This window comes from Cicer arietinum, chromosome 1 (assembly GCF_000331145.2).
Source record: "Cicer arietinum cultivar CDC Frontier isolate Library 1 chromosome 1, Cicar.CDCFrontier_v2.0, whole genome shotgun sequence".
Taxonomy (NCBI): Eukaryota; Viridiplantae; Streptophyta; class Magnoliopsida; order Fabales; family Fabaceae; genus Cicer; species Cicer arietinum.
In genome coordinates, this window is record NC_021160.2 from 48,669,526 (window position 1) to 48,741,614 (window position 72,089).

Genomic DNA, 72,089 nt, shown 5'->3' on the forward strand with positions numbered 1-72,089 from the left:
TATCTAACCCATCAATTTCATGATTATCGAAACTAATCAAATAAAAATGTCCATTTATGAAATAATGACATCATAAATAGTCCCCATGTAATTGTCACGTCAAAACAATTAAATAAAAATGAAGATTATAATTATTTAGGTAGAATAGAGTGTGATAAAATTTAATTTAATTTTTTTACACATAGAATAATTATTAATTTAATAATAGCAATTACTAAAAGATACACATATAATATATATGAAAATTTTGGGGTGTTACACTTCATATGTTTTAATTTATGTCAAAACTAAAACTTTTCAAATTCAATAGGCCTATCTTTCACGTTATAAATACTACAGTCTTAATATTGGTGCATATTTTTTATTTCAGTATATCTTTCACTCTCCTCAAATAGTTGATTAGTTAAACGTTGAAGTGTTTACTAGTATTACTCCACCCTGAGATGTAAACAATTGTTCGCAGACCAAATTTAGTCATTCTTCCTGGTCTGGCATATATCAAATACTTAATAAACACACTCATTTTTAATATGTTAAAAAAAATTATTAAATAAGTCTCACAAATATCTCATTATATTTTAAAATAATAACTCATAATTATTAAATAAAGTTTGCATAAAGAGAGAAAGAAGATGCTTGGCATAACACTCATTTTCTATGTTGGCAAAAAAAATATATACACCCCCTAATTAATTTGATGTTAATTAAGTTGTAGAATAACTTCCTATTGATAGAGATATTTTAATTAGTGCACTCTCTAAATTTTTTTAAAATAAATTATGGTACTTTTAGTATTATTGTATAGACTAATCTCACAAATTAACATAAACTCAAGATTAATTTCTCTAAACAAATATTTTCCGTGAAAATCTCAAGATTTATCACTTGTGTCATATAGGTATTAAATTAAATTATATTATCATTATAGTTTACTTAAATAATAATTAATAACCACCCTTAACTAATCCCCATTTTGACCGAGCTTCTAGAAAAAGGCATAAATATATAGAGTGATATGACAGTTGGTACTTTTGGGCTTAAATTTTTCTGGATACTGGCAACAAAAGATTGATAAAGTTTTCAACAGCTTATTGTATTGAAGTACGTTGCACTTTTCCATGAGCAAGTTATCATGACGAATAAATAAATGAAATGGAAATGGTATTAATTTCACAAATTCATAGGAGTTGTTGCTTTATATCAAATTGGCCAATCCAAATTCTTCAAAGTACTCTCACCTTTCAATGAGTTTCATGTGTCCTTTTAATACCTCTCTAAAGCTGCAAAATTAAATTATTCATTCCCCACACACAAAATTAATACCCCATTTCAACATCAATTCATAACTTATTAATTAATTAAAGAGCCACAATTCAGGACCATAAAAATAAATTATTTACTGTTAAATATCAACTTGCTCACATAGGGTCAAATAACCCCTTATTATATGTCCTTTTATGATAATAAAGAAAGGATTATGTTATTTGTTAATGGAAATCAACCATATATCATATATGTAACTTTTTTAATTAAAGTCTATCTGAACAAAAGGGCTATTCTTTTTTTGCAAATAATAATAATAATAATAATAATAAAGAACTTCATTCTCATAAGGTAATCAAATTAAAAACAAAAACTTCATGGAACAGAGCAAATAGGTGAATATTTTATAACAGAACATTGCATTTGTCAACTACACTTTTCAAGAGTATTATTCCAGTGTTGGAGCTTATTAAATGTCTCTATTAGTATTATAAATATCACAGTACTTTTTTTTTTAACAAAATATAAATATCAAACATGAAACACGTTATAAAAAAAACAATAAAGATTCTAAACTCCAACCACATTGGTGGTTGAACCCACCTTACCACTAAAACCTCAAAGTCCATTTTTTCAAAGTCTTGTTAAGTATGATACAAAACAAAGAATCCCATCTTAATTACCTCTCTAATGAATCTACCTAACACACACTCTTAAATCTCTACCCCTTCACTTTCACCAAACTAAGTCCAAATCAAAGTATTAATTCACACTCATCACAGACAAACACACAAAAATTGCTTAAATTGGCCCACGTGTCACATATTAATCCATTGCCAACTAAGCAGCCAAAACCACCCAAATTTGAACACGTCCTAAGCTCCCCTTTGAAGTAACACTAAACGCATTTCCAATAAAGAAAATAGCTTCAACTAATTAAGTTATAAACCAACCAATAAAAGTAACCTTTAAAAAAAAAAAAACTCATTCAAAGTGTGCCTATTTTTTTCTCTAGTATATAAAGGCCACAATATCAAACCAAAGACATTGCCAAATCATAAACACAAAAACAACACAAAAAATGGAGATGGAGTGGACTAGAGGCAACATCATCGGACATGGTTCATCCGCCACCGTCTACCTCGCCACCTCTCCCAGCTCCTCTGATGTCTCCGCTGTGAAATCAGCGGAAACATCATTGTCATACTCAAAACATTTGGAGAGAGAACAGAGAATTCTTTCTTCTCTGTACTCTCCTTACATAGTTAGCTACAAAGGTTGCAACTTTACCAATGAAAATAACAAAAACTTGTTCAACCTCTTCATGGAGTACATGCCCTTAGGAAATCTCTCTCAAGCAACTCGCCGGAACGATGGTGGCCGGCTCAACGAACCGGCGATCGCACACTTCACAAGACAAATTTTGCAAGGACTTGAATACTTGCATACAAAAGGTATTGTGCATTGTGATATTAAAGGTAGTAACATATTGGTTTGTGAAAAAGGAGTTAAAATTGGAGACTTTGGGTGTGCAAAGATGGTAGATGAAACTGTTCCGATCGCTGGTACACCGATGTTTATGTCACCGGAGGTGGCGCGGGGCGAAGAACAAGGTTACCCTTGTGATGTTTGGTCACTTGGGTGCACTATTGTTGAAATGGCAACTGGGTTTTCACCTTGGACTAATGTGGAAGACCCTGTTACTGTTCTATATCGAATTGCATATTCTAATGATGTTCCTGAGATTCCTTGTTTTCTTTCTGAACAAGCAAAGGATTTCTTGGAGAAGTGTTTTAGAAGGGATTCTAAGGAGAGATGGAATTGTAGTCAATTGTTGAAGCATCCATTTCTTGAGGAATTTGATTCTAGTGTTGTGAAAAGTGATGAATTTGATTCAAGTTCACCAACTAGTATTCTTGAACAAGGATTTTGGAATTGTGTTGAAGAGTCAGAAAGTTTGTTTTTTGGTGATTTGGGTAAGACTAATTTTGAGAATTGTTGTGTTGGTAGGATCAAGAAGCTAGCTTTGTGTTCAAGGGAACCTTTTTGGAATTGGGGTGATGAAAATTGGATCAGTATTAGAGGGAATGATTCAGATGCAGTGGCTTCAACTAGTGATGATGATTTTGATTTTGATGAGTTAGTGAAAAGTGATGTTAATGGTGGAATTAGTGGTTATAATTTTTGTGAAGATTATAATTTTAGGAATAGTGATGTTAGTTTTGTAGTTAATAGTTTTAATTTTGAGAGTGGCATTGAAAGGTTGCAGCCCTATTCAACATTAGATTTTTTATAATTCAGTTATTTGATAATTTTTTAATATAATATAATTCAACATTAGAGTTTTAACAATTCAGTTGTTCTCACTTTTTATTTTATATTATAATTATAATTTAATTCTCGCAATATAAAATTTGAATTGCATGCAATCACAACACATGATCTCAATCGTCCGAACAAGATAACAATATTTGGATTTCAAAATAAAAATTTCTATTTTTAAAAAAGAAAATTAAAATCCATTTTTAAATTTAAATCGTTTTATTTTAATCAAACAGACTGTTCAATATGTCGTTTACAAAGATGTCATTAGATTGGATGTATATATGTTAGTTTTTGGCGAAAGGCCAAACTAAATTTATGTTTGGTGAGTGTTGGGTTTAATTGCAAAATTGAAAATTTAATTATTTGATGAAAAAGGTAAATTTAAAAAAATGGAATCAAAAGGGTGGGTGAAAATAGAACATGTAAGGCTGGACAGACCCTAGCTGCTACCTCAGTTTTTAACTCCCAACCTCTCTTCTGTTCTTCTTTATTTATCTTTGGTTCTCTTTCTCTCTCTCATGTGGGTCTGCAATTTGTAATTTTGTCATTGTTTATGTGTGCTTTGGTAGATGAAATTCGACCAAACTATATACTATTTTGATAAAAACAGGTCACATTGAAAAGCAAAGTGAATAAGCAACAAATTTTATGGTGGGTGGATTTCTATCAAATTTCATAGATCAAGATAAATGCTGATACATTGAATTTGAGATCAATACTAACACCAATACTTAGGAGGTGACATGTGGGCTTAGACAACAAAAATCAATACTATTGGAACATGATTTATTCAGCTGTCTACAGTGACAGGATTTCACACAAGTATTCATTGGAAAATTAATGAAATAAGCTTTTATAGCTTTATAATTTAATTTATGTGTGTGAGAGAGATATGAACTTCTTTTTTTGTTTTTTGACAAAGATACAAACTTTTTCTTTACTCAGAGATGAACTTAGACTTTATCATTCTTTCTTACATCATTTATATATTAATATCTTTATATAATATGTGATTTTTATGAACTCCACAATTAAATTGTAATTATTATTTTTTTTCATCTTGATTACTTGAATCAAATTTTTTAGAGTTTAAACAATTATACGTAGAATTAAAGTATTCTCATTTTTATGTATTTATTTTAAGTGTTGATAAATTTATGTGAGCCAGAAAATAAAAATAAAAATAAAATTATGTGATACCTTTAATTCAAGACTATAAAGATGTTAAAAAAAGTTATTAAATAGAATAAGCTAAAAAAAATAAAATTATTTGAGGGTGAAGTTGAAACTTTCGACCATGCATTTTGGAACAATTGGGCCCAGGACATTGGGTCTTTAAAGGCCCAACATTAATCCAAAATTGCAACTGCATTCCATAAAAGGCATAAAACATGTTGTTGACAAAAAATGTCATAAAACATGTTGGACAAGTCAAAACACTATTTAGGTAAATACATCATAAATCCCAAGCGTGCAAATAAACACTAAATGCTTTTTATCGATAAAAATTATAAAAGATGCAAACTTTTAAACGATTTTTAAAATAAATCTGTTATTTAATTGGTAATACATGATAAAATTGGAAGAAACATTATTTTTTTTATCTATGCACCAAATGTCTTATTTGATCATTCAAAATCATATGAATTATTTCTTAACTCATCAAGATAACATTTAAATTAAATCAAAATAATGATTGTTACAATATATAATCTTTGCTTGATTGAGTTATCTTATATAATAGTCGAGGCTTAATAATCAAAATATGAATCATATTTGATTGATTTACAACATTATTGACACTCCCTCCTCCATATTTCTTGTTTTGCAATAAAATGCTCAAAACATGCTCTAATAATAATATCAGTAAATATATCAAGCTGCTTTTTAAATATAACATAGCATCTTTCTCCTCTTTTATACACTTTTATGTATATGAAATTGTAACCAATAACTATAATCTTGCAAACAAGCCCTACTTAGACAGACATCTAAATTAAACCATTTTACACACTCATTTTGTCATCAACATAGGAAGATTTATGTCCTATACCCTCCCAACAAATTCCTAAGATTTTGATTATCTATCAAGAGATGATCATATTCCAAAAGAAACCCTTCAGATTGCATCTTAAGAGCCTCACATTCAAATTCCAGTTTCTTAACTTTGGATTTGAATGCATCAAGTTCTTCCTTCAAGGCCTTGTGCTCCACTTCATTGTTGTTTTTATTGTTCTCAAAACTTCGATTTTGTTTCTTTGCTGTCTCCACAGTCTTCCTCAGAGCCCTAAACTCTCTTATGTAATGATGCAATCTATTTAACATCACAGACATGAACAGAACAAACCCTGCCCACAGAACAAGAGAATATGTATATTAGAATGATAATATGAAACAAAAATTAATGTTGGTTAATATGTTTAAATTATATAAAATGTTATTAAAATTTATGTTTTGACACAAATTATAAAACTTAATATTATAATATAGTAATAAAAAAATTATTTATATTCAATTAAATCTATCAATCCAATAAATATAAAAGACTTTTTCGATGGCATGTAATTTTATTCTTTTTTATTTTTGTTAAGTAGATCTTTATAAAAAAAATTGTTACGACGATGACTTATATAGAAAAAGAATCTATATGACATGTAGTAAGATAGCCTCTTGTCGATGGACACATATTCTCATTTTTAGAAGTGTATATTTTTTAAATCCTAAAACTAAAGTTATAAAAAACAAAAATATAATGTAATATATGTGAATCATATAGTGAATAAATTAGAGTTTAAAAGTTATTTAAAACTCTAACACCACACAATCGTCATCTTTATAATTAAGATAATAATTTAATTAATTTTAACTTGTAAAAAAAAATGTAAGAGTGTTTTCTAAAATTCAACTCATTAAACAGACATTATTTATATCATCAATCATAAAAATGAAAAAAATTGGTAGCATTTGGATAGATTAAATTTTAGAATTTGTTACGTGGAAGTATATGGTAAAAAAAAAGTGAAAGGAAAAGTTGAGTACCGAAAAGAGAAGCTTGAAGAATGTGATAGGACAAAATGAGTTGGTCGGTGGGATTAAGAATTGGAGCTTGAAGGGAACGATACCGAATGTTGAAGATAGTGTAGAGTGATGAAGCCAGCATCAGCACCAACGTGGCGGCGACGGTTTTAACAACGGCGGGTCCCCGACCTCGCTTCACCTTATTCAAAGCGATTATTACAAGCTTCCTCATCGGAGTCTTGAATAAAAAACTCATTATCATAACCATTTCCCCAAATATCACCGCATACAAAAGCTGCAACATTTTAATTACTTATTGTTATTATTATTATTATTATTCTAAACTAATAAGGAAGCCAAAATAAGTGGAGGAGTGGTATTAATTATTAGTAATAAGTAGATTGAGATTTTTTGAGTCATCATAAAGAAAAAAGTAGATTGAGATTTGAGCGCGTGAGTTAAGTGTGCGTGTTGTGTTGAGGAAAGAAAAATCATAGTCGACATAGATGTTGTTGTTACTGTTGGTTGGGTATGGTACTCACTATTCACTATTGTTCCTCCAATCCATGCTTCTTATTCCTCATTCCCTCTTAACCCTCCTCTTCCTTCCCTAATCTCAAATATCAAAAATAAATAAATTATATGATTTTATTATTTCTCTTTTAATTTTTTTATTTGTGTTTAAATATTGTGTACATGTAAACTTACTTGCTTTTTTACAACTTTTTTATTCTACACTGCCTACTTGTTTATTTACGTAATAGACAAATTCTCCAAAATTGTAAATTTTGACTAAAGTAGTAATTTATATTTTTTTACTAAATCGACTAAATTTGTATTTAGATTTTGTTAAAAGTGGTACTCAAATTAAGAAGGAAAACTGTTTTGGACGGTTAGTTAATTAGCTATAACTACTTGTAACTGTTTTAGTTTGTTACTCCAAAAATTGAAAACTAAATTGTATATAAGCAAAAGCAAGGCTTTTAAAGAGTGAATATAGAGAGCAAGCTGCAGATTTTACAACAAGCAGGAAATCTGACAGCATAGAAACTCTATCATTGTAAATATTTTCATCTCATTATAAGTGATAATTCAAGTCACATCCAATCCCTCATACATATGAGTTAATCTCTGAACTGGCTTAACAAGTGTGTTCATTGTAGCTTTACAAGTTTGAAATTCTGCTCAAAACAAATCATTCTCTGTTTCAGTCAGAAAACGGATAACGTTCTTGACATTGATCTGATCAATATTCGTTTTATGTTTTCAATCATTCTGCGTTTTTTCTGGATAAAATCAAGAACGATTTTGGTTTAATTATCCATTGATCTTCGTTTTTCGAAACAATTGGTATCAAGAACTCTGTAAATTTTCAAATTGACTATTGTCTATGGAAAAATTTCCTGGATCTTTGCATTTATGAGGCATATGCTGAATGAGGGCTGAAACATTTCATTACATTTTAACCTTCTCTTGTGTGTGCACAAATCTTTTTTGAAATTTTTCATATCTTGGAATCTGTTTAATTGTTTCAAGGAGGGGAATGTTCATTTCCGCCTTCTTAAATGTATCCAAGATCTCCTTGTCCTTATTTGTCTCGTCCATTTTCTTAGTCTTCACTGTCCTTTGAGGAAAAGGAAGTGGTATATTTTGCTCAACATCAACAGTTTCAGGTATCAAAGTGTCCTCAACAACCTTGTTATTTTTCACAACAGTTTCAGGTGCCTTTGGTATTTCAACAACTTTCCCAGAAATTTCGGAGCAATCTGAGACAGTTGCCTGAAAACATGGTTAATATCGGTTAATATTGTTATCAGAAAGTCCCCGGCAACGGCGTTAATTTGATCTGTTGTCGCACACTGGTCAAATACAATTAATAAAATGTAAATAAAGGTAATAACTTGAATCGTTTCACAAGGACTTCTGATATAATAATAATAATAATAATAATAATAATAATAATAATAATAATAATAATAATAATAATAATAATAACCGAATTGAAAGTTAAAATTAAAAATGGGTTTTTTTAGATTTTTTATTTAACACATGAGCAAAACGATTAATCCATTTATTCGAATTTGAGACCTATCACATATTCTATCAATGAGTTTAATTTCTAATTCGTGATTCAGTTCTTATTTGACTATAGAATTGATCAAACAAGTGTAATCAATCCATTGTGAATTCGGTTTCTTTAATTGGATTAAGCATCACAATCATCAAAATATTACAGTTAATGATCAAGTGTCGCAAAATTATAATTCAATTCAATTAAAAACCGAAACCAAATGCTGTCAAATAAATTTAATTGATCCTATTGAAATTCAATTTAAGCAATCAGAATATCAATATAATCAAATAAATAAGAATAGAATCATGAATCGAAATTGACAGTGTAACTGAATCTCAAGGTGTTGATGAAACTCCAAACTCGTGGATTAATCTTATAAAACTAGCATTCCATGGAATTAAAATAAAAGCTGTTTATTTCTTGTAGCAATCTAAATCCTAATATTTATTTCCTATAAAAGAAAGAAAACTATCAATATATAGTACTCGATATTGGACTTTAGGGTTTAAAAACAAGTGGCCCGCTAATTAAAATTATTACAAAAGTCTAGATTAGGAAATCTACAATTTAGGCTTAGTAAAGTTCGGCATTAGGCTTTTATTCCAACACAAAAGTTATGTCCAACGCCTGCTCGTATGCACTAATCGGATATCCAGTGCTCAAGTTATGTCTTACAGAGCGAGCAAGAGTCAAAACGTAAATAATAAAATTAAAATGCAAATAATAAAATTATATTTCAATTTTGACCCAAAGTTTAGAAACAAGTTAAAAATATTATTCTAAGCTATAAAGAGCTTTTAAAATACCAAACTAAAAAGCTAGAAACATGTACCCAAATGCTATGATCAAGAAGTGTTAAGGGAGACCTCTGTTGTAGGTATTTAGCTCAAATTAGAATCTTTATACATGACAAAATCATTAGCAAATCGTTTGTACTTAAAATTAAAATTATATACTTTCAAGATGAAACCTTGAAGGTCAATTGAAAATCATATGGATGAGTTTAATAAGATTGTGTTAGATCTTGAAAATATTGATGTAAAATTGGATGATGAGGACCAGGCTTTGTTGTTGATAAATTCATTACCAATCTCTCTTGAAAATCTGTGTAATACACTCATTTACGGTAGAGATTCTTTGTCATTAGAAGATGTACAAGATGCACTAATCTCCAAAGAACTGAAGAGGAAGTCAGATGGGAAAGAGGAAAACAGTGGTGAGGGATTGTTTGTCAAGGCTAAGGCATGGAAAAAGAATCAAAAACAGAAGAACAAGTTCAAGAATAAAGAAAATGATAAGACTAAAATGAGATGTTTCATATGCAAAAATGAGGGACATTTCAAGAAAGAATGCCCAGATTGGAAAGTAAAGAAAGGATCAAATAGTGATGATGACTATGGTAATGCATCTATAGCTTCTGAAGGATATGAAAGCTCAGAAGTTCTTATGGAAAATTCAACTGAAATCATGGATGATGATTGGGTGTTTGAATCAGGATGTTCATTTCACATGACCTCAAATAGAGATTGGTTTCTTGTCTACAAAGAAACTGATGGAGACAAGGTGATTATGGGGAACAAATGAGCCTGCAAGGTAGTTGGAATTGGTTCAATCAAGCTGAAGTTGGAAGATGGAACCAAGATTTTGTCAAAGGTTAGGCATGTTCCTGAACTGAAGAGGAATTTAATTTCTCTAGGAATATTGAAAGAAGCTGGTTGTTCATACAAAGCAGACAAAGGCACTCTAAAAGTCATAAAAGGATCATTGGTAATCATGAAGGGAACAAGGGATCATGGTACCTACATTCTAAATGGTCAAACAATTACAGGAATGGCAGCAGTGGCATTACAAGTATCGAGCAAAGCCAACCTGTGGCATCAAAGACTAGGACATGTAAGTCTAAAGGGGATGCAAGCTCTGGACAGACAAGGTATGCTATGTGGGGACAAGATCAGTGATCTTGAATTTTGTGAGCATTGCGTGTATGGAAAGATGCATAGGGTCAAGTTCTCTACTGGGAAACATTACTCAAATTTTTTTTTGAAATATGTTTATAGGGATCTATGGGGCCCTACAATGATTGCTTCACATGAAGGTAACAAGTATTTCATTACATTTCTTGATTATTATAGTAGAAAAATATGGATTTACTTTTTGAATATTAAGGATGAACTATTTAAAACCTTTAAAGATTGGAAGTCTATGGTTGAAAATAGGACTGACAAAAGGATTAAAACTCTAAGGACATATAATGGTCTTGAACTCTGTAGTGAGAAATTCACTAGTTTTTGCAAAGCTCGTGGTGTGAACAGACGTAGAACTGTAAGAAGCACACCTCAGCAAAACGGATTAGCTAAAAAGATGAATAAAACCTTGCTTGAAAGAATGAGATACATTATGTCGAATGTAGGGATGCCTGCACAGTTTTGGGGATAAGTTGTCCATACATCTTGTTATTTGATAAATTTGAGTCCTTCTACTGCAATTGAACTCAAAACCCCTCGAGAGATGTGGACAAGGCATGCTGCAAACTACAATCATCTAAAAGTATTTGGATGTGTTGCATACTACCATGTAAATGAAGGGAAGCTAACCCCTCGAGCCAAGAAATGGTATTTTGTTGGATATCCAAGTGGTGTAAAAGCTTATAGGATATGGTGTCCTGAAAATAGGAAATGTATCATCAACAGGGATGTTAAGTTTCATGAGGTTGAACTATACAAGATTGTAAACAATGTTGTGAAGAAAGGCTCACACCAAATTGAAGATGAGAGGATTGGTCTTGAGGTGGAGAAAGTTGGAGAGAACCAGACAACGTTCTTGGAACAATAGTAGACTCAACAAGACAGAACTGAGAGGTTTAATCTTGAGGTGGATAAAGTTGCAGAAAAACGAAGAACGTTCTTGGCTTCAACCACAGAAAAGGAGAAAGATCAACAAAAGTCAAGAAGGTTCTTGACTTCAGAACAACATCATGCTCAGCAAGACAAGATTGATGCAAACCCAGCAGAACATGTTATGTTTCCAGAGCAGGAATCAAATGATTTAACCTCATCAGGGATAGAGAAAGAAGAACATCAAAACCTACCTAAAGATATGGCTATGCAGACATGATCAGCTATGCATTACATGTTGCTGAAGAGATTATACAAGAGGATCTCAAGAATTACAATGAAGTTGTCAAGTCTTAAGACAAAAACAAATGGATTTTAGCTATGACTGAGGAGCTGAAATCATTGGAGAAGAACAACATTTGGGAACTCATACCCAAACCAGCCAACTCTAGAATTGTAGGCAACAAGTGGATCTTCAAGAGGAATAAGGGAATTACAGGGGTTGAACCACCCAGGTTCAAAGCAAGGCTAGTAGCAAAGGGATTCAATCAAAGGGAAGATGTAGACTACAATGAAATATTTTCTGTTGTAGTCAAGCATGCGTCTATAAGGATAATTCTAGCCATGGTAGCACACTTTGACATGGAATTGGAGCAAATGGATGTAAAAACAACATTTCTTCATGGTGATCTGAATGAAATAATCTTAATGCAACAACCAGATGGCTTTAAGACTCAAGGAAAAGAGGATTGTGTCTACTTGCTAAAGAGATCACTTTATGGGCTAAAGCAATCACCAAGGCAATTGTATTTGAGATTTGATTCATTTATGCTCAATCAAAGGTATGCTAGAAACAATTTCGATAGTTGTGTGTATTATAAACAAGTATCATCAACCACATACATTTACTCGTTGCTATATGTGGATGACATGGTAATAACATTTAAAAGTATGAAAAAAATAGAAAAATTGAAGGAACAACTGAAGAAAGAATTCGAGATGAAGGACTTGGGGCCAACCAAGAGGAGCTTAGGAACGGAAATCATCATAATCAGAGAGCAAGGACAATTAATAATTTCCCAAGAGAGCAGCTACATTGGAAAGGTTCTAAATAGATTCAATATGTGTGAATCTAAGGCAGTGAGCTCTCCACTAGCAGCTCATTTCAAGCTTTCTTCAGCCATGTCACCAAACACAAATCTGGAAGCAGAAGACATATATGCAAGTGCCATAGGGAGTATCATGTATGTTATGGTCTGCTCAAGGCCATACATTACTCGTGTTGTAAGTGTTACGAGCAGGTTTATGGGAAACCCATGGATGAGTCATTGGCAAGTTGTCAAATGGATTCTAAGGTACCTAAAGGGAACTCAAAACATGTGTTTGGAATACAACAAAAGCTCAAAAACTTCAAGTCCAGTCCAAGGATTTGTAGACTCTGATTTTGCGGGGGATTTAGATAGAAGATCTCTTACAAGATATGCGTTCACAATTTTTAACAACACAGTCAGTTGGAAAGCTAATCTTCAACACATAGTGGCATTATTAACAACAGAAGCAGAATATGTTGCTCTTAGTGAAGTTGTGAAAGAAGGAATTTGGCTGAGAGGATTGATCACTGAACTTGGTGTTAAACCAGAGTCAGTTTGCATAAATTGTGATAATCAAATTGTCATTCATTTGAGTAAAAATCAAATGTATCATGAAAGAACCAAGCATATAGACATCAGGTTGCGTTTCATCAGGGATGTCATCGAAAGGGGTGAGATAAATGTGGCAAAGGTGCACACAAGTGACAACCCAGCTGACATGTTTACAAAACATGTCACACTGAGCAAGTTCAGGCATTGTTTGAATTTGCTTAATATCAATCCCATAAATTGAGATCAAGGACTAAGAGGATTTGATTTGAAGAATCATAAGCTGAAGCTTCTCATTTGGTACCAAGGTGGAGAATTGTTAAAAGTGGTACTCAAATTAAGAAGGAAAACTGTTTTGAGCAGTTAGTTAGTTAGCTATAACTACTTGTAATTGTAATTGTTTTAGTTAGTTTGTTTGTTACTCTAAAAACTAAAAACTAACTCTATATAAGCAAAAGCAAGTCTGGAAAAATTGAGAATTTTGAAGAATGAATATAGAGAGCAAGCTGCAGATTTTACAACAAGCAGAAAATATGGCAGCATAGAAACTCTATCATATAAGCATTTTCATCTCATTATTAGTGATAATTCAAGTTAGATTTAGTCCCTCAAACGTAAGAGTTAATCTCTGAATTGGGTTAACAAGTGTGTGTGTTAATTTTAGCTTTACAAGTTTAAAATTCTGCTCAAAACAGATCATTCTCCATTTCAATCAGAAAATGGATAATGTTCTTGATATTGATCTGATCAATCTCCGTTTTATGTTTTCAATCATTATGCGTTTTTTCTAGATAAAACCAACAACAATATTAGTTTAATTACTAATTGATCTTCGTTTTCACAACGATAATATAAAACATTAATTAGATATGTGATTTTTCAATGTTATTCCATATATAATGTTATTTCATTGCAATTAATTTGCATGTAAAATTTAATAATCGCTTTTATTATCGTCAAATTAAACTTAACACTCCTATGTTTTTCCAACTTTTTTTTATTCTTCAAAAATCACGTTTTTTTATAGTAAATGTTGAATTCAAATTACTTAGAGTCAAAACTCATGAAAATGATTTAGACGGTTAATTCAAGAGCCATCAATTTATTCGTGATTGAATGGTTGAGATTAGCAAGTGTGTCACACAATTATTGTACCAAATCTAAATTTGTAGAATTCATATAGTTGGTTAAAGCAACTTTTAATGCATATTTGCAAAAGTATTTGGACTTTATGGTTCTAATCTAACTAGCTTATAGTGTAGCAATGGTTGACATTTACTAATTCCCATATTTTATCATCTATTTAGTTGATTTATCTTGTGAAAATTATGAGTAAAAAATAATAATTTGGGCATAATATGAAATAAGGTTATATTTTCCTAAAAAATATCCTTATTATTACTAACAATAAAATGTAAGAATACTTGTTCAACACTTAAAACATTATTTATATATTCTTAAAAAATATATGAAACCAAAATATATTAACACCATTTTTCCAAGCACAAGTTATGATAAGAAATTACTTATATATTCTTAAAAAAAAATATATGAAACCAAAATATATTAACACCATTTTTTCCAAGCACAAGTTATGATAAAAAAATAAATAAAAAAAAATAAAAAAATAAAAAACGAAGAGAGTAACAACAAGGTCTAGTACAAAATCAATAAATCAACTATAAAATAACAATCCTCTATCACAACACAACCAACAAACAATTTATACGGCTAAACTTTCATTCTTAGACAAATAAGTAAATTTAAACACTTGTAACCATCTATAAAATGGATTGAAAGACATAAAATAGAATTATGCTTTCTATTTATTTATAAAATAAATATCTTTTACCTCGTAAACAATTATTTAGATATTTAAATGTATGAAACATAATTATTAAAAAATTTAAATGTGGCGATATTATAAAAAAAAAAGAATTAATACATATTATAAATTAAATTTTATTAAATTGACCATTTGTGTTGTTAAACACTTCATCATTCACATTAAATAGATAGTATATTCGAAATAATAACATTAAATTATTCAAAGACAGCGCTGACCTTTTTTAAAAGTTAATAAATAATTTATTAAAATTTTATTTAATAACTATAGAAAATTTCTTAAATAGAATTAATGACATTTTTAAATCTATTTTTTATATTTTTTAAAAAATAAAATAAGACACTTCAACTGTTCTACTGCAACATCAATAAATCATGTAAAATTTTCCATCTTTTAGTTGAAGAAAAAAAATCGTGTATACATTGTACCACTCTAATAACTCATACTAGTAATATGTTTACTACTTGTTTCATGATTTCTCAATTTATAACTAATATTTCTCATACAAGCAATGTGCTCACTTTTTGTCTCATGATTTCCTACGTTTAACTAATATTTCTCTCATTCCTACTATCTTTCGTTAGCCAATTTACTTTACTATTTATTTATACTTTAGTATTAGATAATTTGCAATAAAAACAAATTGTTCTATTGAATTTATATAAGATTTCATCTATTTTAATTTTAAGAATATTAGAGTGTGAGACCTTTTTATTAAATAAATGAGGCCTTTCTATTTAATAATCATCTTACTCGTCGGTTACTTGTGATTTTTTTTTAATAATAATACAAATTTGAAAAAAAATATTATTATTATTATTATTATTATTATTATTATTATTATTGTTATTATGATAATGTCTTTCATATTTAAAAGTGATATATTTTTATGTATAGAAGGATATTTTATTGAATTCGACACAAATTAAATTATGTAAGTGTATTGTTTTATTGTATCTGAATGTAAAGTGAATTGGATTAACTTTTATCTCAAACCTACTATATTGTACTAATGATACTAATTATAATTATACTAATTATAATTATACATTTTTCATTCACTCTTCTGTTCCTCTTTAAAACCGAAGCATTATTTATAATATAGAAATATTTAAACAGCAACCCAATAAACATGATTTATGTAACCATTTTGTCAACTCAAATTAAAATATGGACTTTGTTGATTTAACTCAAATTAACTGTTATTGCTGAGTCAAAAGATCTGACAAACAAGAGAACAAGAAAAGGAAAGGACTGTCTTTGAAAGCCTAAACATATCAATCAAAGTTTGAACAAGAAAGTTGCTCAGATGAGTCAAACAATGAGACGGATGAAGAGCCTGAGATTGGTTTACTTGTCAAAAAGTTTATAAATTATTCTTTTCATTTCATTATAAATTATAATTTGTTCTACAAATATTTGTGTATTTAGTTTATTGGAAAGATTTTGGAGACTCTTCAAAACACAGTCTAATAAAAAATATATAATTTTAATAATTAAAAAAATTAATAAAATAAATTTTAATTTATATACACGTCAATCTACATTGTACAACGAGATCTATGATAACTTTCTCTTGATAAACTTAGTTTTATCTTTAGATACAAATACAATTTTTTTTTTTTTGCCATTACTAATTATAATATGAAGAGAAGCGAAGTTGACGAACAATTGACATTGGATTAAAATTGCAATATAAAACAAAAGTGCAATTAATCTTTTATCAAATATAGACGTATATACTCCGACAATTACTTTACTTAGATCGCTATTAATTAAAACAAAATGAATTTTGAATAAAAGACATTTGTTTTTTTTCTTGATTTTGTCGAACAACACCGATAATTATTTATCATTAATACAGAAATATGTGCAATAAGATAAAAAAAACGGTCAACAATATAAATAGAAAAATACAATTGATTTTTGCATTAAAAACAACAAAACTTGTTAATTTCCTTCTGATATCAGTAGATGCAGATCGTGGGATTTGTCAATTAACTCATGGTCAATGATTTATTTGGTGGTAGTTGCATGCCTATCCAAAACATCATTGTCCCATTGCCTAACAAAAAATTCAAAGTACCAAAGATAACCAATACATATACTAGTAGTTCACAAATCAACGTCATGTGGCAAATGAACCACTAAGTTAAATTAAGACTTAAAAAAGAGAAGGAATAGAGCAATCTATGTCAGTATGTCCTACATTTCAATCTTCTATAGTAAATGTTGACAAGTACAAAGGAAAAATGGCTCAAGTTAAGCCTTGAAAAGGAAACAAACTATGTGGACACCGACTCCATTTTCATATACTTTGTTAGTGTTAGTATTGCATTTGGCGTTTGTGTCAGTGTTAGTGCTTCATAGAAAATGAACGAAGCTTCGTAACGATGTAACGAAGGAGTTCATTCAATGACCGACAGCTCGACCACACAGCAAAGCATTACTTGGTAATGGATACTCATCTCTCCATGAATTAGCTGAGGAATACACACGAAGATAAAATTGTTGTCCTAAGTACTGACGACCCCAGTCCTCTGATCTCACATTCCAAATTCCAACATTGTCCAAAGGCATGTACACTGCAGTCCAAGAATTTGGATACACCTATGTAGTGTTGCATCAAAACACAAAGCCAATGCATATTTTTCAGTCACAATTTAATCATAATATAGCTTACTTTAAATCCTACATGAAAATCTATTAACATGATGGTTACCTGAACTGTGCAACGTGAAATTGTGTCTATCAAATTGTAATTTGACCTGCTTGCAGCTGACCATTGGCCTCCATCCATTCTGAAAAATATAGATATCACAAAAATGTTGAAATATTACTAATTTTAGTGACTAAATTAATAACTCCTACAATTTCAAAAACTAAATTTGGTAATTACTCGATTGTTAATATTAAAAATATATATAGTTTAGTTGCATCTACATGCAAGGAAAATAATTCAATTCTGTATTACAATTTTGTTAGGTGAAACTTACCCTACAACAAAGAAGTGATGGCCATCAATATGCCAAGACTGCAAACTGTCTTCAGGATTTTCAAACACAATCTCGACATATCCTCGAAAATCAGCAGCCATGACAGAAGTCTGAAGATAACCACCACCACCCGAAGGGCTGTCCGGGATACTTCCAAGGCTGAAAACTCCTTGAATCTTAAAGTAATCAGCCAGTTTAAGCGGCGTATCAGCAGGGATGAAAGAAACACTATTGACAGCAAATCTTTGCTTGCCATTGATAATTGGTGCAGAGTTTTCGAGTCTAATTGTTCGCGTTGTGTTTATTAAACCATAATGGTATGATCCTTGTGGATTAGGTCTTGGTCCACTGGCTGTCAGATTCCTCCTGATATGATTCAACTTGTTACACAAGTTATTTCAACTAGGAACATATATTTTTTTTGCTTATATTTAAGGTCAGAGAGAACAATACCTGAGGGAGCGAGCTTGTTCGAGAGACCAATCAATTTGAGTAGTGAGGCCTGCAGGAGGAGGACCAGAAACAGTTCTTGCTGAGTTACTGTAATGAAGAATGGAGGTAGCGGTCAAAACTTGAGAGGTAAATCGGGTTGAGACGACCATATAATAGTCTTGTGGTGGCTGATCAGCAGTAACCAAGACAGAGTAACTCTGCCCCAAATGAAGGTCAATGGAATCATAACTGTTTTGTAGTGTGTGGATTCCTTCCACTTCAACTAGCTGCATCTTATGTCCTTGAATTCTGAAATTAATGGAAGTTTTGAGTCCAACATTTGATATTCGGAATCGGTAAGTCTTGCCTGTCAAATAAGCAAGAAAGTTGTCATTAATATTTTTGAATATGGTTCATATTCACTGATAAGTAAGTAGTCGCTTGATTGTAATGTAGCGAGTGGAGTAAAACTCGTCTGTGATCAATTGTTTGTGCTCGTGTGTTTTATTTATCGGTTTTCTTTAGAACCGGATTTGTTGATCTAACAAATATCCCTATCATAGCATCAGTTGAAAGAAACAAAATGGTTGAAGTTTTTGTACTATATACCTTGATCAACAGTGAATGTATAAGCATTAGAACCATGACCATTGATGATAAGCCCATCAGGAAAAGGAAGGTCACTTCCACTGTCAAGAATGGCCTTCAGATCCTGAAAGAATAAATAAATACAAATATACTTATAGTTTAAGAGGGAATTCACGGATACTGCAGACTATTTCTGGTGTTTGACACTGACAATCCGACGTGACACTGACACATTCAACTACATCTCAAATGCTTACTGGTGTCTACATGTCAGTATCGTTAAACAAAAAATGTTTTTCACAAATATAACCACAGGAACAGCACATGTAAATGAAGAGTAAAGGTATTTACAGTGTGATTTCTGTTGTACCAGTCTCCTGCCAAAATGGAGAAATCTGCTGCTGGAGGAGGAAAAGGTACAGGAATCAAGGGACGGCTGTTAATTTTGAAGGCACCATAACCACCTGCAGCCTTGTGGAATGCAAGGGAAGGAAAGTAAAAGTAGCTACCAATCTGATCTTTAACTTGAAGAACATAAGTAAAGTTCTTCCCTGCTGGGATTGGACAGTTTGTACCATATACTCCATCTTGCCATGAATTCCTCCTTTGTTGCACACCATTCCTATAAACAATCATCACATCCTCTTAATATATTAGTCTTAACACTCAAATAAGAACCCATAAATAATAATATGACAACAATATATATTCATTCTTATGTAGATTGCAAGATATAGTGTATAATAATAGTAAATCATTTTCATCACATTTATTGTTAGAGCAACAAATCCGGTTCTAAAGAAAACAAACAAATAAATGCACACAAGAACACAAGCACATAATCTAGAACATAGTAGTTTTTAGATGATGCAATTCTCAGTGTTATAGAGTAAATGTTGTGTTTAAAGACGCTCTTGTTTCGCTCATTGTGCTTACAGCTCCACTCGCTATGCTTGAGTGAGTGCAACTTGTAAGTGAATATGAGTCATACTCAAAACCACCTACGTGTTATAATGATTGTTTATGTAGCTAATACTTTAAACAGTGAACAAAACAAGAAAACTAGCAAAAGAGAAAAACTAACCAAGAAATAAGGAAAGGTTCATTCAAGCTATTGAAAACACTGATGATCAAGTTATCATTGGTGACAGATTCAATCTGTGGTCCTGGAAACTGTCCATTTATCAATATCCCCTGCCATTTGATAAACCAAATTAATATCACTATATATTAATTAGAAAAGAAATTTGAAAACAATATAATTATAACCTGTTGTTTAATCCCAAGAGGATAAATGTCACCATAGGTAACATTCCAAGTATAGAATCTATAAGGGTCTTCCCCATTTGCAACAAGAAACAATACTAACAACAATGAGAGATACCAAAGTCTCTTGTAGAAGTTCATTTCTCCAATCTAAATGAAGCAAAAGTATAAGTTGGCAAGTTGTTTTGTTTTGTTTGTTTAAATAACAGTGATAATAATAACTGTTCTTTTTCTTTGGTGTGCCAACACAGCTACATTGTAAAGGTAAAGTTGTTCTGTTATGTCGGTGTAAGAGAGAGAGAGAGAGAGAGAGAGAGAGAGAGAGAGATTCTTCTATTCAACATGAGTAATGGACCAAACTACCTACCTCTTTCTGTATATGAGCTGTATTCATTCATTCATTCATTTCAGTATCTTATTCTTTGGAAAGAGCGTGACTGTACACAGAGCCGCAATAGATTATTGATTTTAATTTCGATAAGAGTGTGACTGTACACAGAGCCGCAATAGATTATTGATTTTAATTTCGATAATAAAGAAATTACAGTAATAGATGGATTAAACTGATATGTCATATAGTAAGAATGGCATAACTGTATAAGGACTTGAAGCATGGTGGGATGAAGTAGAAATAAATAACACTTTACTGTTCTAAAATAATTGTTACATTTGTAAAAAAAAATATTTTAAAATAATTATTGCATTTAATTTTTACTATAATTTTAAATATTTATTTTTTAATTTTACTTTTTAATTAATGATGTGTGTATCACTCTCTTAAATTATTATTTTATATTTTATATTAATTAACAATAAAAATAAATAAATAATTGATATAGATAGTTGGATAAAATTCACAAGTAAAATTCACCTTAAATTAATTATTGGATGCTTTTACCAAATCTAAGGTTTTAGTGCCTTTCTTCACTTTCAAAATACATGATGTTGACCAAGGGGCAAGGTGAAGAAAAGGAAGTGGTAATCAATTGTAGAATAAGAATAGTTTTAAGTTTCACACAAGTGAAAGCACACCTTTCAAAAAGAAATAAAAAATAACTCGTGAATTTAATTTAATGTGATTAGACACTCCATATTTAATAACTACATCACAATCTTATAATAAAATATTGCAATATTTATAAGAATTAAATTGCAAAACATCTAGTACAATTTTTGTAACAAAAAATCGTAAACCATCTCAAACACAAATTTTGTATGGAAAATTACAGACTCTAAAAAATACACAACTTTCCAAATTCTAATACACCAAAAGAATTTATAAAATTGTTGTGGTGAAAAAAAACTTACAATAATTCTCTGAATGTTGTAAGATCTACTGCATAATTCTACGACTTTAAATGTTGTAAATAAGTTAAACATCAAACCACAAAAAGTAAAATACAATTGAGAGGAGAAAAAGCATATCATGTTTTTACTTTGAAGTGACCAAGTGAGAAATCACATAAATGATAAAAATTATTATACTACTCAAACAAGAAATTCAAAGTTCAGCAAACTTAATTTCTAACAAACAAACAGCAAAAACTATAATCTCTCACGGCAATAATTAAAATATCAAAATATATTTATTACATTTTATTCCAAATTTAAAATAAAACTCATGAGTACTATTAAAATGATGAAGAACAAAAAGAGGTTAAAGCCGTGATCATGTTGAGTGATCAGCAAATGATTAATTTAAACAAAGTCAAATTTTGAAGTTGTCAAGGGGAACTCTCTTCAGCAACAGCACAAGAACACAACAACATCAACCTATTTGTTTGGTTGGTTATTTTATCCTTGTCCTGTACAAGAGGGTACATTTTGGTTTGATATTATGATGATGACCACTTTCTTTGATGATCTTTATTAAAAGTCATCAATGATTCCACACTTAGCTTCATGTTTCTTTCCATCGTGGCCTTCATTATAATGAGCACACTATCCATCACAACCTGTGTAAATAGCAAAATGTAAAATTAAATTAAATTATGTTGGCCACAAGAGATATACTTCCTCCTTTCTGAAATAAATGTGGTTGCAGCATATAAAAAAATATTCCAAAATAAGTGGTTCTGTTTTATCAACGTGACATTATTTTTTTCTATCAACTCTATCTCTAAATTAATATTTTTTAACGGCTCCCTAAATTAGTATTGTCTATACCACTTTTAAATCATTATATATTTATAATAATAGTTAATAAAGAAAATTTTATAACATTATAAAAAAAATAATTTATTTTTATATTTTTGAATGGGTGTGAAATAACGCAGGAGAAATACTTATTTTCTGGAATGGATAGTGTATATGAATTACTAGAACAATAAAAGCGTACAATATGTGTAGTTTATGTGCACATATAAGTTACTACATGTGTTTCTTTTTAATTGTTCTTTAAGGTTGTTTTACTCAAATTAAAGAAATCAATAAACTAATTTTTAAATCATAATTTAATTGATAAATATCGACGTTGAATTAAATGTCTTGTTTTAGATTTAAAATAGGATATCGCAATTTTATGAAATAATTATAAAAGGCATTTGGAAACCAGGACTTAGTCTAGTCATTTGAGCATGATGTGCCTAGTATATGAAAAGTATTTAATTGAGATATTTTTATAAGCAATAAAACTATATAGAAGGCTTCCTTGTGACATATATTTGAAGAACCTCCGAGTGTGCCTAATAAAAGAATAATTGTACCGGGCACTCCTCTATTTTTACCTTCCACTCCCTTATTTTTTTCTAATGACTATTTTACCCTTTTTATTTTATCACTCTCTTTTCTCACCCTCACCTTTGAAACTTACAAAAAATTTCTTAATATTCGAAAGTTTTAAACTTTCAAAATAATTAAAAGTGAGTTTTATTATCTATTCGGAACTTTTGTTAAATTAGAACTTTCGAAATATAATTTTACATAAATAATTATCAATTTCGAAACTTTCGATGAATATGAAAGTTTTGAAGTTAACATTTCCAGAAAGTTTCGAAAGTTTGGAAGAATTTGAAACTTCCGAAACACATATCATTCGGAACTTTCGTTGAATATGAAAGTACCGAAATGAAAATTTCTAGAAAATTTCGAAAATTTGGATGAATGTGAAACTTCCCCGAAACACATTTTTCAAAAATTTCAAACATTCGAATTAAGTCAATTTCGAAAGTTTCAAAAAATTCCAAACTTTCAAAATTTTCAATTCATTTTTAGAAAATCTGAAAAGAAACTTCCGAAATTAGATATCAAATTTAATACTAATAATTTATTACTATAAATATATTACTATTTATTACTATAAATATATTACTATTTATTAGTATTAATTTATTACTATTTATTAGTATTAATTCATTACTATTTATTACTAATAAAAATGCATTTCGGAACTTTCCATGAATAGCAAAGTTTCGAAACTGAAAAATTTTACGTTTCTGAATTTTATATTTCGAAACTTTCAGATTGTCAGAAAGTTCCGAACGTTTCTAGGTTTCTGCATTTCGAAAGTTTCATGTTCACGGAAACTTTCGAAAGTTTCAAAATTTTGGGAAAAAATGAACTTCGAAAGTTTCATGTTCATGAAAACTTTCGAAATTTAGAAAGTTAATATTTCGAAAATTTCAAAGTTTCGAAATTTATCTTACTTTTGGATTTCGAAAGTTTCAAAATTTTGGGAAAAAATGAACTTCGAAAGTTTCATGTTCATGAAAACTTTCGAAATTTAGAAAGTTAATATTTCGAAAATTTCAAAGTTTCGAAATTTATCTTACTTTTGGATTTCGAAAGTTTCAAAATTTTGGGAAAAAATGAACTTCGAAAGTTTCATGTTCATGAAAACTTTCGAAATTTAGAAAGTTAATATTTCGAAAATTTCAAAGTTTCGAAATTTATCTTACTTTTGGATTTCGAAAGTTTCAAAGGTTCGAATGTTTGCAAATGTAATTCAGACAATTCAAACTTTCGAATAAAATAGATGAAAAAAAAAAGAGAGAATCTTTTTGGGGGTTTTTACTAATAATATTAGGGGCAATTTGGAATTTTCCTTGATGATGAGGGGATGGGAGGTACAAGTGGGGGGTGCACGGTACAAAACTCTAATAAAAGGCTTTCGTATTAGACTGCTAGTGTGAGTGTGGGCCTAAAGCCCATCATGGTGCTATCCCCGCTACACAAGCCCAGATGCATACTCCTACTTCAGATATAGAAAAACAAGGAGAAATCTATCTCTCACCTCCTTACATTTACTTCCCACTCTCCAAAATACATGAAAATATTATTTTACCTCTTATTATTTAATAGTTAAATTTTCTTAAATTATTAACATTTCAATAATTTCAGATTTTTCTTTTTTTTTTAAATTATGAAAAAATTGCATTTCAGAAGATTTACATTTATCTAAATTTTTTAAATTTAAAAAAAATATAAAAAAGTTGCATTTTGAAAATTTCACATTCATTCAAAAATTCGAATAACTTTTAAACTTAAAAAAAAAAAAATTATTTCAGAAGGTTTACATTCATCCAAAGTTTTGAAATAATTTAAAACTTTTCAAAAAAATGTATTTCGGAAATTTCACATTCATCCAAAGTTTAAAAAAAAACTTAAAAACAAATTGTATTTTGCAAGTTTCACATTCATACAATATTTTGAAATTTTGAAAAATTTAAAAATTTGCATTTCGGAAACTTTTGAAAAAATTCTATTCCGTAAGTTTCACATTTATCCAAAGTTTCAATTTATTTTTTAAACTTTTAAAAAAATTACATTTCAGAAGTTTCACATTCATCTAAAGTTTTAATTTATTTTTTTACTTTAAAATAAATTGCATTTTAGAAGTTTCACATTCATCAAGTAATAGAAAGTAAATAAAAGGTAAAATTATATTTTGATGTGCTTTGTGGAGTGGAGGTAAATCTAAGAGGGTGAGAAGTGGATTTTTCAAAAACGCATTAGATTAACTTTCCCAAAGTTTTTTCGCTTACTATCATGCTCTTTAGATTGACTAATCTGAAATTCGAAGGTATATTTTACCCAAAAAAAAAAAAACCATCTTCAAATGAATTAATATAGAAATGTACTTTATATGGTTTTTAGAATATATGGGGTGCAAGAAGATGTTATTATTCTTCTATATGAGACTTTTAAATGTGTTGAAATTGTACTAAAGAAAAAAAATAGAAACAAAGAGACAAATAAATGTGTTATAATTGCACTAACGAAATAAAAGTAATAAATAATATTTATCATAATAAAAGCATTGTGAGAAGTAATAAAAGAATAAATTAATAAATAATTAAAATGATAAAATATATAACTTTTTAAAAATGTCATCAATTTGAGAGGATAATATTTTATTTGTTGTATAAAATTAACATATTTTATATATAAAGATTAACAATAGACCATTATTAGAAAATGGTCTGAAACTTCAATAATGACTAATTGGAGTTTTGAAGTTAGAATCAAATTGGTAAAAATAACATAGCAAATATGTTTGTACTTTAAATTTTAATTTATATTTATTTTTTTTATTTTTTATTAATTTGAGATTGATTAGATCATCATCTTAATCATGAGGATAAAAAAGACCAAAAGATTTTATTTATAAAAAACAACATTAAACATCGTTAAAATTTAGTTCAACTTTCAACTTTTAATCCACGATAATTAATAAGTGATCTACCGTATAACTTAAAAACAAATATTGAGAAAACAATTATTATTCGTTAGAAATCAAAGTTTTTTTTTATGCAATTATTTGATTTGGGCTTTTAAATCCCTTGCTTTCTTTTTAGAGTCCGAGCCGTTTTAGAAAAAATTAATTCGCCTATTTGTATTTTGGAATTTGGACCTAATTAGGCTTTTTTTTTTAAATAAAAAAAAATGGGTCAAAAGTTTAAAATAAAAGTGGGTTGATTTAAGGTAATTTTCCCTTCCTTAGTAATTTTAGAGTGATGTTTAGTTTTTGTCTTGTTATGATATTTTGATTCGTTTCAAATTTACACTTTGTTTTCTTGACATGCCTCGTAATAATTATTTAATAGGTATCTTATTTTGAGTAAGATATTGTTGGAGGTTGTGATCTGATTCAACATCATATCAGCTTTATATATAAATTGTCAACATGTGGTTGGATTAGTCATATCAAAGACTATCTATAGTCGATATGAATAATCATTAACAAATGCTTTTTTCATAGATGAATGAGTTTAAAGACTAAGAATCTTACATTATTCTTGATTGTTGACCATATATAAAAGAAAATAGTTTGATTGTTAAGATTAAAGTTTTGATTTAATAATTTTTTAATGATTTTAAAATATTTATGTGTATCATTAACGTCATTTTGACTTCCTTGTTGAAATCAAAATATAGATAGAGAATGTTTCAATCTTTAGTTAATATGATAAAATTGTTCTATTTTAGCATTTGAATCAAATTTATTTTTTGATAAAAAAAAATATTGTGAACTATTAAAAGAAGGCACTTAAATTCTTGCCTGAAACTAAAAATAAAAAAAATAAAAAATAAAAAAAAATATTTTAAAAAATGTCATCCATTTGTTACAATTTAAAAAAGTATGAGAATAAATAAAAAATGTATAAACTGCTTCAAATTATAAGTTATTTTAAATCATTTCTATAAAAAATATGTCTTTGAAGAGATTAACATTTTAAAAGAATTGATTCCGCTACAGTAACAAATACAAATAACTTGTATTTGTTTAAATATCTAAAACATAATTTATAAATTATTGAATGCAAAAAAAAAATTGATAATCCATAACAATCAGAGGTTTGGATTAGTTATTATTATTTAATAATAATAACAAAGATGGGATGATTTTATTTTTGGGCTTCATGAAAACAAATGGATGTCAATGGCCTCAATCAAAAGGTTGATTGGATTTTTTGTGTTAAAAAAAAAACTACGATAACAAGAACAACAAATGAATTCTAAAAATAGTGGTTTTTTTTTCTTCTTAATATTCTCAAAAAGTTTCAAAAACACGTGTAGATTGATTAATTTAAATTGAACAATCTAAACAGAATTTTTAAAATATTGAGCGAGGAATGAAACTACCTTTCAAAAATCAATTTAAATCACTTTTTCGTTAATATATTGGGTCCGAATGACCCATTTGCTTATTTTCGTTAAAATGGTTTAGTAAAAATGAAAATAAGATAAAAAGATAAATAAACAAAAATGATATGAAATTAACAAAAAGGTTGCACAAAATACACCAAAAAAAGGAGTACAAAATTTGATACCATTTATGTATATCCTCCTCCGTTTTCATTGGCTAATTTTATGAATAAATTGGACTTCAAGACCGAATAACTTCAAAACATTAGTCAATGACATTTCCGTACACAAAATCCACAACCCACCAATTATACACCCCCATCTTATGATAAATATATATTTTTTATTTTAATGTTTTTTCCAATAATGCTTTTTTTTACATGTTTTGCTTGTTGATAGATCTGTCAATTAAATACCACACGAAGTTGTGCAGCTTTATTAATTTCACCACATCAAACATATAAATTAGTTATAAGAAAACAAAAACAAACACAAAAAATGTTTTATTTTTTTTTTCTACGGAAAATTATATGTTTTAATCTTTATTTTATAAATGATAGATTTTAAAGGGACGAGGGAACAAGAGGCAGTTTCACAGAGCTCCATGTATAAAATATATATTTCAATCCAATAGCTTTTAGGATTTGGCTTATGAAGAAGAATATTCATAGAATCGCATAAAAAATAAGCATAAATGTACCTGAAGGCAACAGATATTAGGTCCCTTATTTTGTAATTCCTTAGGTGAGGACACTGCACATTTGAAACTTGAAATTAATCCCAGCTAATTAAGAGAATAAATCAATCAAGAAATTTCTACAATCAAAATCTAAACCACACCCATTAGTTAATACCAACAAATAAAAGTTTGTATCTTTGGTGTTCTAGAGGTTCTAAAGATTTGAGATCATGAAAGAAAGGACCTAGAAAAGAAAGTTCTTTTATTTTAATTCAAATTTTACTTTTATTTATTTATTTTTAAAAGACAAATTATTTTTACTTATATATATGAATGTTATTTAAGCTTATATAAATGATCTTTGATTTGTAAGTTTAGAGATGAAGCAATTAAATGAATCATAGAACAATAAAAATAAAAAAGGAGAGAGAAACATACCAGTGAAGGAGAATGAAGTAGAAAGAGAACCAAAGTTTATGAGTGAAGAAACAAAGCGGTGGGCACTTGTCCCATTGAGATCTCTTTGCCTCTATTCCCTCTCCCTTATTATAGAAACACAACTAGAGACTTTAGGGCTTAAGTAATAACCATCTATGGTCTAAAATAGCACCAAAAACTAAATTAAAATATAATTTTTTTTTATCAAAAAATTATATTATTATAATGGCACTGATTAAGAAATAAAAATAGAAATTTTGTATTAAAAAGAAAATTTAAAATTTTTAAAAATTGAATACACAATTTTCAATGCAAAATTTAGTTTAAGCCGTTTGTATAGTTTAACTCTATTGATATTTAAAAAAATTATTCTAACAAATCTAAAATAAATTAATTTGTATTCAAACACTATAAACTTTATACAATTAAAATAAGTATAATAAACTAAAATGAAAAGAGATAATGTATAATTATAAAAAGATATATAAATAAAACATATTTTATTAGGATAAATCTATTAATATAATGTAAAATAAAAATGCTAATAATAAAATATAATTGTTATATTTAAATATCGGGTAATCAATTTTAAATGACGTCAACCCAATACTCAAATAAATTGGGTTCAATTATTTTGATTTGGTATAGACCAAAATAAGAAGGAAAAAAAAAACAAGCTGTTTTTATTGATTTAGTTTATACCTTTGAATTTATCGAGGGATCGATTTGATTCTTACGCTTATAAGTAAAAATGCCTTAATCATTTATCATATTAGTTATGACCTGGATTCAAATCAAGAATTTAAATACATTAAAATTATTATTATTTACAGTTAATACAAATGATTTGATCGTTTCTCATATTATATATGATTTGATTCAAATTCGAAATTTACCCTGCATTGGATATACCCCTCTTATTAAAAAAAATTATTATATAAAAAAAGATATTTTTAATACAATATAAGAATATTGTTTCATATTTACTCTTTCAAGAAATTAAAATGTTTAAACCAAATTGTACTCACGTTATGTAAAAATAGAAGAGGGTTCTTTTTGGTCAAAAACAAAAGGGGAAGAGGTGATCTTGTCATAAAAATAAATAAATAAATAAATTAAAGAGGTGTGTGTCATTTAAATAGAAGTGTGGGAAGTGTGTGCAATTTTCTTACTAATTAGATAATTTTTTAATTGTTGCTTTTGTAGAAAAAAATTGTTAATTTTTTGTTGTCCTTTTTAAAATTGAATGCAATACAATTAATTATTGGTTTGTCAATATACCTTTAACTATATATGACAAAGAAATAAATATACTAAATATGATATAGTAATAAATAGTTAAAAAATATTATTAAAAAAAAAGACAAATAATTTTATAAAATTATATAATTTATTAATATTAAAATGACAATTAAAAATAAATAAAATAAAGAACATTAATATCTACAAAATAGTAATATGTTTTCTTTCTTTGAAATGAAAAATAAAATATACTTAAAAAGTTGATGTATCTAGTCGAACGTTTAGACTATATACATCAATTTTCAATTAACATTTCGTCTATATTTTAAGTATGTGTTTTTTTAAGAAATCTAAAATAATTAATGTTTTTGTTTCTTTTCACGTAATAAAGGAGATATTTAAGTCATAAATAAATATTTGGGGGAAAATATGATTTTGGATAAACTATTATTTAAGTTTTTAAAAATATACTACATTATTATTTTGATATCTGACCCTGCAAAAAAAATTTAAATTAATCATCGAATCTTTAAAATAGTCATTAAAATATATATCTTACTATTATAAATTTTTTTTAAAATACAATATAATATAAAATTATTTATAAAGACTAAAAAAGTGATTTACTTTTTTTTTTAAACTAATGAAAATTTACTTTCTCACCTATATTAGATCTATTTTGTACGATAAATTAATCTATAGAGTTGCGCGTAAAAAGTTCCATAAATAAAAAAATACAATATACCCACAAATGTTCTGAACTGCTAATCTCACCTCGAAGAATATGCTTGAATTGCAATTTTCTTTACGAACTATGTCTGCACAACAATCTAAAAAAACACCTATTAAATTAAAGGGTGTGTGGAATTTTATTAATATAAAAAGTGGAGTGCAATTTCTTTCGATGTTTAAACAAATGATCCTGTTTAAGCAATATTTTAAGTCATAAACCATCGATTATAAATACAATTAGTATTACAAATAAAGGATGGGAAAAACAGGTGGTACATTCATTGAACCTAGACACTACATAGTACCAATTAGGAACATTTTGGTTGAAGGACGAGCTGTAAAAATATTTGGCATATCATGATACATATGCGTAGCAATAGCATATGTCTAACATTTTTAAGAAAAAAACAAAGCAAAAAAGAATAAAGCATCCCCATCATCAACGACTCATCTTTGGTAATGTTCTCTTTTTCTTGTGTGAAACAATATTATTATAATATTTCTTTTGACAAAATATTATAAAGTATTCTGCGCAAAATCAAATGTATAGTATTTAAAAATATATAGAAAATACATTTTTATCAATAATATTAAAAAATTTAATTTTACTTTTTATTCATATTTGTAAAAAGTGTCTCTTTCATACATTTGTCTTATAACCATTTAAAACTAATTTAATATTACTAATAATAATATTTCATTCAACCGTCACGCCTCTGTTTTATTAATTGCTCTTTGGATGACACCAAAAGTTCAAGTAAGTAAGTTCAGTATTTTTGGGGGACTCAATTAAGATGGAAATATGTCTATATATATATAGTAAAAAGATTGGAATATTTCAAAGGTGAAATGTATATTAATTGTATATCAATAATTCAACCCAAAAAAGGAATTTAATTTGGCTTTTTTAGTATCAAAGAGTCATTATTAGTTTTATTAGATCAATACATATAGTATTATATGTGTGTGTCGTACACTCAACTGCTCAAACATAATTTTTAATGGTTTATCTAATATAAGAGAAGTTTATGTATTTGGTCAAAATTTAAGACCAAATACATCAAAAATTTAAATATTATTTTGTATATATTTTATTTTAAATAATGTATCAGTGTAACTAATTTTAGTGCTTTCAAATAAACAAATAAATTGTAGATCTATGAAATTTTAAATTCCTGTATAAAGTTATTTTTTGTCTAAAAACTGTTAAGTTTAACTGTACTTTTAGTCTCTTTAATTTCGTTAATTTATGAAATTAATACACCTATTTTAAAAATCAACAATTTTAATCTCTTCTTTTGATATTTTAACTAAAAAATGGTGACTGATATGTTTTAAATATTATGTCATATAATATAATGATGTATAATGATTAACATCATAAAATGATAATAAAATATCGTAAAAACTTATTTTTCAAGTTCATAATTTTTTTCATATTTGTAATTCAATTAATATCGTATAATAATTAATGCATGTAGATGATTTTATATTATAGAACTGTATCTCATATTATTTAAAATAAATCAAATTATTATTTTTTTAATTCCTAAATCTGAAAGAAAAATCAAAACTATTTCATTTTAAAATAAAAAACTCAATTTCTTAAATTAATAAAATAGAAAAAATAAAAATACAATTAAACATATATCCACATAACTTTACTAATATATGGCAGGTCATGATGCTAAATTGTCACGTGATTATTATGTGGTAGAACAATATATATATATATACCAAAAAATCACAAAAATATTATAGGGTGAAATAATAAAACAAACACTTTATTTGCAACTTTCTATTTTAACTCCCGCAAATACAAGGGTCATATCACACTAAAGTAATAGGTTTTGAATCTCTTATTTTTTACGGCAACTGTTGTCTTTAAGTTTTGTTTTATTTATCTTCATTGGCAATCTTTCTTTCAGAACATCTCATCACCATAAACTAGTTCACTGGTAACAAAGCTTTCGATAACAACTTACGGAACATATTTAATTTATAGAATTTAAAATCGTCCATATTATTAGATCAATACCTTGCAAGATTCACCGGTGAAAAAATTATATACTACCTACTGTGTTTTAACATCAGTTTCTAACATAATCGATCTAATTGAATTAAATGACAATTTTATAAATGAAGATAATACTTTTACATTGGTTATGGATGAAACTGATCTTAAAAAGAGATTTGACATCAATTTCTTCAATAATCAAATAAAAAGTGTGAATAAAAATTTAAATTAATAATTTTAATATATTTTTTACACATGTTTCCTATTTTAACCAATGTAAAAATTTATCTCTTTTAAGTCACTCTTTTCTCATCTACTCGAAATTTAAATTTATGATTAATAGAATTATTTTGTCTAACGATACATCTTTATGTGTATGTGACTATTTTTTATTTATAATCAATTAATGCATTTCTTTTAAAAAATATATTAATTTCTATGTATTGACAGTTTGATGTTTTTTACATATACATTTAATTAAATCATATCATAGTCGTATTTTTTTAGGTTGAATTCTTAAATATCTCCAAAAACCTATATGAAGTGATTTATTAAATACACGTGTAAAAGAAAATTTAGTATCGATGTATATAAATTAGATCCTTTAAAATATAAGTGGGTGTATGTGAGTAAATATTATGTGTATATAGATACTATGTGTCATAAATAAACTTTCAAAAAAATTTGGTTGATAAATTTAAACTTTAAAAAATCTCTTCTAAGTAATACTCTTAACACTGTTTTGTTCATGCACTAAATATTTCAACTCAAACGAATTGAATCCTTGTCAAAAGGCTTTCAATTGTGTTGCTTATTCATATATTTGAAATGAAATTACTAATGTGCTTCTACTTTTACGTAGTAATCTCTACATTTAATCTTTAAAAAAAATCAAACTCAATCAAAATTTGATTTGGATTTGAAAAGAATATAACAACAATACGTGCCGAATTGGCAAGTGGAAGATGTTACAACAATAATGAAGAAAATGCATTGGATGCGAACCAACCAACAATACACAGTAACTACTACTAGCAGCCTTTTTTGTTGTTCTTGTTTCTTATGTTTAATGTTTGACTTGTAATGAAATCAAAATTACATGTTTGTCAAAATGCATTTATTTATTTAATTAGAATAAAAATGAATAGACACACTCCCACTTGGCAAGTGGTAAGTGTTGCAATAAGAATCAAGCCATGACATGAGTAGCTAGCAAATCGCTTTCATTGATTATTGATTACGACAACTTAATTGTGAAAAGAATGCACTCACATATGCTTTTTACCTCCTCTTATTAGGTTTGAGTTTGACAATGTAATCAAAAAGAAAGATTTGATGTACACTTTATAAAACTAAAGTTTTGTTGCTAGCAAAAAGATTGGAATTGCATTTACTTAAAATAATATGTAGTATAATATGTAGTTATGTGATTCATACATTTGTAATCATTCGATTAAAATTAAACGAACAATATTTTAAAATAGTATTTTTATCTAATAAAAATAATAAAATATATTTAAAATATAAATCGTTCAATTTTAATCAGATTACAAATGTCCTAACTGAAAGACAATATGCATTTTAATCAATGGCGAAGTCAATTTAAAAGTAAGGTGATTAAACCGTTGCTTTAGGCATGTACAATTTGGTATTTATAATTTGTTCACCCTCATAATTTTATTCTCTCATAACTTGTTCACCCTCACACATTGTCTTAAACTGACCATTTATAATAGTTCTTTGAAAAATTGCGGATTAAGAATTTCAGAATAATACCCAGAAAATTAAAAAGTTATTACAATCTCAACAATTAATTTTCTCTATTCGAGATATATTACTCTAACCTAGATCTCTCACCTTAGAACCACTTACTTCCTCCTTGTTTGCTTACCTGCCCCCAAATACCTTACCAGAAGCTAGGATTTGATAATGTATTTTACACTACTAAAAACTAGAATCCAGTAAAAAGTCAGAAACATGAACACATATGGGGATGGATGAACAATCACGCACAATTATTCTAAGACAAGCCTTTAAATACACATAAATAAAAATATAATCATTTCCAAATAAAATATCCATCACACTGTTAAAATGAAAGAAAAAAAAGTTGATAGATATTTATCTGTTATATTGGTTTAGATTGCTTGTTTTTCTCAATTACTAAGGGTATGAATACTGGTGGTACTATTTTTTAGCATTATTTTTGCACAATGAAATAAATAAAAAATGCAAAAGAAGCTCATGTTGCAAAACAATGCCAAACTACTATGCCATTATAAACTCTTGACCTTGTAATATCTTTAGACAACCTACTATATGAAAACTCTACTTGGTTCAAGAATATATTTAGATGCCCTTTTTTCAAGGCACTGCAACTTCTTCTGTATCCTTCATACATGGATAAGTTTAAACAAATAAAACAATGACAATTTTGTAAGGTCAAGATCAACTATTTTTATCTTACATTACATAGTGACCATCTGAAAGTTTCTGTTTTACTTGGACTGGACATGGTCTTAGTTTGAACCAAATCCTCTTCAAAACTTCAGGCTTGAATATGTTGAAAGATCACCAATAAAAAAGAATATAGCTATAGTCTATACGGTTGAATCTATGGGATAGCATCCAAGAACTCTAAGAAATGTGGCAAATTCCTGTAGGAACATACAATGGTTTTAGTCTAGAGACAGATACACATGAAAAAAATTATCTAGTTTTTTCGCTTCCCCTCAGATTTTTCAAAAGGGAAGTCTAAGGAGATCAGTGTTATCGATGATGGGGTGACGGACCATGGCAGAAAGCCAAAATCCGCCATATAACACCATGGTGCCGCCATCCTTCACAAATTGGCCATGGCGGTTGTTAAAAAATCTGCCATCACAATCCATCATGACCAATATTTGAGAAAACTGAAGGAGATCAAATCAAAAGGAAGCAATAAAAGAAAGAATTCCAACCATAAAATAAGATGTCAAAGAACAAACCTGAAGATGTCCTAAAGCGGTTTGTGCTCGAGGCTCAGTCATAGACGCCTCAAAATCAATATAGAAAAGGTAATCAAAGTACCTATCTCAAAGTGGAATAAAGAAATGTTATTGTTTGCATCAGCATGAGAAACACATTATTTAAGAAACCTAAGTTTTAACACCGCCAAAATTAAAGAAAAGCTAGCTTGATCAGTAATGTGATGTTAATTGTTACAGTGTTTACAAATGAAAAGGGAAAATAACTCACTTGGCAGTACCAGTGTTGGAGCCATCAACAACTCTTAGTGGCCGGTTTCTTTGTGGCCGACTTTCAATCTGATTTCATAGTACAAAACATTAAAATCTTCTTTTAATCATCATCTATTGAGCTAGGCTAACAAAAGAAAGACTTTTCATGAGAATATGAGATACCTTGCTTAAATTTATGTCCCTCAATGCAAATACTGCTAAAGCCTTAAACAGCACTCCAGGACCTTCATTAAGTGTAAACACAATGCTAGTCTGAAAATAATGAATGATTAGTTTAGTTCATTAGAATCTAGGAGCATATGATTTATGGTAGAATAGAGTCAAGGTTCAAAAGGAGTTTTCACCTTAAAGGGCTTATTGGCTTTTGGAATTATTGGATCTCTTGCGAGCACAAGATAACGACTGATGATTTCAGAATCGTCCTGTAAATGACATTTTAACCAGCACAAGATCATTTCTTATTTACGGTAATATAAAGGCATAACATTAGACCTTTCATTGAGAAGTTTGTGTAAAAAATAATTACTATAACATAGTTGATAGACTTTATTTTATGTACATTAAATACATAACAATTTTTTTTGTATTCATAACTAATTTCTGTCTAACAGATCTCTGGCATTTGGAAGGAAATAGCACTCTGATAATTGAAGATTCTTTGAAAATGATTGGTGAGGGGTTTTACCTGGATTCTTTCCTCGAGTACACAAAGCCCGTAGATTTCGGCAGCTCGGTTGCTTGCAATGGCGCCAGTATCATACAGACCATTTGAAGCTACAATCTAGTCTCTCGAGCCCATTAAGGAAAACAAAATTATTTCTCTACTAAAATGTTAGACAAACTTACAGTCAAATGGTAGATGGATTACCTGAGCAGCACCAGCTGTATCATCAACATTTTCTCTTGCAACACCTAATTTATTCAGGAAATCGTCGCTTAAATCAAGTGCCTGCAGGAAAAAAGGCTTTCAATTTTTCACAGATCTAATGTGACTTATACATTTTTTTTAAATAGCCAATATTATAATTAGTTGTTAATTTTTTGAAATAGCCAATGTGATTTATACATATTCAGGTATTACATAATGTTTCTTATGTTGTATAGGATTAAATTCCACAACTAATAGTCTGATTTCAGTAAAAGAATATAAGTTTGAAGTCACCGCATGTAAAAAAGTAGCCAGAAATGATGAAGACTGACCTGAGAATGGCTTAAAACACGTTTAAGGTACTCTTTTCGGACACCAGGCAGAGCTAGAAGGGAGAAGTTAGTAGCCAACTGCACCTCACCAACAATGTGAAGCCTATGGCGAAGAAGTAAATCATAGTTCCGATGAATGCTTCCACCAGATGTATTTTCAATAGGAAGGACAACTTTGTCAGTCAGCCACAACTCAACAGCCTGTCACAATTTTTCAAAACAAAAATAGGAAAAAGTACTTAGAAGCTTATATATGTTCATAGAAAAGTTCAATCAGAAAACTTTCGAAAAAAGTTGAGATGCATATGCTAGTTCCATCTTCTATGAGAAGCTTTTAGTTAATAAACTTACAGTTATTGCAAAATTATTTCAATATTCCATTTTCTGTAAGTACTTCTTTAGAAGTTTGTCCAGTCTCGCAGTATGTTAATTAAAACCCATGTTGTCAATTGTGAATTGCAGAAAATAGAGGTTTGTTATGCAGCTACACGGACAAATATGACACCATAAAGGAAATAAATAGTAGTATATTGAGATGCAAAATGAAAATAAATTCTTATAACATAATTATTAAGAATATTACATAGTTATATGAAGTCTAAAAGCTTAAAACCTTAAAAGCTTCTTCAAAATCACTGCATGAGACTGTTTCACAATTAGGGTAAGCTTTAACTGCAGCTTCCTCGCTGAATGATCCTGGTAGCCCCTAAATCAGTAATCCAGGCATAAATGATGAAGTAATGAACCGTGGGGATCAAATCATACAGTGGCAAACATCACTCACACATACTGTGATCATACCTTATATGATATTCGTACTTTGGCACGATTATCAGAAGCAGCCACAATATCAGATATGGATAAGGGCCCTACAATTAGAAACAAAAACAGTTGTTGTGAAGCCTTGGATTTGACAGTAAAACTCATCACAAATATAAAATGGAAATGCATAAGGTCAAACAACAATGCGCAATAAGATCGCAAAAAAAAAACCGAATGCATGACTTTCTAAATGATTACAACTAGTCTGATCATAACAGCATAGCTCTTAAAATGCTTTGATAAGCGGTCTTTCAAGATGCATTTTAACTTCTGATGAATAATGTTTTCCGGTATTCAAAATCATGAAAATGTACTAGCTGAATGAAAGACCAAAAGACAATTAGCAAAAGATGGTTGCATAAAAAACTTAATCAAATCAACAGATATGATTCTTAATCTATATTTGATAATAACATAATCCTGTCAACAAGTTCCTTCCTTAACCAAAAGATTGGACTATCAAGTGGTCAATGAGTTCTAGTTTAAAACGAATCATTCGGGAGAATGCGAGTTCGAATCCTAGCTGGAACAATCATTGGCAAGACTTTACTCACTGCTCATCAGAACTCCGGATTACCAACGCCCCTTCCCTTAGGAGCTGGATGGTTAAGATAAAAAAAAAAAAAAAAAGAGGTTGCTTCCTTATATTAGCAAAAAAATAGAATAGAATAGAAGTTCCATCCTTTTGATACTTTAGCATCAAATGCTATTTTCTTTAGTCTACTCCTTTGCCAGCCAATGTTAAGAAAGTTCCCAATTTCAAATAAGTTCACTAGTGCAAAAAAACACAACTCCAAATCAAACCTTGTGCGTTCTATAATCTAGGGTAAAGTGTTGGTCTTTATATTTTCTCAGGTAACCGTAGTATTTTTTGGATATTTAAACAAAGTGGTAAACATCATTTTAAACTCACACAAACAACTACAAGATCTCGAACCCGAGACATGACATTCAACCTAACAAAATTGACATTTGTCAGTTGAGTTAAGTTAGGTACAGACTCAGCTGGCTATAGTATACTCCTTGCAATGATTGACATCATAATAACATAAGCCACAGTGACATCAAGTTCAAGAACTACTATGTAATCAACCATGGTCTTGCAAGTTGTCACAAAATGTGTGCAAGAAGTTCAATTAACCATTTGAAATAAATCTAAAAAGGCAAAAAACAAAATTTATTAATTCAAGAATATAAATCAAGCAATCCAAAAAAGGAATAAACTAAATCCACTATATAGTCAAATGAATATTCAATTGTAAAAAACTTTGTAAATAGGTTCCTTAAATAGTACTCCTAAAGTAATCTTGAAAAAAGTGAATTGTAGACAAAAACAAAAAATAGAAGATGAAGAAAAAAAAAAAACCCACTTGGAAGAGAGCCCAAATCCTTATGCAATCCATGGGAGACATCACCCATTTGACTTTGATTGTGATTAACCACATGCATCATTATGTTGGTTTTCTTCAATGTAAAAGCACTGTGTCTTTTCCTCAAATTTTGATAACCAAGTTGAGAACTTGTTGTGAGCTTTGGTACAATAAGAGATGCCATAGCAAGTGAAGAATAATTAAGGTCAATGATTCTTCACAAATACATTACAAAAAATTTGAAGTATGAGAAATGGATAAAGGAAAACCCAAAAATGGAAACTTTTTTGGGGAAGAAACTTCCGCAGTGTATGTTATGGGAAAGTTACAAATGATGACTACAATAAAAATGATTATATTATTAAATAATAAATAATAATTAAAAGGTTTAAATAATTTTTTTGTAATTTATTTTTTAATTTATATTTATTTTAATCATTTGTTTTTTATAAATAATGTATTTTTCTCTTTTGTATCATAACTCTTTTGAAGAATTGTATGTTTATTGTTATGAATTATTGAGATCGTATTATTGATCATTTTAAAGTTAAGTGTAGAATATTATTAAGAATGAGAGGTTAATACACTAAAATCTAAAATATGATAAATGTCATTCATTTCAAATAATTTACATATATTTTAAAACATAAAACAAGATTTTGTCAAGTGCAAATCTATTACAGAGTTAAATTGATGTTTTTTTTAAAAAAAAACAAATATTAGATACATATTTAAAATTGTTAGAAAAGATATCAAAGACAAAATATTGTTATAAATTTTATTGTGATTGTGACAAGAACTAAAATACACCACTTATAAAAAATAAATGATTAAAATAAAGATAAATAACTGAAATGAATATTAGATAAAATATAAATGACCAAAATTATATTTAAGCCTAATTAAAAAAGGGCTATTGTAAAAAAAATAATTAAAAAAGGTTAAATAAGTTTTGTTTTATAAATATACGGTATTTCATTTTTAATATCTCTAAAAAATTTCTTCTAACTATGGTCTCTCAAATATCTCAAGTTAGCAATTTTGATCCTTACTTTTAAATGAATTCACATGTATCATATGATTTTTTGAATATTTTTTTTGCATGTATGTCTAAAATATTATAAAATTATCTCCCACAAAAAAAAAATTAACAAAGATTAATTAAATATGATTTTTTTTAAGCTTTTAATGTTTAAAATTTCATATTTAATTTACCTTTCATAAAAAAAAAATCTACTTTTTTTTTGTTGAGAATTCTTATAATGTTTTAAACATATCAACAAAAAATCATTCAAAGTTTCAAATGATACACATGAATTAACTTAAAAATATAGACCAAAATTGTTGATAGAAAATATTTAAATAACCATTGTTTGAAGTTTTATTTTTTGTCTTATGTTTGAAGACATTTTTTATAAAGACCAAAAATGAAACATAATATATTTATAAAGACCAAAAACTTATTTATCCCTTAAAAAAAAATTAGCCGGGAGATTCAAATGCGAATCCAAATAATATCCAAATCGAGAGCAAAATGAGAATGTAGGAGGAAAGTTTGCAAAAGTAAAAAAAACTACAAAAAAAAGATAGTGTTTAATCATTTAAATTAATAGAATACATAAATACAATATAAATTCAATCATTTAAATTAATAGAATACATAAATACAATATAAATTCAAAGCTGCTAAAACCAAAAAGAATAAATTGAAATCTGCAAACAAATTTACTATATTCACATTAATAATAGCATAAAACGAGAACAATACACAAAACAATATGACTACAAATACGATAAAATTTAAATATGACTACAACATTGTCTCTCTGAATCAAACGAACATCAATAAGACCGAAAAATCAAATAGCGTTGCACCATGTCGACAAACAAAACGTTGAATTTTAATGACCAAATCACACAAAAACATGAAAGAAAAATTAAAATTATAAATAGAAATTACTTATTTAAATAAAATGAAAAAATAACTTAAAAGGGAAATTTCAAACCAAAAATTAATCTTATACGAAGAAAAAAAAACAAACCTAAAAATATTTAGAACAGCTACGGCTAACTTTTATAATTTATTTGTACAAAAAATATTAATACCAAAGAAAAAAATGATACCACAAAAAAATTTATTTATTCCCCATTAGAAAAAAGAATGCATCCTCTTTTATGGACTCAATTTTCTCACAACCAAATATTATGTAAGAGATAATTCCATAGAAAATTAAATTCTAAAATTTAGCCATGCTCTATTTAATATGTTTTTTTTAATTAAACTAATTAGTATATTGAAAGTTTATATATTTGTCTAACACAATTGGAGGTGAAATTAATGTATTAGACGATTAGTCAAAAGTAGAAATAAATAAAGGAGGAGTTAAGACGTGATGTACGTGTTTCCAATTTGATCATATATTTTGGTTGAGCCTATTTAAATAAAAGGAAAATTCTAAAATAGACGGCAGAAAAGTATTTGAAAAAATATTTAAAATACCGATAGCTATAATTGTCTTCTAGAAATATATATTAATAGTTACTTTCATTTGTAGAATGAAATAACGATTTAAATTATAGTTATTAATTTGATAAAATAGTATATTTTATATTAAACTAACACAATTAAATTATCGTTTTAATTATTTACAAAGAGAAAAAAAATTATAAATTATTATTTTTATAAATTATATTTCAAAAATATTATAATTTTTAATAACTTTCAAATATTAGTCAATAATATATTATTTATAAAAATAATTCACCGTAAAATTTAGATATAATGATATAGTCCATTCGTAAACCCAAACAATTTTGATGTTTAGGGTCCAAATGTTACAATGTGGTTTAAACAATCAAACTAACTATGTTTTAGAAAAAAGTACACATTAATATTAGAGGTGATAGATAGTTAGAGTTAGCTTTTAGGAGGATTAGTTTGTCAACTCTCCTCTTACTTATGCCTTTATTTGATATATTTTCACATTTTATCGATACAGAATTTATTTTCAGTTTAAATAATTTTTCTCTTCTATTACCTCTATCAAGATTTTTAATATAATATTAGAGAATACCTATTAATTTATCATTGTTAAACTTTTAAAAGATGGTTCAACAACCCCATAGACACCAATGAGTAGAAGAGAAGGAAGAAAAGTGTGGAGAAATACAAAATTCACATCTTTAAGAAAGTGTAGAAGATTTCTTTAAAGTTTTAAAGCTTTAATCAACAATAAGATAAAAGAGCAAAATTGTTTCCAAGATAATAAAAAAATAACAAGGTGGTTCTGTTTATACAAAGAGTTTCGGTTTTTTTAATTATATAATGTCATCGATTGTAAACAAGACATAGACATTCGTGGCAATTTAAAGAAATCTTCTTCAACAAAAGCTCTCGGTAAGAAGTTGTAGTTTATCGGTTTAAAAATAATGGTTCTTAATGAAAAATTTAGGAGACGAACAAGAAAGATCAAGAAAAAAGATCCTAAAAATATTAAAGCAAAAAGTAAGATTAACAGGATTTCATTAGAATATATTTTGTCTCAAACAAAAACATATTTCTTTTTAAAAAAATTGGTGATAGTCTTTTTTTTAGAAAAGTCTAATGAACATTTTAGCTACTATCCATAAAAATATTAGATGATTTAGTGCAAAATTCTTATTTTTCAGCCGACGTATTTTCAATATTTTATATTCATTCGACTTATAGGTTTTCGACGTTTTATATTCTTTTCAACCGATGTATTTTTTGTTTTCAAAAAAGATTTAGATGATGTTATTTCCGACATTTATTTCTTAACATTTTTTAAGTTGAAAGTGTAATAAAAACATTCTAATTTTCCGGATATATTAGATGTAAAAGTTAGTGGAACTTAAATACAAAAGTTGATTAGAGTTGGTACTTAGATGATTAGTCTATTGAATCTCCATTTGTTCTATATATAAAGCATATCATATATTCCTTTGATATATTTTGAATCTATCAATATAAAACTTATTTTCAATTTCAATATTTTCTCTATTTAATAATTTATATCAATATTCCCAATAATTACCCAACACATTTTTCATTTAACTTTGCAATCACTTTGACCAAATATATGATAAAAAATTATGGTTAGTATATGCTTTTTTTTTATTTAAATAGATTATACATAGTAAATAATTACAATTTGCGTTATATTATAATCAAGAAATAAATCGATTTTTGTCTAAAAACACCGAATATGAATCTCATTTTTTAGAATATCAAAATTTCATCTTATTTTTTAAAATATCAAAGTTTCATCTTGAGAATAAATTAAAGCGTACGTCAAATGCTTTAATTATATGTATCATCAATGGTGTATCCAACCTTTTAGTCCTATAGGTTAATTTGTGGTTAGACTCCATGCTAAATTGGGGTGTTTTTATTTTGTTGTTGTTTTGATTTAGTTTTCACTAATTATATTGTTGCATTATAATTCTTGTACGGTTCTTGTTTTAGTCACATCTAACTTGTGCTTAAAATAGTTTCGTAATATGTTTATATTTTTTGCTTTTAGGAAAAAGTATATGGTGACCCTAGTAAAGGGGATTAGAAGAAATAAGACACTCTATATAGCAGCAATTAAAACTGAAGAATACAACCACAACACTTTGTCAAACATGAAAGGGATTGGTAATTCACACATTCAAACCAGTTGATTCAAAATCAAATAGAAGATAAAAGGATGATTTCAGCCTTTCAGGGAGTTAGGTGGGTAGATCCCACCCCACATATATTTTGTTGACTCCATAAAATCATTTTATTAATTCAAGGGTCTCTATCTAATTTTGGTTGGTTCGTGACACACCAACTACTAAAATAAATCAATTAACTTCCTCTAAGCTAGAAACTAATTTAATATTTCCATTATTTACAAAATTCTCACTTAGTTATATTTAGCTTAATTATCGATTTGACATCAATGGAAATGACTTTGTCTCCTCAATTCTGCTCGATTAATCAGGACAATCTCGTACTATTTTATATTTATCTCTATTTTTTTGTGGAGTTTAAAATTTGAGTATTTATTTATTCCTCTGATATATTGAATTTTCCCATCTCTATTATGCACGCATTTATATATATAAAATAAAAAAATTTAAAATTATATTTACTATAAATAATATAATAAAATAATAATTATTAAATAATATATAATACAATATTAAAATCATATTTTATGTAAAGAGTGTAATAAACTTTATAATATATATAAATATTAAATTAAATAAATTAAAATTTTAATAGCAAGATAGGTTCAGGGTGGATATTAACATTCTTAATTCCATCCTTGTGCTCGAGTCTTAATTTCATAGAAAGTCGAGTTGAGCCAAAATTTGTAAAACTTAAATGTGACATATACAAAAATTTAAGACATAAATTTAACATTTCTCACTACCAATCTCGATAATGGCCATAAAAAACAACAACAATTAGATGTGTTTAAAAGCAATTAATTTGCTACTACACTACAAATTATATATTACAAAAATATCTATTTTTAATCCCTCATAAAACATAGAGAGTTCATTTCAGTTCATAACCTGCAATGAGAAATAAGAAAATATCACTTTCTAATTTTAACTTTTTTGGGGCGATATTGTCCCAACGTAAATTATTTTAGGGACTTAAATGTTCTTAATTCTTGTATGAAATACAAGTGGATGTTTGAATGACAGTTAGAGTACCACATATATGTATCACGATTCATAAACATGAAAAAAAATCGGTTGAATGAAATAATTGATAGAATGATTAATCTAACTTTGTTTATTTTATAAGGGGCCAAAATTATTGTTTTTTATGTCAAAGATTAATCTATTCTCTATGTTTTCTGTGTGGAGTTAAATTAAATCTTTACTCTAAAATTAAAGGTTAGAATGTCTCTTTTAAAAGTTAAACTAACTTGTACTTTAAAAATATGTTAAGGAAAAAAAATTAATTAAGCTTTTATTAATAATCTCATTTAATATTTAATATTTATTTAAATATCATGCTTTAAGTGGAGAAAAAATCCGTGCCCCCACATGGCGTAATAATATTCGGATTAAGACGGGTGGGTGATATTTGATTTGTTTGAGTAATTTTTTTTTCATATATTTAATACAAAAATTTCAAAGATTTACAATAAGTATTAGAATTAAAGAGAATATGTTACTGGTGTATGTATATTATTTTGTCACATCACCTCAATCTTTATAATAGTTATCTTGAAATTGATTGTAACATAGAAAAATTATAACTTTCCAATACATATAATGTATGTATGTTAGAATAAAACTGTTTTACACTAATAATTAATGTATAATCTTTAAATTTATATATATTTTGAAATAAACAAAATATGTACAATATTTAACATTTAAAATTTGACCCCTCATTGAGTTGTCATGCCTATGAAACTGATCCATGTTCACATTTCATATCATAAAAAAAAATGTTTTGTCAATTTTAGAGTCGGATACATTTTCAATGAAGTTTGTGTTTACCAAATGATTTGACCACTTGGTCCTTTAGAGTGTCGTTACTCTTAGGCCTTAACACTTGAATTTGTGCTCAACATCCATGATGAGTACATGATGCCAATAAGTCAAACCAAATTAGAGGACATGAAGGGAAAATGAGACTCATTTGATCTAAAGATTGTATACCGATCGAAAACCTAAAAGCTAGAGGTTCGATTAGAGACAAATATTGACAACCATAAATAAAGAGCATGACATGTCCTCCATCTAGACTACCACAATCATTGGTTAAACATAAGGAATATTTAGTAGAGCCACACACCCAAATTATGGTTGGACTTGGTGCAAAAAAAAAAAAAAGACTCAACCCTAGAAAACGAGGCTAGTATAAAAGCTAAAGGATAAAGAGAGACAAATAAATTCACACATATCCAAAAAAATAATATGTTATCCCTAATTAGGATTTCAATGATTCTGACGATGACAATTACCTAATTTTGTGTAGTATATATATATATATATATATATATATATAAATATATATATATATATATATATATATATTTGGTTAGTCAGAAGAAGTAATAATATTTTGGTTTATTATGTATATAACCAATATTAAATGTGTAAAAGATTTCGACCAATGGCTCTTCATTGTAGTAGTATATAGTTGATGTTGATCAAATATTTTTTGGCACTATAAAGAATCAAACATGGAAAGTGTCTCATGGTTGACTTTACAACCACCATGACCTTACAATCAACTAGTTAAAAGATTTATTAATTGACTCCTATTTGAGAGTTGAGAGACATTGTATATTCACTTATTATTATTAAATTTAATTGGACTAAATCCAAAATATCCACTATCAAAGAATATTTTTACCATGATTTAAATAATTAAATAGTTAAAAATTACTTATAAAATTGATGATAATAATTGGTCAACAATGTCTGAAAATTAAACCGTTTTTTACCGTGACTAAACCTAGAATTTTTGTATATTTCTGAAATAAAATTTTATTTAAACCAATTTATAAATAATTTTACAAATATAATTTTCATAACACAAAGTCACAATCGCATTTAAAATGTAATGAGGTATAGTCTTGCTGCCGTCGCGATCTAGTGGTCCAAAATGGTTGGTGTAAGTCATAACAACTTAATTAATAGTATTTATATGTACCCAAAGCTATGGACATTGAGTCTCTATCAAGACCCTATATTTCGCTTCATTGAAGGCATCCATGCACATGAAATTCCAAAAACAACCTCACCATCTTAATTTATTCGAGGCAATTATTTGTTGTTATTTGTAAGGTAGTTTGGAAATTTTGATTCACGAGTCCATTTGGTCGCCGTTACAATAAGGTAACATGTAATGCTTAGTTTTTTTTTGTTTTTTGTTTTTTTTTAAATTAAGAAGTATATTTTGAAAATGAGGAGCAAAATTAATTAATTTATTAATAGTTGCATATTCGTGGGAAAGTGGTCATTGGTCAAACACACATAGCACTATAGCCGGTTTGGTTTCGATGATTTAATTAATTATTCCAAACTATGCTTCTTCATATGCTTCAATTTTTTCAAAATAGAAAGAGACATATAGTAGTATATACCATCTAATTAGCTGGGAGAAATTAAGGTATGGAACCAATTGCTGGTGAATATTGATTTCTTTCTATATATACATGTTTTGTTTTAATTTGTTCTACATGCTTTTTTTTTCTTGAATGAATTTGTGTGAAGGATTTAAAGATGAACATGGTGATGAAGAAAGAAAGCAAGGTATTGGCGCGCCTCAATTTGAAGACATGGCTATGAATCATGGAAAATTAATTAGCAGCCATGTAGTTTGATTGAGCCGCGTCAATATCTTGTTTCCATCAACCAATCTCATCAATTTCTTAAACAAGGTATGTATATTGTAATTTCTTTTTTTCTTCTCTGTTTTTTTCTGTTAGTGTATCTCATAGATAACTATATTACAATAGTGTATTTGTAAAGGAATTAACAGTGAAATTCACACATAATAAGTGGAGAAAAACAACGTATTAATGATTTGAACATGCAACTTAGCATATTAAATATCCCTGCAATTCTTTACTATCTGAAGCACTTATGGGACAATATTTTTGTTCCCTTTATTTATGCAGAAAAACAAATTAAGCTCTTACTATATGTCTCCTTGTGTAAATGAATATAAATCTTTTCAATATATTAGCTTGAATTTATGGATAACATATACAGAAAGGATAATTCTGCAGGATGCAGAACATAAATTATAATCCCAAATTCTGGAGAATTCCAAATTTGGCAGGTGTGTATATATATATATATATTATATATATAAACATAAATAGCTAGTTTAATTAATAATGATATGACGAAAATGAATAGCTATTATATATGCATTAGTCTATAATAATACATATAAAAGTTGGCAGTAGGTAAATTTGGGTTGGGGTATTGGGTGATCATTGCACTAAATAATTATGATTATAAAATATTGTAGTATTGTCATGATAAGTATACATAATAAAAATAACGAATTCTATGATAATAAGATAGCATATAAAAATCAAGAGAAATGAGTTGTTCATGATATATTGATATGCAAGATTTTGTTGGCTATTTATAATCATTATACGAACATTCAACAACTCAAATTCCGAGTTTATATTTTCATTTTGATTTGTTTGAGATTAAAGATTAAATATTATCTTTTTTTTAAACTTCTCTCTATTCTCAATATCTCATTAGCACTTGTTCTAATTCGTCTTCCTTTAAACATTGAGACAACTCGATTATTCAATTCAACGAGTTATCTCCAAAATTAGGGAGAACCAATGTGTTAAAATAACACAAATTTTAAGTTATAAATAATAAATGATTGTCTTTGAGATATCAATATAATTTAAATGTTTTCATAATTATTTGTACACTATACATGATTTTCCACTGGGAAGTTAATAAAAAAATTGCAAGTAAATATAAATATAAATATAAATATATTATATATGGATATAGTTACGATGGATTGTGATTAATATACATGATGTCCAAATGAAAAAGAATGACAGAGACTGATTGTAGAGAGGGGACACGGCATAATTAATTAGGGGAATCATTCTTTTTCCACAACTTGAGAAACTAGCTCAAAATTTGAAGGTGCGATTTATAGTGGGACCCATTACCCGTTGTTTCGGTCTCCATTTTCTTTTTTATTATTATTGTTTTCAGAATTTAATTTATATATATTATTATTATTAATGTTTAATTTTTTCATATTACTTATAAAGTTATTGGTCATTCTTTACTAATTGTGTTAAATTAATTAATATATACAAATTAAACTCTTGTTTTGAAATATTTTAAAGTGTATTGAAAATATTTAGATACACCACATGTTACATTAATATATTTATATTCTTAAAATTATAGTAATGAAAGAAATAAAAAACATGAAAAAATAGAGAAAATTTTAACCCACTTCTCAACAAGATTACATAGTTTATATCTCATAAATTAATTGTGCCATTCATATTTTTTATTGTCAAGGATCAAACACGTCCACACAACGGGTAATTACGAGATTATAAATTGAATTTAAAAAGTGTATATTTTAATTATTTTCAAAAAACTACTATTATCAAAACTAAAATTTAAACCATCTAATATCAATTATAATATTATATAATTATTAACTATATAAATATATAGTCTCTTTAATAACAAATAATCTCAATTAAACGATCACACAATTATACACTGTACCATTTTTTCTTTAATAACAAGTAATTTCAATTAAATGGTCACGCTATGATTGTGTATTGTCAGTAATAACAAGGAATCTCGATTTATTGGTGTGCCCTCCATGCATGTTGCTAGACAGCAACAGGCCAGGCTCCAAATGTCTTGTCCCTTTAGTAATAATTACACTAACCCATACAACAACCAAAATAAAATGATGTTTATTTTCTTGCAAAGAGTTTGGTGAAATTGAATGAACTACAATCTTTTGAAAAATATAAGTATGAAATTAATTTAGTAGTGGAATAGTTAGAAACATGAGATACCAGACTTTCCTAAAAATAAAAATATTTGTTAACATTTATCCTAATTTATTGTAGGAGTAGAGATAGTGTCTTGAAGTGGTCAATATATTGATATTACATCTCAAAGACTTGAATACAATTTATCCTAATTTACTCATGCTTGTCTATTTATAAACGCTTGGATCAGTATAAATATAAATATAAATATAAATATAAATATAAATATAAATATAAATATAAATATAAATATAAATATAAATATAAATATAAATATAAATATAAATATAAATATAAATATAAATATAAATATAAATATAAATATAAATATAAATATAAATATAAATATAAATATAAATATAAATATAAATATAAATATAAATATAAATATAAATATAAATATAAATATAAATATAAATAATCTAAATTTTAGGACAAATATATCTTAATTTTTATTTATTTTGTGACCAAAGTGAGTATAATTTATGTTTACTAGAATATTCTATAGATATGTCATATGCATCAATATCAACACTCTTCCTTGACATGGACAAATACAACAAAGGGCAGACAATGGCCTTGGCATCTCCCATGTTATACTCTCTCATTCCCTAATTATAAGTCATCTTTAAAAAATAATCCTTAAATATAAGTCACTTTCTAATTTTCTTGACACATTTATTGTTGATTTTCTAAATATATCCATTACTAGAAATCAGAGAAGAACCACCCTAGCTCCTTAGTTACTTATGACTATGAGTCTCTTTGTTGGTCTTGTTCAAGACATAGAATGGTAGAATCAGTAGTTTAAAAAAGTAGTTATTGAAAAGAGGAAATATTTTGGAACGCGCTCTTAAAATTTAAGATAGTAATGTTAATTTAATTAGACTATAGTTTGACGATGTTGAAGAATTTAGTTGATAATTGGAAGAGAATAGTAGTAATTAATATGAGGTTTTAGAGTAAAGATTAAACTATATTACTTTCAAATTAGTTTATTACGAAAGAGTTATGGTTGTCTATTTATAGATGTAGAGTACATATTTTAGGTTTTCTTCACATTTTCAAATACAGATGTAGCAATGGTTTATTCTATGAACTACTCAAATATCTCAAATATTTCTAAATGTGCATCGTCACTTACCAAACACTCCATCCATCTCATTTGGATTGTGCACAACTTACATTGATTTGAATGATAAAATAAATTTCATTTAATAAAATAGTCATATTAATATCTCAAACCAATTATGAGGAAAATTTTACACAAAGAATTAACAAAATAAGATTGAGGGTGGAAGATGAAACAAACTAACACAAAGATAATTGATATCAAGGTTCAATAACTGACCTACACCTCAGGAAAAAAGGCAACTTTTCATCATCATATAGTATTTGAATATTTACTTATAATTAATTTTGTCTTTATAAAAAAAAAATTGATTTGTATACCATAAAATATGATTTTAATTAAGTTGCATAATAATGAAAATATTTAATCTTAATTTCATCATAATTTTTTGAATTAGTGGACAACATTTGAGCATAATAAGAAAACTAGAAAGCCTATATAATCAAACACTAATATGTTTCTAAGATGCTCTTTGGTATTACCCTTTACTATTTATTTTGCTCAACTTAGTTAGAATTAGAAGGAACTCAACCTTTTTATTTACAGTTTTTACTATTTATCATTCTTTGTGAAAGCCCAATTTTGATCAAGTGGGTTGAGTTCGCTACTGGCCCAAGACAGAATAACAAAAAGGCCTTAATCCGAACTAAAGGAGGAAGAAAAGTTCCAACAGCAAAAAAACTGAGGCTGACATTGTGCCCTATCACCTTTTTATTTTGTTATGTTGCAAAATTGTAAAACAAAATTGTGTGCAGTCGAACTCGATATTTCATTTTTTTTACATTCACTCACACCACAACCCAATTAGGAATGTACCGTGCACCCCCTCCATTTTATCTCTCACCCCCCTAGATTTTTTTATTGACCAATCTACCTTTTTTTATGTTATATAAAATTCCTCAACAAATTTACCAACCTCTTTCCTCACCTCTACTTTCAAAAGTTATCCCAAAAAATTTAACTATTCGAAAGTTTCAAACTTTCAAAATAATATGAGGTGAGTTTGAAACAATATTTTCGAAACTTTTGTTAAAAAACCAAACATTCGAAATGAAATTTTTCCAAAAAACAAAAACTTTCGAAACTTTGGTTGAAGATGAAAGTTTCGAAGCTTTAGTTTGCAGAAACTTTCGAAAGTTTTGTTAAATTCGAAACTTCCGAAACACAAACTTTCAGAACTTTTGTTGAAGATGAAAGTCCTAAACGTAAGTTTCCAGAACTTTCGAAGGTTTTCATCAATATGAAACTTCCGAAGTGAAACAAATTCAAAAGTTTTGAGAATTTCGAAACTTCTGAAATTTTCAAATTTTTTTAAATTTATTATTATTTATATTTATTACTATTTTTGAAATTAGGTATGAGTAGAGTTGAGGTTCCTGCTTCAAGAAATAGAATAGAATCTACAGACAAATTCATTATCGATCAGGTATTAATATTACTGATAATCCATCACGGATAAAATTTTTATTATAACTATATATTTGATGTTTTATTTGAAACATATTTTGTAGGTATTTCCTTCTCGAGAAGCTGTGTTTGAATGGGAAAAAACCATTGGAAGAGAAAATGGAATTTTAATTGTTACCATTCGTTCAGATAAAGCAACCGGAAAGAGGGGAAGAAAAGACAAATTGATTTTGGGATGCGAAAGAGGTGAAAGATATAAATCAAAATCAAAATCAACAATAACTTATTCTCATAAGGAAAATTGTCCGTTTACTCTCAGATGTATACCGTTAAGTGTCGGTGAAGGATGAAAAATTAAATAAACTTAACCTTAAACATAAATATAATTAAACATATATATAAATATACAATTAAATAAACTTAAACATAAATATAATTAAACATTTATATTAATATACAATTAATTAAATAAACTTAAACTTAAACTTAAACATAAATATAATTAAACATATATATAAATATACAATTAATTAAATAAACTTAAACATAAATAAACAAATAATTAAACATATATATAAATATACAATTAATTAAATAAACTTAAAAATAAATATAATTAAACATTTATATTAATATATACATAATTAAATAAACTTAAACATAAATATAATTAAATATTTATATAAATATACAATTAATTAAATAAACTTAAACATAAATAAACAAATAATTAAATATAAAAATAAATTAACATATACATCTCCTTCCCATAGCCTCAGAGCCACATGATGCTCATATTGTGTCAACACACGTGTCACCGTCGGTCCTCCGGGAAATCCGGTATGCTGATCCTGATCATCAATATCAGCAGCATCATCCGACTCATCAGCATCATGAGACTAATCAGCATGTGCAGAAGTATCATGAATATCATCAGCGGCATGCTGCATCTGTGGAGGCTGAGGGACATCCTCCTCCATATGTGCATGCTCAGTAGACTCAACATCATCGTCATGGACCTCCTCTTGTCTTCGACGACGCTGTCTAATTGGACGATTTGCTTCGTTGCGTCGTCTGTTTGACGCTGATGGTGGAATTCTTTCTACAGCATCACCTCTGTCACCTATCAAGTTGCGAATAATTTGGCCAAACGCACCTCTCATTTTAGGCACTGCAATATATCAATATATCAATATTAAAAACAAATGGAAAAATATTTAAAAAAACCCAAAAAAAATCATTTCAAAAGTATCAATGGATATGAAACTTTCGAAAAGTTTCGAAACTTTCACTGGATATGAAACTTTCGAAAAGTCTCGAAACTTTGCATGCATCTCAAAGTTTCGAAACTTGTTTTTTCGTAACTTTCAGAATGTTCGAAGATTTTACGTTTCGAAACTTCCGTATTGATCGAAACTTTTGAAAATTTGTACTTCGAAACTTTCAAGTTTAACGAAAGTTTCGAAATTTTGATATTTTCTGGAAAAAATATGTTTCGAAACTTTCATATTCAAATAAAGTTTCGAAAATTGACTTACTTTTTCACTTCGAATGTTTGAAAGATTCGAATTTTTAGTATGGTGGGAGGATCGAATATTTCAGAATTTCAAATAAACAGTGAAAAAAAGAAAGTGTTTTTTTTTTTTTTTATGGTACAAAATTGTATACTTATCACAACATTTATTGCAGTAGAAAATTTCACAATATTAATAAATATTAAAAGAAAGGGAATGTTGATTTTAATAAATTAACTTTTTTAATAACTGATTGATTTTCATTATTATAAGCGTAAAAAAAAACTTGTATTAGTTATTTAGTATTTGATGAGTTGGATCTTCTAATCTTCACACGTGGTTGTTGGCCTGAGTGCGTGAATTCTTAGAAGGTTATCCCAATTTTGTTTGAATTAATTGTTTTTGTCATTATAAAATAGATAAATTTATTGTACAAAGTTTTTTTTTTCAATTCAATAAACCTATCCCATGATAGCAAATATGTGCCAGAGAGAGTGGTTCTTGGAGAGGATTCTTTTTTTTAAAAAAAAAAATATCATAAAATAAAGAAATTATAAACAAGGAAATTTTCAAGTTTCACTCTCATATACTTTCAAATTCCCTCCCATTTCAACTTTTTTATTTTTAATTTCAATTCAAATAAATAATAATAATAATAATAATAATAATAATAATAATAATAATATAGCTTAATCGTTATGTATGTATATCTAATAGTTGAGATTGAATAATAATGTAAAAAATTATGTATATTGACAATATATATAAAATTAAAACCATTAAAATATACTAATTTAGCAAATTTGTATATGGTAATTTATTGTAATAAAATTTCTAAATTTGTATAAATTTTTTATTGGTCCAAACACTAAAATATATATATAATGCCATCAAAAATAGAAAATTTAATTGAATGTCTTTCCATGTAAAATATATATATATATATATATATATATATATATATATATAATGCCTCATAGTGATCCTGATTCTCGTCCATTTCACATTTATTGAAAATTTAACATTTTAATTAGAACATAATAATAATCTAACATATAACATATAGACAGACATTTATATAAAAGCTATTGTATTAATCAACATTTGCTAAATATATTATTTGTTTATTTAATATTTTATTAAAAAAATTATCTAACTCTAAAATCATACATGCAAATTTTTCCATTTATACAAATTATTTCGGTTATTAATTTTTTTTTGTTCCATTATGTCAGTGACATTATAAAATATTTGATATTTTTATAGCTAGATAAAAGTTTGTTTGTTCCTCAGAACTCTCCCCTCTTCCATAATATGCTACTTCTATAAATCATACACTCCTTTAAGTTATTTTTGCATGATAACATATTAATATCTACTTGAAAATCTATGAATCTATATTTTAATTATAGAGAAAAAAGTAATTATTAGGAGAAGGGGCATTTTTTTGTCTCTGAATAAGAGATATTTTCATTATATTCTTAACTTATCTAAAAAAGACACTTTAAATGAAAAAACATACAATTATTTGAATAAAATTTATATAGAAATTGCAATGTAATACAATTTTTTGAAGTTAATTTTTATTTTTTTACAATATTGTGTAGTTCTGTGTAGAGCACCGTCTATTGTACTATAGAAACATTGTTATTAACATTTAATTAATATAATTATATACAAATAACTACATAAAACTTTTATGAGAGTTATTATTTAATTTTGATTTAAATTAAAATTCTAAATTATCATTTATGTATAGATCTAGAAGACACATTTTTGACACATATAACATGTTATACGATTACATATACTGTCTTTCATTTAATAGATTGAGAAAAATAATTTATAAAATTTGATCTTCATCGCTTTTCTTATAAGAAAAGAAAATATTACAAGAGTTGAAAAAAGATGGAGTAATAAATAGTTAATTTATCCGTTTTTAATGAGTGATTTATTTGTAATATAAAAATTATTTTAAAATAAATGAATATTTCAATTAATGTAATATTAATTATATTTTTATTTATATCTTTTAATTAATATTATATGTATCATTCTTAATTTATTATTTTTCATTTTTTATTAATAATAATAATAGACGACGCCAATAATTAATATTTAATAAGAGTAATATAAAATGTCTCGATAGTGTAGAACTTTTTTTATACTAATAATGTATGAAAATGAAATTCTTTTTAGTTTATCTACTTTTAGCTTTAGAAAAAATGAAACTCTAATTAAAAATGGTTAATTAAAAATTCTAAAAAATATAGTATTGTTAATTAGTCAATCAACTTCTATATTAATATTTTAATTTTGTATAAGATGATTTTTAGTTGTAATTGTGATAGAATAAGATGTCATCCACATCACAATAATCGAATTATTTAACCATATCATTCATCTTAAAAAAAAAAAATATTTTTATACAATGAGCTGCAAAACTTTTTTCCACCAACAAGTTTTTTTTGACATCATAAGAAGGTACAGTTGAGCTCACTTTTAAAGATTCTTGTATGCTAATTTATAGTAAATAAACAAGTTTTAAAAAATATAGTTATTTAGTAAACAATGTTATTTTATTAGTTTATAGTGTTTTTTTACTACATGCTACTCAAATCAACAACACACATGTTAAAGTTAGAGAATATTTTTAAAGCATATGAAATCAAATAAAAAATTACATTAATTTATAAATATATTTTTGGGTGTAATTTAAAAAATCATTTTAATTATAATAAGTTAATTAATTAGATGATTAAAATATAATTTTAAAATTTCAATATCTTAACAATTAATTAATTAACATTAATTATTGGAGATATTTTTAAAAAATGTTTTGTCATATATAATATTGATAAAAAAAAATTATCTATAAATTAAAAATAGTGTATATTATTTTATTTTTCAATTAATTTAACTCTCAAATAATTTAAATTCAACCAGTTAAATCATCTGATATCCACCATGATCTAGTATATGTGACCATAACAAGTGTATATGCATATTATTTGCTAATTTACTCAATATCTATTACTTTTTTTTCTTAACATAGAGTAAGTATTATTTTTCTATCCAAGTAATATAGAATGACTATTAATAAAAAATGTAAAACTAATATGTTGCATTTTTTTATATAAATTTAATAACTAAGACACTAATAGTGTAAATCAAGTTTCTTGAAGTATCGATCATATTTTATCATATTATTATTATTTCTTAAAATATTAACAAGTTGATATGTGATTTAGTGATGATAAAAAATAACTTCCATTTCAATTCATAAAAATTATTATTTTTAATAATTGAAGAAAATTGAATTTTATATATCGTTCCTATAAAAATATTTATTTTGCAGATACATTTTATTTTTAGTTTGGTTTTACATTTCATCCACACAAAAAAGGATAAAATTGATCATATGTGTTAAAAAATTTATGCTGATATAACATACCAATTGAACTTAAAATTTAATTCACATGTGTTGTCAATGTAAAGAATTATTATACATCGATGAATAATATCCGCCCAATTATTAAATATGTTTACTTAATTATTATATATCGATGAATAATATCTGCTCGATTATTAAATATGTTTACTTTAATCTTAAACACTTTAAAATTCGAACAAATATGAATTGTTGTTATTCATTGTGAAAGTAAAATATTTTACTTACATAAATTTATTTTATACTGTATTTATTTTATTTTATTTTATTTTATTTTGGGACAATTGTGTTTGTTTTTATTTAATACACAAATGCAATAGTTGCCGCCACATTCACACAATATTCACAAGGAATTAAAAGTATTGAATACTAAAATAAAAATAAAATGGGTGAATAATTTCTTTTTAAGGAAAATATGGGGGAATTATTAATATAGCCAAAATGCATACCGCATACTATGGAAAAGCATTAACTATGTAGAAATTTCAAAATATTATTATGAATAAAAGTCAAAAGTAAAACAGTATAGACAACTCATATTTTTTTCAACATTAATATTTTCCAAATAAAAAATATAACATATATTTATATATATATATGTACGTATATTTGGAAGTAGCACTTTAAATGATAAAAAAATAAATTCATAAAATAATCATATTGATAAATTAAAATGTTTGAAAAATACTTCCTAAGTAGAAATGAAATTTAATAGCTACCATTTAAAAAAAGGAAAAAAGAGACATTTTTTTATAGAAAAATTACTTATAATAAATATAAGAATTAAATATTCATTTTTAACTGGAACACACACATACATGCACATTTATATGAATTGTTTTCAATAGTCTATAGCGAGATAAGAGGACACAAATAAAGAAAAAATATAAATCGAGCTTTGACACAATAAAAAATTTTGACAAAAAAATATATGTAATATATTTATGTATTTATATATATACACTTCTACATATACATTAATAGTATAAATATTTATTTAATTCATCAATTAATTTTAATCGTCAAATTAATAAAAAAATTGACTTTTATAATAAATACGTTAAAAATTACAACTATGAATAATTAAGTGATATGTGAAGGTATAAAAAACATTATATGTATATGTATATAAATAACGTAGGAAAATTGACATATATAGTGAAGAAAGATAATGATAAACGCGTAGAAGGACGTAGCACAAAGCATGCAACACGGTGCGAAATGATAGCTCAAACCTCTAATTAAACAAATCACCATTTCATCTCTTTTTCTTTCCGTCTTTCCAAACACCAAATTAACCCCTCCATCCAACACATACTATCTCTCATTCCAAAATAAATTATTAAAAGAATTACATAATTATTTTTTTCTCTCTCTACATCTTGAATTTCCTTCTTTTCTTCTTCTTAAAATTCACTGTCTTTGTCTCAACAAAAACAATAAGAAAAGACAAAGATTTATTCCTTTTATACATAATCTCTCTGTCTCTCTCACTTCTTCATCTCTCTATTTCTTCTCTCCTTTTCAATATATTTTCACCATCTCCTCTTTATTTTTGTATCTCTCCTCTCTTTTTCAATATTACTTTTTTGAGAGGAGAGAAAATTCTTAAATTATTTTATCTACTTACCCTTTTTCTACGAGTCATTGCATATATCACCAATACAGCTACTATTTCATAAACCTCGCGTCGCTTTACAGCAACCGAGATTTGTTGGAATCAGGTCGAACAACAACGAGAGAAGATCCAAGTGAAATCTAGTATTTAAGGAATATATTTAATTATCGTCGAAAGAAAAGACGAATAATTATAGCAAAAATGATTTCGAACAACAAAACAAATAGTAATAATAAGAATATTGAGGTTGACAATGAGCAAGAGGATGATGCAAGAAATGGCATAAAAAAGGGACCATGGACCCCACAAGAAGATATGATTTTGATAGAGTACGTGAACAAACATGGTGAAGGAAATTGGAATTCAGTTCAGAAAAATTCAGGGTTGTTAAGATGTGGAAAAAGCTGTAGACTTAGATGGGCTAATCATCTAAGGCCTAATCTTAAGAAAGGTGCATTTTCTGAAGAAGAAGAAAAAATCATCATTGAACTTCATGCTAAGCTTGGAAACAAATGGGCTAGAATGGCTGCTCAGGTAATATTTTTTTATTTATAATCAAAATGGTTTCATAAGATTATAAATTTATTTCATTTTTATTTTCTTGTTCTGTTTTCATTTCTTCTCATGATTTTTAGTGCAATCGTATATTTTTTGGTTTTCCAAAGTGAATTTTGATGGGTTTATTCTATTATTTGTGAAGTATTTTTTTTTATCAATTATTATTTATGTATGTTTTATGCTTCTAGCATTTGGATCTGAAATCAGATCTGGTATATTTGGTTTGATTATGATCCAATATGCAGGACATGGAACAAGAAATTAACAAGGGGAAGGAAAAAATTATAATTTTTTTGTTCATCTATATATGTGTTTATTATTTATTTCTTTTAAGTCATATTATCTACTTATGTGACTCCAATTTTATTCAAGCTTATAAAAGTTAAAATATTAAAGATTGTATTTTTGTTATATAAACATAGAGAGAAAGTTGTGTTTTCAATTTTACCTTTTGAAGTTCAATTGAGTTTTTTTTTCCTTTTAATATTTTTAATTATAGTTTTTGTACATAGTGAAATATTTATGATAACCACAATCAAGGAGCTCACCTCATTCATTTGTTTGAATCTCAAATTGCAATTTTGTTTAAACAATTTCATATGTTAAAGTTTTCATCTCTAAAATATTCACCTTTATGTTTTGTGTGTACTTTTTTTGCAGTTGCCAGGAAGAACAGATAATGAAATAAAGAATTTCTGGAACACAAGGATGAAAAGGAGGCAGAGAGCAGGATTACCACTTTACCCTCCAGAAATTCATGCAGAAGCTATTGCATACAATAATCATCTAATGCAGCAACAACAAAAATATGATGAACCTTTCTCTTCTTCATCATCTTTATCATTTTCATTACTCTTATCTTCTTGTTACCCTAAGAAGCTTAATGACCAAAACCATTATAATCATCCTCTTCAAAATCAAAACAACTCTGCAGATTCTGCTAATAATCATTACACCAATGATAATCCACAGTTCAATGAAACTCTTGCATTGCAACCACATTCACCTTATCCATCTTCATCCTCAACTCTTTTCAACCAAAGTTTTAATGCTGCTGCTGCTGCTGCACCAAGTGATTTGAGCTATGATCATGGCTTCAATGCAGGAGGAGGAGGAAGAGGAGGAGGATCAATGTATGAACCTTTTCCTTTGGTTCCGGGCGGGTCGAATACCGAGATATCTTCGAGCCAAACAACAATTGATTCTTCAAGTCCTGCTTCAAGCATGGTTAATAATAATGATTACTATGAAGTTGCACCAATATCAAATGAAGGAAATAGTGGACTTTTGGATGCTTTAGTTGTTGAAGGTAGAAACCTTTCAAGCAATGATAAGTCAAAGAGTGAGGATTCAAATGTTAAGGGGAATATTTGTTATAAGAGAAAAAGCATGGAGAGTGAAGATAGCACTATTCCTTTGGTGTCAGCCATGAAGAAGAAGAAGAAGAAGAAGAAGAAGAAGAATGGAATTAGCAGTAATGAAATTCAGAAGGAAGGTTTTAGCTCTTCTCAGTTGTCAACAGGTGAAACCAATCTCTCTTCTTGTATTTTCTCATTGCAATTATATATTGTATGATAACAAAAACAATCCAATAAAGTGATGTGAAATGAACATGTAATGAAAAACAGGGAAGAAAGCAATTGAGGAGGATCCAATAGAAGAGATGAATTCAATGTACGATGATGATTTGCATTGCTTGCTGAACAATTTTCCAGAAATACCAATGCCTGAATGGTATTGTAGAGGAAAAAGTCAGTCATTGGGAATTGAAACTCCAACTGATCATGCTTCTTCATCATCTGGTCCCACCAATCAAGAATTTGCTTGGACTCTTGGACCCACTTGGAACAACATGCCTGGCATATGTTAATTGTAAACAACATCAAATATTATTAATTTCAAAACAAATATTCATAGTCAAATAGATAGTTCAATTCAGCCATATTATATAGTTAGAATAGAGAATTGTACGATGTTCAAATGGGTTTCAAATTTTAAGGATATTAATTCAATCAATCGTACATGTAGTTGATTTAAGTTATTTAGTTATAAGTTAGACATTTGTTTAGCTAGCTTATAGGGTCATCATAGCACAAAGCCAATTCCACCAATATAGATTGGTGTCAGTGTTAGGCTTTTTCGATTTATGTCTTTTATTTTTAGTTTCATGTGTTGTATAATTAAAAATATAGCAAAGGAGTTTGCCTTGCGGTATAATTTGTTTTTAGGCTAAAATATATTTTTCTTTTTTATTATTTATTTTGATTTTTTATATTTTTAACATAATAATAAATTCTAAATAAATAAAAAATTGATTTACTGATCGTTGTCCAAAGCAACATAATTACTATCTCAATTGACATTTAAAATCTCAAAATTATCTTTTAATTGTTATCTTTAAACTTTTGTTTTTATTTTAAAATTTTATTGATGAAGACAATAGCTTAAAGACAAATATTAACAATTTAAAAACAATTTTTAAATATAAACAAAAAGATGATTTAAGAGTTTTAAATGTCATTTCCGATATTAATTAATTATCATATTTTTTTATATTTCATATTTTAACTTGTTATGAGAAAAGACTAACATTTTTTTTTTTTAAAAAATAAAATACTAAAATAAATTTGAAAATCAAAGACAAAGAATCATAACAAATATTAGAAAAAAATAAATTGGATGAGAAATATATTTTAGGTTTATTTACGAATTAATAACCTATAATGCATTTAACATATGAAATGTTAGTGAAATACAAATTTTTCAAAAGTAAGCTAACATAGTTGAGGAGGAAGTCTTTCAGATATTATATTCGGCTTAAACTCCCCTTATTTTCTATAATATAAATTTTTTAATTTTTTAATTTCTTTTATTTTCTATTACATCTTTTCGCTTTCTTTTAAAGCTCTCTCTACAACTTTTTAAGTAAAATAAAAAAATATTTTATTATTATTTATATCAATTATTGGTAAATATACCATATCATTTTATTAATGATATTTAACCAACATTAAATAAAACAATATTTAAAAAAAATGACCAATATATCAATTTTAGTAAACATTTATATGTTTTATATTTAATTTTTTTTATTGCCTAATTTTTTCAATTATAACCTTTCCAAATTTTTTATTTGTATTTTAAAAATATTCATGCATCACAAAAATAATTTAACAAATGTATAATTTATATATCATTGATAACAACAATATTCATGCATTGCCCAAACTATTATTCATGATTGAATGGTTTTTCTATGTGTAATTAAATAATTTTCATCATAGTTATTGAGGTTGGTAAATGAATTTAATTTCATACTCTTGATTTATCAGCTTAATTATTTTAAAATGAACATTAATATCTCTTTCATTAAAAATAATTCATTTTTTTTCAATTAAAAAAATGGCTTCTTTTCAAAGCAATAATAGACAAAAAAATATACCATTTTTTTAGAGGAGAAAAAACATACCATTAAAATACACCTTATTATTACTCATTTCAGAATTCAAATATAGAGAAATAAAAATGTAAAATTTATTATTAAAAAGTAAAATTGTCTCAAAGTCTTATTATGTAATATTATTATTATTATTATTATTATTATTTATTATTATTATTATTATTATTATTATTATTATTATTATTATTATTATTATTATTATTATTATTATTATTATTATTATAATATTACTACTACTGCTGGTGGTGGAAATAGGGACAATGTTCAACGATTCATTTTTTTTCTATTGTCTTTCTTTGTTTATATATTTTTTTTAACTTGTTTGTTTTTATTTGATAATATTTATGACATCTGAATCTATCTAAATTTTAATATTCATAAATGTTTTAAAAATTAAATTTAAAATTAGAAAATAGTATACAAACTTATATATGATTAGTTATATAAAATTATCATGCAATTAGTTATAGATTTTGTTAGAATGTTCATATATATTTTTAAATTATTTTTTGCAAACATGCATCATAAAAAGTTCCTCCACAAAATTTTTAAAAAATCTAACCTGCGATGAACTAAATTTTAAAACGTTATAAACTTCAGATTAAAGTAACGAAAAATATTTTTTTTTATTAATAAAAATATAGACTTAAAAATTAAAATTTGAGTTCATTTTATGTGAATGATCTTTTTATAATGTCGTAAATACGTCAACTAAAAAATCATTCAAAAATATATAGTGATATTTTAGAAAGAATTAAAACTATTTGCATGTATAATTTCATAAATATTTAAAAGTGTAATTCTTTTACGAAGACAAAAATGAAAATTTGAAATTAATTTTATAGGACTAAAAATTCAATTAACTTTAAATTTTATTCACAAATAGTTGTATATATGATGAAACATTATTGAATATCTTTACAAAGAATTTTAAATTCACAATGAATATTAATAATTATATTATTTTTGTGTGAATATTATATAATTCTAACATACATTTGGTACCTTTAAAGATATTAATTAATGATGATCATGATGGCGACGACCATGATTAAAGTTTTAATCCTCACATTTTTGTGGTGGGCAATGTTGTTTATTATTAATTATTATTTTCTACAAACACATTATAAAGGATAAATATATAAACTAATTAGTAATTACCCTTCAATACTTTGTTTGAAACTAAAGAAATTTAAAAGGAGAAAAATACAAAGAAGGGATTGTCAGCGAAAACTTCCATAATTTGAGATCACACAATTGGAATGCCACAATAACAGAAGGAAAGAAAATTAACATTTTAATATGGGACCCGCAAAACAACATTCCAGCGAGCCTCTTAATGTATGAAAAAGCATACAAATAAAACAAATAAAACAAATCAAAACATACATAGGAAATTGAGAGACAATTATATTTACGCATACTTTTTTCATAAAAAAATGTGATAGGGATTGGAGAATAGAGATAGGGAGAAAAACAATTGTTTTCATTGGTACTTTCTTGAATAAAAAATTGTATTTTTTTAATCACTTTTCTACCCAATTAAACAAAGAAAATGGTATTCAATTTATTTTTGTTTTTAACTTTAATTTAAAAGTTATCTGATTATCTCCTCTTTTGTTTCATTTAATTTTTTAATCTTATACTTGCTCACTTTCTTTTTTAAATCCAAATATATATAGTGTCAATTGCACCGGTGAGTAATTTGCATAAGTTCATAATCTAATTAAACCTTATTACTCCTCCAAGGCAGGGCCAACGATGAAATTTTAGGACTCATGGGAGAACCATGCATGGAAATGTTCTCATATCATTGAATTATTTTCTCTTTTATTATATTTTTGTTGCAAAATAATTTATAATATATCATAATCAAAATACCTTAAAAAGATATTTTCCAATGAAGTAAGACTATTCAATATAGTGATATGGTAGATTAAAAATAATATTTTCAAAAAAATCTCAACATATGCAACAATAAATAAGTAATCATGTAATTATGAGGGTTAAATATTTTTTTTTTGTAATTATATAAATTTACCAATTTTTATTTACGGTCCAAACAAAAATTTCTTTCAAACTTTCGTCATTCATATGTTTTTTGTTGTTAATTTTGTCTAGTTTATTTTTAAATAATTATAGTGTCATCAATCTAATAAAAGTTCACGTGAAAAGTGTCGATTGACATTTTTTAATGATGTTACATTGTTGGGACAATAAGACATAATTAACTTAATAATTTAATCTTTACTAATTTATCTATAACACAAGATCTTAAATGATTAATTTATTAAGTTAATGATTTCTTACGGTATGAACATTGCCGTGTCATAATAGACATGTGATGTGGACTTTGGTTAAACATATATGTTACTAAGTGAATACTAAAATATAACAATATATATGAGAGACAAAAGTTTGAAAGATACTTTTGATGAAATCAAAACAGAAATTAATATATTTAGTTTAAAAAACAATTGAACGTCTTTAAAAAATTTAACTCACAAAAATTTGATTCTAACTCAACTGTCAAAACCACTATAATGACTTTTGTTTCTTCTAATCGAATTTCACTATCATAACATATATAAATATATAAGAATGTTTATATTTTAGATAAGTTTCAAAATTTGTGCATCCTTCAAAAAGAAAATTGTTTTCTAAAATTCTATTTTACAAAATTTGATTTTGATTTAATTGATGCATTAAACTACTCTAACCCATAACAAATTTAAATTTTTCAAATAACATTTCATCATGATATAAGAATATTCTTATCTTATATTTAGAGATAAGGATAATAAATGATATTTTTACTAAAATATCTCTTTGTTCCATAATTAATGCTTCGGTTGACAATTTTTTTTAAACAAATCGAGAAAGCATATACATGAAATTGTATAATATTTATAATGATGTAGAGAATCCCAATTTTATTTATTTATACTATTAATTAATCTTCTTACTCTTGTAATTAATTTGAAAAGCAAATAAATATTATTAGAATGGTCAAAGTAATACACTACATTTCATTTTCTTTTATTTTTGTTATTTGTCTAATCGTTTAAATTACTACTAGAACTATAATGTACATTAAAGATTCTACTTTGCCTAAAATCCCAAAAAAATATGTATACATGATAAAGACTATTCTTCTTTTAGCAAAATGGAAAATATATTAAATAAAAACGGTATATACTATATAGTATGACTCGTGAGTCGTGATTCAATGTCCTGCCATATTTTATGCAAGTTCCTATTTTATATGTTTCCCATTTCTTCTACGTGAGGCGATGGAATGGAATTCGGAAGCATATCGGAGGGAAATAAGCGGTGATTAGGGAAGGGTTCGTTCGCATGAGCCCACCCTTTTTTGTGTTTGTGTCTCATATATCATATAAATAATAATGATATTGTCTCATTTTAAATACTTTATTTATGTCTCAAATTGTTTGTTTACTCTATAGTATTAATATAATATTAATTATTCTCTTTCACCAATATATTTTAATTAACAGTAATTAATAAAAAAAAAATTGAGTAAATTAAATTTATTTTATTATTGAAATTGATATATAGTTTATTACTTTTTTAAAAATTGTGCACAATTTAAATGAGATGAATATAATATTTTAGAAATCAAATTTAGTAAATAAATTTTTCTTTAGAGAAAATTGAAGACACATTGTTAATGTTAGAGTGTACAAATCACTAGTTAGAGGATATGAGTAGTGCATGTCCTTTACCTGAGTCTAATATTAGTCTGGTTAGTTTTTAAATATAAGCTTGATATTTAATATGATCAAACTCGAGGAGTTACATGTTAAATAAGAACGTGACAAATCAAGTTAGTCTCTAGAATAGTGATACAAACACGTTTTTGGAAAAAAAATTATCTGTAAGACTTAACTCAACTAACAAATATCAATATTTTTTAAAAACTCGCAATTATGTGACTATTTCATTTACAAACAAAAAATAATATTTTGGAAAAAAATTTAATCAACTACATAGCAAAGTTAATCAAATACATAATTAATTTTGTTGAGTAATATGATTAAAAAAGTTAATCAACAAATAGTAATATATCATAACTCGTGTCCTCTAAAACCTTTTGAACAAGTCAATCCCTTATTTAACTTAATCTATGTCTTATCCTATGTCATTTTTTATTCTTTCAAGTTAAGGTCAAATTCATCCCAAACATTACGGGTTGAGGACAAATTAATGGACTGAACTGAATTTATATCTTTAATTAATGAACATATTATATTATGCTAAATCATAAACCTATATTTTGAAATAACTGTAAAACTATTTGTATATGTCCCGTTAAACCTAATAATTATTATTTTAATTATTATTTGTACAGTTAAATATATTTTAAGTCTTTTAAGATTTTAAGTCTTTATAAAGAATTTCTTCCACTTTTGATCTTCACAATATTTTTCGCCAAAAAATTATAGTCTTTAAATTTTTTCAATTGTATTGTGAACTGGTCAAGATTTAATATAAATAACTAAAAGTGTTGCTGGAAAATATCTTAAACATTAAAAGTAGAAGAAATTTTTGTAACAGCTAAAAATAATTAAAAAAGTTGATGCAAAAAATAAATAAAATTTTATAGGAGCTAAAAATATATAATATATATATATATATATATATATATATATATATATATATTATTTTTATTTTCTCAATTATGATAAAGTACATGTAAATTTTTATTTTTCAGTAGTTCCTTTTGGGGTCTCAATAATTCTCATAAAAAAATATGGGCCTTGTGCAGTTCGTCTGTTAGCTCAGGCCCATGACCAACCATGATTGGAAGAGAATTGTACCGTGCACCCCCCCTGTTTTACCTCCCACCCCCCCAATCATAAGGAAAAGATTATATTGCCCCTGGTTTCATCCAAAAAATTCACTTTTCTTTTTTCACTCATTTCTTCGAAACTCTGAAATATTCGAACCTCCCACCCTACCAAAACTTCGAATCTTTAAAAACTCCGAAACCAAAAAGTAAGACAGTTTTTGAAAGTCTTCTTGGGATTGAAAGTTTTGAAGCACATTTTGTCCAGAAAATATCAAACTTTCGAAACTTTCGTTAAACATGAAAGTTTCGAAACACAGCCTTTCAAAAATTTCCTTGAGGTTGAAAGTTTCGAAGGACATTTTTTCCAAGAAATATCAAACTTTCGGAACTTTTGTTCAACATGAAAGTTTCGAAACATGAAACTTTCGAAAGTTTCGAGCAATACGAAAGTTTCGAAATGAAACTTATTCGAACATTTTGAAAATTTCGAAACATAAGGTTTCGAATGTTTGGTATATATGGAAACATCAAATTTCGGAAGTTTGGGAAACGAAAGTTCCGAAATGCATTTTTTAATAATAAATAATAATAAATTAATAGTAATAAATAGTAATAAATTAATACTAATAAATAGTAATAAATTAATACTAATAAATAGCAATAAATTTCATACTTAATTTCAAAAATAGTAATAAATTTAATTAATAATAATATTATAAATTTATTTTTTAAAATAAAATTTTAATTATAAATTGAAACTTCCGTAAATTTCAAATATTTTGAAATTTTTGAAATTGAATTACTTCGAAAATTTGAAAGTTTCGAAATGTGTTTCGAAAATTTGAAAGTTTCGAGCATTACGTTTCGGAAGTTTCAAATTCATCAAAACTTTCGAAAGTTTTGATGTTTTCTGGAAAATTAAATTTCGAAAATTTCAAATTTAACAAAACTTTCGAAATTATTAAAAAAAATTATTATTTTGAAAGTTTGTAATTTTCGAAAGTAGGGATGAAAAATAGAGTGACAATTTTTTTTTTATAATTTTATACAAAAAAAAAAGGACAAAATGGTCTTTATGAAAAAATGGGGGGGTGGGAGGTAAAAGTGGGGGGGTGCACGGTACAATTCTCTTATTGGAAATAAACAATGGATTTCAGGGTTTTGTACCGAGCACCTTTCCACATGTACCTCCCACCCTCCATCTTCATGAAAAATACTAGATTGTCTTTAATATTATTAGTAAAAATCTTTAAAAAAATTCTCTTATATTTTTTTCACCCATTTTATTCGAAAGTTTGAATTGTTCGAATCACATATTTGCAAACATTTGAACATTTGAAACCTTCGAAATCCAAAAGTAAGATAAACTTCGAAATTTTAAAATTTTCAAAATATTAATTTTCCAAATCTTCGAAAGTTTCCATATGGAAACTTTCGAAGTTGATTTTTTCCCAAAATTTTGAAACTTTCGAAATGCAGAAATCTTCGAAACTTTCTAACAATTTGAAAGTTTCGAAATATAAAATTCAGAAACATGAAATTTATCGGTTTGGAAAATTTGATATTCATAGAAAGTTCCGAAATTATTTCGGAAGTTTTGTCTTCAATGAAATTTTCGAAACAAACTTCGAAAGTTTGGGAATAGTAATAAATTAATTATATTAAATAGTAATAAATTAATTGTAATAAATAGTAATAAATTTATAATAATAAGTTTATAGTAATGAATTAATAATAATAAATAGTAATAAATTTCATATCTAATTTCGGAAGTTTTAAATTCATCAAAACTTTTGAAAGTTTTGATGTTTTTTTGGAAAATCGCACTTCCGAACCTTCAAATTTATCCAAAGTTTTAGAGGATCCTGAAAAATAGCATTTCGAAACTTTGACATTACTCAAAAGTTTCAAAATTGGTTAAATTTTCTGGAAAAATAAATTTCTAAAGTTTCAAATTTAACAAAACTTTTAAAAATATCAAAAAACTAACTTTTTATTGTTTCAAAAGTTTATAATTTTTGAATATTTATGATTTTATACAAAATAAAAAAAGACAAAATGGTCTTTAGGAAAAAATGGTGGAGGGGAGTGGGAGGTACAATTGAGGGGTGTGGGGGTGTGCGCACGGTTGAGACTATTTAATGTGGGTTTTTTTTAAATAACCTTTTTATGAAAATTATTTATCAATGTATTTTTTTTCTCAAAATTATATACCAATATATCATTTTTTTTGGTATAGTAGGAAGTAGTCATTTATAAATGAGATTTCATAAAAGAAGTCTATGTCTGCAATGACGACTGAGTATTGGTTTGTTTTATTTTATTTTAATTTTTAAAAATATAGAAGTCGTCTTTTGAAAAAAAGGACTTCACACATCCATATATTTTATTTTAATTTTGACTATGTTTTGTAAAAAATTCATATTTTAAAGTCCTTTAAACATGTAAGATAATCCAAATAGTATTAGTATTATAACTGAACGTTAGAGAAAAAATTCCAAGAAAATGCAGATTATGTCGGTTAACTAGTTTTACTCAAAAATATTGTCCAAATATTATGAGAAACAATAATCAATGTATATAAGTTTTAAAAATTTGTCTTGTTGTTTTTTATGAATTAATTATATAATTATATTTTTCAATGAGCGACTTCTATATTTAAATCAATCAATAAAAAAATAAAAACAAACAAACCAATACTAAGTTGACATTGGAAAAGTAGACTTCTTTTAGGAAGTCTCATTTGTAAAAATGTAATTTCTTACTATACCAATAAAAAAGATAAATTGATATATAATTTTGATAAGAAAGTATATTAGTAGATAACTTAAAAAAAAGGTTTATTTAAAAAGAAAAAAGAAAACCGTCTTAATGTTGCCATTTGTAAAAACTTTAAACTATAAAAACTCCTACATTTTCATTTAGTATATATTTTGCTTCCTAAAAGTGTTGTCTAAAACAAAGACAATTCCTTTGATTGTAGCGATTTCAAAGCATTGCAGAAAGATTAGGAACGTCGCATTTAGGAACAATTTTGAGGTGCAATTGTATTGATAATAATTAGAGTTGAATATACAGGTTAGTTCTACTCGTGTAATATGCATTTTGCAAAACACATAAAATAGACCGAGTTAGTTTGTCAGTGAATGATAACGAATCGTAATACATTGATTTAAGTCTATCTCATTTAATATACGATTAAACAAGTTGATTTGTATATTATAAAAAGTCATTTAATTTATAAAAAAACGAAAAAATTAATATTATAAGAATCTCATATTTAAATAAAATTAAAAATCTATCATTATTGATAATTTTATGTAATAAATATTAAGTAATAAAAAAATAAAAAATAATACTTTAAAAGAACTCTGATAGTTCAAATCAACAGCAAAGTATAACGGTGAATGCTTCGGAGTGGTGGACCATGTAATATGGTTATCTTGGTTCATATACAGGGAGGGGAACAATAAAAATTTATTTTTTGCAAACCGAAGGAAAAATCCAATTTAAAGGACAATTCTCTGTAATGAATTTTAAGTACCACTTACTCACTTCAATAAAATTTTAATTATAAAAATAAAATAAAACCTATGATAGAATATAATTTATATAATCACAAAAGCATTAACTAATCCAAAATTTAAACTTTTCTTTTTATGGTATGAGTTGAATGTAATGTTAGATTAAATGAAATTGTAGTTATATGAATCACCGGTGAATCGACAGTTTAAAATAGCATAAGTGAATAACCCATGATCTAAATGATTCAACCCATATGGACAAAAAAAAAAATCTAAACCCGCACAAATCGCTAGTTACACAGGTTGGGCCGTGGACCCCCATCCATATATATATAGCTCTAATAATAATATTAAATTTCACCTTCACATTGAGTTTATTACTTATCCAATCTTAGAAAAGTTTCAAACAAAAGGCCTAAAATATGAAAAACATGGTTCAGCGAATATTGTGCTCAAATAATTCACATTATTATCAAGCCCATATATATAGCAACAATTTGGGCACTATGCCTTAACTTGAACAACAACTTTTCCAATGTTAGAGCTAGAGAATAAGGAGTTTAAGCTCTCCAAAAAGCTTTCAATTCCTATATTAATTTTGTTCTTTGACTTAACCTTGCCTTCTTGAATGTACCTTTCCATATCTTTAGCAAAATCTCCAAAACGATGCCAATATGATTCTAACATAAAACCCTCCATCCTCACCTCCTTTCCAACCATATTCAGAAGATTCCTGACACCTTCTCTTTCAGTCCAAACCTATACCAACATTAGCTATTTACTAATTAGAAAACCAAAGTTTTTTGGTGCATTTGATAAATTATTGAGTCATCAATTTATACTCTCTATGTTATTATTAAACTATTTTTCATATTTCTCTGTTTTCTAAATATAAGATTTTTTTTTCCTTCAAAATTCTATACATATTAATGATTTTTTTTAGAAAAATACTTATATT

At 26.8% G+C, this 72,089-nt stretch overlaps 6 protein-coding genes and 2 long non-coding RNA genes across 8 annotated transcripts in view; 3 read left to right on the forward strand and 5 right to left on the reverse strand.

The window, feature by feature from the left end:
- The first annotated feature begins 2,284 nt into the window (after positions 1-2,284).
- LOC101511268 (mitogen-activated protein kinase kinase kinase 18-like) lies at positions 2,285-3,615 on the forward strand. Its single transcript, XM_004487364.4, has one exon. It carries the CDS (start codon positions 2,345-2,347, stop codon positions 3,557-3,559), a length of 1,215 nt encoding a protein of 404 aa, XP_004487421.1. The 5' UTR covers positions 2,285-2,344; the 3' UTR covers positions 3,560-3,615.
- Positions 3,616-5,435: 1,820 nt separating this feature from the next.
- Positions 5,436-7,003, reverse strand: LOC101510956 (uncharacterized). The gene is made up of 2 exons (XM_012717381.3): positions 6,628-7,003; positions 5,436-5,936 (listed from the first exon to the last, which is right to left on the reverse strand). Exons 1-2 carry the CDS (start codon positions 6,908-6,910, stop codon positions 5,629-5,631), a joined length of 591 nt encoding a protein of 196 aa, XP_012572835.1. The 5' UTR covers positions 6,911-7,003; the 3' UTR covers positions 5,436-5,628.
- Positions 7,004-16,902: 9,899 nt separating this feature from the next.
- Positions 16,903-20,621, reverse strand: LOC101510634 (L-ascorbate oxidase homolog). The gene is made up of 8 exons (XM_004487363.4): positions 20,286-20,621; positions 20,101-20,210; positions 19,368-19,638; positions 19,038-19,140; positions 18,450-18,795; positions 17,997-18,362; positions 17,723-17,801; positions 16,903-17,610 (listed from the first exon to the last, which is right to left on the reverse strand). Exons 1-8 carry the CDS (start codon positions 20,421-20,423, stop codon positions 17,413-17,415), a joined length of 1,611 nt encoding a protein of 536 aa, XP_004487420.1. The 5' UTR covers positions 20,424-20,621; the 3' UTR covers positions 16,903-17,412.
- Positions 20,622-21,823: 1,202 nt separating this feature from the next.
- LOC101510413 (uncharacterized) lies at positions 21,824-28,621 on the reverse strand. Its single transcript, XR_189325.3, has 3 exons — positions 28,486-28,621; positions 28,069-28,121; positions 21,824-22,237 (listed from the first exon to the last, which is right to left on the reverse strand). It is a non-coding gene; the product is annotated as an uncharacterized lncRNA (long non-coding RNA).
- A 6,102-nt stretch (positions 28,622-34,723) lies between these two features.
- Positions 34,724-39,431, reverse strand: LOC101510091 (arogenate dehydratase/prephenate dehydratase 1, chloroplastic-like). The gene is made up of 11 exons (XM_004487362.4): positions 39,108-39,431; positions 37,717-37,784; positions 37,529-37,621; positions 36,916-37,116; positions 36,584-36,664; positions 36,401-36,496; positions 36,060-36,137; positions 35,878-35,967; positions 35,714-35,781; positions 35,464-35,545; positions 34,724-35,133 (listed from the first exon to the last, which is right to left on the reverse strand). The coding sequence occupies exons 1-11, from the start codon at positions 39,289-39,291 to the stop codon at positions 35,077-35,079; spliced, it is 1,098 nt and encodes a 365-aa protein (XP_004487419.1). The 5' UTR covers positions 39,292-39,431; the 3' UTR covers positions 34,724-35,076.
- Positions 39,432-46,979: 7,548 nt separating this feature from the next.
- LOC105852334 (uncharacterized) lies at positions 46,980-52,710 on the forward strand. The gene is made up of 3 exons (XR_001144174.3): positions 46,980-47,515; positions 52,142-52,212; positions 52,298-52,710. It is a non-coding gene; the product is annotated as an uncharacterized lncRNA (long non-coding RNA).
- Positions 52,711-58,559: 5,849 nt separating this feature from the next.
- On the forward strand, positions 58,560-61,545 carry LOC101509774 (uncharacterized). The gene is made up of 3 exons (XM_004487361.4): positions 58,560-59,310; positions 59,995-60,856; positions 60,963-61,545. The coding sequence occupies exons 1-3, from the start codon at positions 58,978-58,980 to the stop codon at positions 61,202-61,204; spliced, it is 1,437 nt and encodes a 478-aa protein (XP_004487418.1). The 5' UTR covers positions 58,560-58,977; the 3' UTR covers positions 61,205-61,545.
- A 9,931-nt stretch (positions 61,546-71,476) lies between these two features.
- The window catches only part of LOC101509447 (2-alkenal reductase (NADP(+)-dependent)-like), a 3,631-nt gene continuing 3,018 nt past the window's right edge, over positions 71,477-72,089 (reverse strand). Inside the window, exon 6 of the mRNA XM_004487360.4 lies at positions 71,477-71,890. Within this exon, the coding sequence (XP_004487417.1) occupies positions 71,636-71,890 (255 nt within the window). The 3' untranslated portion in view covers positions 71,477-71,635. The remainder of the gene's footprint in view (positions 71,891-72,089) is intronic.

Excerpts from the sequence above, each read along its gene's own strand:
- LOC101510956 (XM_012717381.3), bottom strand. The coding sequence starts at position 6,910 with ATGTTGCAGCTTTTGTATGCGGTGATATTTGGGGAAATGGTTATGATA. Across the intron at positions 5,937-6,627 it reads TCTTCAAGCTTCTCTTTTCG|GGTTTGTTCTGTTCATGTCT; the intron begins GTACTCAACTTT and ends TTCTGTGGGCAG.
- LOC101511268 (XM_004487364.4), top strand. The coding sequence starts at position 2,345 with ATGGAGATGGAGTGGACTAGAGGCAACATCATCGGACATGGTTCATCC.
- LOC101510091 (XM_004487362.4), bottom strand. The coding sequence starts at position 39,291 with ATGGCATCTCTTATTGTACCAAAGCTCACAACAAGTTCTCAACTTGGT. Across the intron at positions 37,622-37,716 it reads AAGTACGAATATCATATAAG|GGGCTACCAGGATCATTCAG; the intron begins GTATGATCACAG and ends TTACTGATTTAG. Across the intron at positions 35,546-35,713 it reads TCCAACACTGGTACTGCCAA|GTACTTTGATTACCTTTTCT; the intron begins GTGAGTTATTTT and ends ACTTTGAGATAG.
- LOC101509774 (XM_004487361.4), top strand. The coding sequence starts at position 58,978 with ATGATTTCGAACAACAAAACAAATAGTAATAATAAGAATATTGAGGTT. Across the intron at positions 59,311-59,994 it reads GGGCTAGAATGGCTGCTCAG|TTGCCAGGAAGAACAGATAA; the intron begins GTAATATTTTTT and ends CTTTTTTTGCAG. Across the intron at positions 60,857-60,962 it reads CTCTTCTCAGTTGTCAACAG|GGAAGAAAGCAATTGAGGAG; the intron begins GTGAAACCAATC and ends AATGAAAAACAG.
- LOC101510634 (XM_004487363.4), bottom strand. The coding sequence starts at position 20,423 with ATGAACTTCTACAAGAGACTTTGGTATCTCTCATTGTTGTTAGTATTG. Across the intron at positions 19,639-20,100 it reads GAACCTTTCCTTATTTCTTG|GAATGGTGTGCAACAAAGGA; the intron begins GTTAGTTTTTCT and ends GATTGTTTATAG. Across the intron at positions 18,796-19,037 it reads TACATTCACTGTTGATCAAG|GCAAGACTTACCGATTCCGA; the intron begins GTATATAGTACA and ends CTTATTTGACAG.